General features: G+C 34.9%; 4 protein-coding genes across 4 annotated transcripts; 1 reads left to right on the top strand and 3 right to left on the bottom strand.

Moving 5' to 3' along the window:
• Positions 1-30,017: 30,017 nt before the first annotated feature.
• On the bottom strand, positions 30,018-32,140 carry LOC126679965 (cystinosin homolog). The gene is made up of 8 exons (XM_050374991.2): positions 31,843-32,140; positions 31,624-31,756; positions 31,234-31,323; positions 31,026-31,150; positions 30,893-30,935; positions 30,595-30,712; positions 30,446-30,495; positions 30,018-30,356 (listed from the first exon to the last, which is right to left on the bottom strand). Exons 1-8 carry the CDS (start codon positions 31,962-31,964, stop codon positions 30,225-30,227), a joined length of 813 nt encoding a protein of 270 aa, XP_050230948.1. The 5' UTR covers positions 31,965-32,140; the 3' UTR covers positions 30,018-30,224.
• A 4,473-nt stretch (positions 32,141-36,613) lies between these two features.
• LOC126681910 (uncharacterized) lies at positions 36,614-37,386 on the bottom strand. Its single transcript, XM_050377467.1, has 2 exons — positions 37,351-37,386; positions 36,614-37,306 (listed from the first exon to the last, which is right to left on the bottom strand). The coding sequence occupies exons 1-2, from the start codon at positions 37,384-37,386 to the stop codon at positions 36,614-36,616; spliced, it is 729 nt and encodes a 242-aa protein (XP_050233424.1).
• Positions 37,387-40,784: 3,398 nt separating this feature from the next.
• On the top strand, positions 40,785-45,181 carry LOC126679963 (uncharacterized). Its single transcript, XM_050374989.2, has 4 exons — positions 40,785-41,341; positions 42,233-42,407; positions 43,824-44,101; positions 44,715-45,181. The coding sequence occupies exons 1-4, from the start codon at positions 40,925-40,927 to the stop codon at positions 44,817-44,819; spliced, it is 975 nt and encodes a 324-aa protein (XP_050230946.1). The 5' UTR covers positions 40,785-40,924; the 3' UTR covers positions 44,820-45,181.
• Positions 45,182-46,649: 1,468 nt separating this feature from the next.
• Positions 46,650-49,391, bottom strand: LOC126682845 (succinate dehydrogenase [ubiquinone] iron-sulfur subunit 2, mitochondrial). Its single transcript, XM_050378609.2, has 2 exons — positions 48,644-49,391; positions 46,650-47,028 (listed from the first exon to the last, which is right to left on the bottom strand). The coding sequence occupies exons 1-2, from the start codon at positions 49,315-49,317 to the stop codon at positions 46,851-46,853; spliced, it is 852 nt and encodes a 283-aa protein (XP_050234566.1). The 5' UTR covers positions 49,318-49,391; the 3' UTR covers positions 46,650-46,850.
• Positions 49,392-72,089: the final 22,698 nt, after the last annotated feature.

Raw genomic sequence — 72,089 nt, 5'->3', positions numbered from 1 at the left:
AGCTTTTTATGTGGTTGATGTTTTGTCTGATTGTAAATGGAAGGGTGTCGGCTTGTATGGATGGCCCGAGTCTAATAACAAACAGCGTACTTGCGATTTAATGCGGAGTATGGCTGTGAATGATGGAAGTCCTATGATTATGTTTGGAGATTTTAATCTCTATCTTTACCATTCTGAGAAGTTGGGAGGTAGAATTCGTGACCAACGGGAGCTGGACTCTTTCCGGCAAGCAGTTGATGATTGTGGGTTAGAAGACTTGGGGTATGAAGGTGCAGATTTTACTTGGTCGAATAAGAGGCTCGCTGAACAGAATGTGCAGGTGAGACTTGATAGATTTCTCGCCAATGATGCATGGCAGGAGAAACACTTGGGGTGGAAGGTTAGGCATCTTGTCAAGTACAAATCCGATCATTGCCCAATTATTATTAACACGATGGCTAAAGTCCAATTTAACAAATCGAAGCCTTTTCGGTTTGAGAAGTTTTGGATGACTCATGATAGATTTAAGGAAGCAGTTATATCTGCTTGGGCTGGTTGTAGGGACGGTGAATATGAGTTTATGAGCAAACTGAAGAACTGTGGAGAGAACCTCCAAATCTGGCATCTCACAACATAGGAAGTCTCCGCAAACAAATAAAAGAGAAGGTATCTGAGCTTCAAACCATCCAGGACTCGGGAGCGGTGGATGGTTCCAATTCTGAAACTTCAGTCTTGCAAGCTGAAATTGATGATCTTCTTTTTAAAGAAGAAATTATGTGGAAACAGCGGTCAAGAGCGGATTGGCTTAAAGAAGGGGATCGAAATACAAAATTTTTTCACCAAAAGGCGTCTATGCGGAAAAAGAATAACAGTATTCAACGGATTAGAGATAAATTCGGGGAATGGAAGACGGGTGCAGATGTTGCTACTGTTGCGGTGGATTATTTTGCTGATCTTTTTTCTTCATCGTTTCCTTCGGGTCAAGAGGAAGTGATTAGCTGCATTGATACGGCTGTGTCCCATGAGCAGTCAGAGAGGTTAAGCAGACCGTTTGAGGAAGGTGAGATCCGAGAAGCGCTTAAGCATATGGGACCTCTTAAAGCCCCGGGTCCCGATGGAATGCCAGTCATTTTCTATAACTCGTTTTGGAATATCGTTGGTGAAGATGTTGTTAAGTGCGTTCAGCAATTCTTGCAAACTGGTGTCATGCCAGAAAAGTTGAACCACACCTTTATTTCGTTAATTCCAAAAATAGCTTCTCCGGAGACGATGAAAGATCTACGGCCCATTAGCTTGTGTAACGTGGTGTACAAAATCATTTCCAAAGTTCTTGCTAATAGACTGAAAGCGGTGTTGAACTCAGTTATCAATGAATCGCAAAGCGCGTTTGTGCCGGGTAGGATGATTACGGATAATGCGCTTGTGGCTTTCGAAATGTTCCATTCTATGGCAAAGAGGTCTCAGGGGAAAGTGGGTAATTTTGCTTTAAAGTTGGATATGAGTAAGGCATACGATAGAATTGAGTGGAGCTTTCTCGAGATGGTTTTAAAAAAAATGGCTTTTCCGGACCATTTTACCAATCTGATTTTGAGGTGTGTCTCGTCGGTCTCTTTTTCGGTGTTGGTTAATGGATCTCCTTGTGGTCTCATTTATCCGCAGAGAGGACTTCGCCAGGGTGACCCTATCTCGCCATATCTATTTATCTTATGTATGGAGGGGCTGTCAGCTTTACTTAGAAGAGGTAATCAGACGGGTTCGTTATCCGGAGGGCAGGTGTGTCGTGGGGCTCCAAGAATTAGCCACTTATTTTTCGCGGACGATAGTATTTTGTTTGGTCGAGCTAATCAGCGAGAAAGCCAAGCAGTTAAGCAGTGCATCACCACGTTTGAGAGAGCTTCGGGTCAGCTTGTCAATTTTGATAAGTCCGAAATTTTCTTCAGTTCGGGTGTTACAGTTAATAACAAAATTGCTGTTCAGAATGTTTTGGGGGTTAGAGTGGTTGATTACTTTCGAAAGTATTTGGGTATGCCCACAATGGTGGGGCGGTCAAAAAAGCCTATTTTCGCTTTTCTTCGAGATAGATTAAACAAGCGCATATCAGGTTGGAAGGAGAAACAGATTTCGAAAGCAGGTAAGGAAGTGCTGATTAAGTCCATTGCGCAGTCAATTCCCACATATATGATGAGTTGTTTTGAGTTACCGAGTACGTTTTGCGATGAAATGCAGCATATTATCTCTCGATACTGGTGGGATAGCACGAAGGAAAAACGGAAGATCTCTTGGATTAGTTGGGAGGCTGTTTGTAAGTCGAAGCAGGATGGCGGTTTGGGGTTTAAAAATCTGAGAGCTTTTAACTTGGCGATGCTCGCTAAACAAACGTGGCGTCTTTTGAATAATCCTGATTCGCTATGTGCTAGAATATTCAAAGCAAAGTACCATCGAACTACCAACATTTTGCAGACAACTAGACAGCGTAACTCCAGTTTTGCTTGGAAGAGCATTATGGAAGGCCAAAAGATGTTGAGGTCAGGTCTTGTTTGGAGAATCGGGAATGGTAAGTCCGTCGATGTTCAGAAAGATAAATGGGTTGTTTCTAACAATAGTCCTTTTTTTCTGAGGCCCTTAAATGTTCAAGAAGGTTGCATGGTGAGTGAATTCATTGATGAAGATAATGCTCAGTGGGATCTTGTGAGGTTGAATAATACTTTCCTTCCTAATGAAATTGCTGAGATCACCCAGATCCCTTTGAGTTATCGTCTCCCTCCTGACAGATTGATTTGGTTTCCTAATAAGAATGGTGTGTACTCCGTCAAGTCAGGGTATTACCAAGCTCGTAAATGGCTACTCAGGGATAGGCCGAGTGCGTCAGGTAGCAACAACGATGAGAGTGGTCTGTGGAGGAAAATGTGGAGTTGTAGAATCCCTCCCAAGGTGAAGCATTTCGCTTGGAGAGTATGTCAAGATATTCTCCCATGCAAAACAAATTTAATTAGGAGGAAAATTCAAGTAGACGCTGCTTGCCCTAGATGTGGATTGAACGAGGAATCAGCCATGCATGCGTTTAAAGAGTGTGACATGGTTAGAGGGCTTTGGTTGATTTCTCCGTTAAACCTTCGAGTGGAGATGTTCAAGTGCAACAGTATGAAGGAGTGGATTATTATGATGAGTAATGCGTTGAAGAAAGAGGACTTCCACTATTTTCTTATGTCGCTATGGGTAATTTGGAACGATAGGAATAATATTGTGTTTAATAATAAACGCCTGAGCCACAATCTCTTGTTCCAGTGTATTGCTCCTATGATCCATCAGTTTGAATTCAGCCAAGATGGTGAATTGGGGCCTGTTGATCGCCATAAGCAGAAATGGGAGCCTCCTCCCCATAATGCGTTCAAAATTAACTGTGATGCTGCAGTCTCTGTTGGAAAAAATGGCTCAGCAGTTAGCGCGGTGTGTAGGGACTCGTATGGTAAGGTTGTTCGAAGCGGCGTTTTGCTGTTGAAAGGTATCCTAAACGTTGAGGCAGCTGAAGCTGCTACAATTCGGTATGGGATCAAGCTGGCTGAACCGTTGAACCAGTCCAGAATCATCTTCGAGTCTGATGCTGCTGAAGTTATTCGAAGATTCACAAATAATAATGCTGCCATGGATAATGTGCAGCTGATAGTGGATGATTGCATGGAGTTGACGAAGGATTGGAATGTGAGCTTCAAGCATGTGTATAGAGATGGTAATCAAGTGGCCCATTGCTTAGCAAAGTGGGGTTTTTTCATTGAGAAAGATTGTGTTTATGAGGGATTAGTTCCTTATCCCGTTAGTAATCTTGTAACCTGTGACTTGATTTAATAAAGCTCATTAGTTACCTCAAAAAAAAAAAGATTTGGGAACTCAACTTATGACTAGGTTGGTTAACTGATGTTTTTCCAATTCTTAGAAAACAAAATTTAAGAGGACAAAACTTGCAATTTCGGCCATCGATCAAGCCAGATTAATAAATGCACACTTCTCCATCGACAAATTAAACTCATACTTATTAATCTTTTTAGTTGTTTCCAGTTCCCAACAAAAACGCAAAGGAGGCAAAGTTTTTAGTTAAATTTCATGTTTAGTCCCTAATGTTATATTTTGCTCACTATAGCTTTTAAATCTCAATTTCTATTACTCCAAATTTTACATTTTAATTTAAAAGCCCAATACTTTCAAAAAAAAAAAATTAAAGCCCAATTTTTGTTTTCTGTGTCTCTAACAAAAGCGTTAATTAATAATATGAAATAAGGATTTCCAGTAGTTCGGTAGACTAGTACCATTATAAACGTTGATTATAATTTTCTCATAATTGTGCTAAATAAAAAAATTATTATTGCAAAATTCTATGAAATTCCATTTTACAAATTAAAATACAAAGATTTTAGTAAAAATTTACACTTAAAATCAATAATATTTAGATAGATAGATAGATATTGTAGCTTTTATTTATAGAAATACATATTAACAAGTGAAGAAGAAAGATAAAAATACTCACTAAATGCAAAGATAACAAAAATGGTGCTGAATCTATATAATAGTATAAAAGTGAACCCAAAACACTGTTCATGAACAGTGTTTTGGGTTCACTTTTATACTAAAAGCCCCTCATAATGTAGTAATAATTTCACATTCTAATACTATATTCAAAGCTATTTTTTTTTGATCTGATCATGAGGTGTCCTGAACGGGTTCCAACTATGAAACGGCACCTTTAAGCCTTCCACATTCAGCCTAATCCCCACTCGAGCCGGGTAGGTCCCTTGCGGGAGGCAAAGCTCTGGCCCCAAGTTTTAAACGGCTGCATACATGAGTACGGTTCGAACCCGCGACCTCACTTAAGCTAGAAGAGCGCCTTACCAACTCATCTACGCCTTGGGGTTATATTCTTGAACTTAATATTCAAAGTTATGATATTCAAAGCTATTTGTATGCCTATTTGTGTAACTTCAGCTACAATCTCATATAAATGTCCATGTTTTTCTATTATATTACAATAAGCCCAATTGCAAGTGGATTTTCTCTTTATGATAAGACCATAATTATAGAGATAATTACATAATTAACACTCAATAAAATGATGCCGTTTTATTTGTTGGATGGAAAGGTCTATGTATTGTTGAGTGAAATGTGTTGTTTTATAAAAATTCAATTTTGATTATTTTATTTACAAAGAACTACTCTTTGATATTATTTCTCTTTTTTACAATAATTTCAAAATTATTTATACTATGGATGTCTATTGTTAATTCTTATATTTTCTAATTTAAAGAGTCAATTTTATTTTTATTTTAAAATTTCTTTTGCTAAAATTAGTTTTGCACGGAGTATGAATTATAAAAGTTTAATTTTTTTAATTAAAAAATCATTAAACAATATCATAACTTTGACGTTTATGTTTATCCTTAATTTTAAAATTGGTGTCTAAGTTTATTCTTGAACTTAATATTCAAGTTTATAAAGTTTTTAGTATATAAGACAAAAAAATCATATATATATAACATTAAAAGAAAAATTATACCTAATTTTTATTACCTATCAATTTTATTATTAGTTTTCCATATTCGCATTTCACCTCTCGTTCTCTTTTATTTTTAGTGTTTATAACAAAAGAAATCAAATTCATATATAATAAAATAGATCATGTGATGATGAATACCTTAAAAGTGGTATTTATTCATGATTTTGCTATTATTTTGAATTTTTGGTTGGTAAATTTTTGAATTTAGCTTAATCGACGACGTGTTCCATTAAATAGGTTTCAAACTCAATGTTGATGTGCTGAAACTGAAATATAAATTAAGGAGTTAATTTTATTTGAATTGTTTGATTCTTTATTATATGGTTTATTAATAATTTTATTTTTCTTAAATTGAATCAGATTATTTTTGATACGATTAAAAGACGCATAAGATTTTGAATCATATTTTTTTCCCAAAAATTATCTACAATTTTCATGTCAATATTTTATTTTCCATATATTTTTATCATTTATTTCCATTTTAATATAATTTTAGTTTGCTTCGGTTGAATTGCACCGAATTGGCGCACTTCTAGCAACATACATATTTGAGTTTTTAGTTTTTCTATTTAAATTTCATTTTTTCGAATCTTTTTATTTTTGATTTTAGTTGTCTTTTTTTAATTTTTTTTAATTTTTTGGTTTTTTGATATAGCACGAGTTTCGTTAATGAAGATCGATCAACAAGATAGAGTCTTGAAGAAAAAATAAATTTTATTGAAAAACTAAATTTTTGAAGTTAAAGATAAATTTGGATTCTATTGATCTATATAGCTGTATTTCTAAAAAAAATAGAATTGAGCTGGAAATTTTATTATGTACGAAAATAATATTATGGTGTTATTGAAACTGATATTACAATAATTTGATGTGGAATACATATTGACTAATTAGTTGTATTGATGAAATAAAGAAGCTATTTTCAACTAAAATATATTAATAAAAAAAAATTAATTATCTCCTTTTAGTATTTATATATAGCTAACTTGCTATTATACAATACTTAATTAATGTTGCATATTATTTATTCATTTTATTCAAATTTTAATGTGTTTGTTTTTTCGAATAGAAATATAAATTCCGATGCGAAGCGAAGCGAGGGTTTCGTACTAGTATAATATAAAAAGGTTTAACTATAAAAAAATAACCTAATTTTTTTGTTTATAACCCAAACTTTAAAAATCTTCAATTTTGGACAATTTCGTATATTTTAGTTTTAATAATAGCCATTTGTTCAAATTTAAGTGGAAAAAAGTTCAATATAAGCTTCAGATTACTTCATATTTGTAATTTTTGATGGTAAAAAGATAAAATAGAATAATATAAAGTAATATAAAGAGCCTATTTAAACTTTTGTCCTCTTTAATTTAAACAAATGGCTATAATTAAAATTGAAAAATGAAAAAATATCTAAAATTGAGCATTATTGAAAGTTTGGCCATAAATGAAAATAGAAAAGTTGGGACATTTTTGAATGATTAAGCCATTTAAAAATAATCCGATGGGAAAATTTGTGACATTTAAATTTAAGAGTATATCATTTTTTTAAGAATACCAAATAAAATTTACATTCCAAATATAACATTAAAAAAAATCATTTGTTCAAAACAGATTCTAAACCAGCTGATAATTATTTTATTATAGGCAAAAAGTAGAGAAACCTATGTAGGCTCCACTAATAACATTGTCTTGCATTTTTATTTGTGAAATGCAGGTCTGGCATTCACCTAGATAATCAGAAATATTTTAAGAAAAAAAATGGAAAGAAAACTATTGTTGAAGTGAGCTCAACGAAAAAATATACTCCTAGAGATTTCCAACTAGGACTAAGAGTCAAAATAGTCAATCGACTCATTCTTATTCAGAACATATGACTTCAAAGGAAAAAAAAACTAAAGAAAAAAACGGTGAAATGAAATCCATGGGAGCAGCTCATGCAATTGAAGAGGATTTAATCAATGATGCTACGAAAGGGAACAGAAAAAAGAACTAGAATATCTCGAAAAGGATGCGGAGTAGCAGGAAGAAACCGAACATCTTGAGGAGAATATTGAAGTATAACCAAACGAAGAGACAAGTTCAAATATCAAAGATTCTTATTATTATCAATAACTGATAATGAGCAGAAAAATTATATTTGAGTTGAAGATAGGCTATATACTTACCTCTTTGTAGACATCAACCGGAAGTGGTAGCCTAAGAAATGAAATCCATGCCTTAGTGAGCTTTAATTTCATCTTTTTGTTGATCTTGACAGCAAATAAACACAACGTATTTATTGACAGAGATATGGTAGCCCAACGAGAAAAGACACAAACAGAAAGGAAATCTAGTAATTAAAAATGGCTTAAAGTATATGCATGTATAATAATTGGTAACTTGCATTCTTATGATGCTTATCTTTCTCTTTTGTTTTTTTCTTTTCTAATCTGCATATTCTGCCTGTTCCATTTAGGAAAAGAGCCCAAAGAGAAAAGAACTAGAGGACATAAAAAGAATGAGGCGGTGGAGAAGTGGCGCTAAGTTGGAAAAATGTCCACTTTGATCCCTGAACTTTTAACTTTAATTAGTTTCAGTTATAAATTAATTAAATGTTATTAGTTGGTCTAAATTAAATATAAAATCATATATAAGTCCCGAGCGAATAATTTTGGTGTCATTATTCGCGAAATAATTCGAAGAAGCTACGGTTCAATTTTCATTAAATTTGGACGTAGTAATTTTATTTAAGTGGGACTGATTTAGACCTAATAAATCTTTGGACATTTATTTAAAATAAAATATAAGTTGGATGCGAATAAAAAATTATATTTTTATTCGTTTTATATTTTATTGGATTTTTGGGTAAAGTTTGACGGAATTTAGAATTAGTCTCCGTTTGGACTACGGACGACTAATTAAAATCAGAGTTAAAGTGCATGATTGAGCTAGTACCTAATGGTACATTAGCCAAATCATTTCTCTATAAATAGAGAAGAGGGGGCAGCCTCACTTCCTTGCGCAGGGAAGGAGGGACCTGCTTGCTAGGCTTAGCAAGCAGAGGTGAGACGGTGCCGGCGCGGCGCGATCCGATTTCGCGATTCCGACTTCGATTTCTTCGGTAATCCGGTAGTACGAGGTAATAATCGATAATTAGTAATCGATTAAATAGAAAATAAATTAAAATATTATAAACGTAGGAAGCACGTCGGGAATCGGCCCGGGAACGAAGTTCCGAGGGTGGCCTGACGGTGTACACAAGGTGCACGAACGTGCACAAGGTGCACGAACGTGCATTGGCCAAGGGTTGTGCACGAACGTGCACAGGCAGTGCACGAACGTGCACAGGCCCTACACGGACGCGTAGTCCAACTCTGAAGGGGTCTTTTCAGGCGGCGAATCTGAGGGGACTTCGCCTAGTAGGACGGCGTGTTTACCGTCAGTCAATAAATGTTTAAAGGTGAACATTTTAAAATGATATAAGTCTATACGTTAAAACGATAGGACGTTTTAACTAGGTTTTACATTAATCAAAGTGATTAATATTAAAAGGACTATAAGTCCATACCAAGAGTGGTATTATATATTGAACGAGAAGTTCAATATTGAGATTAGTTTATATGCGATATTTATAGTGTCAGAGTTTGTTTATTGAGTCTATCGTTTATACGATAGGACTAGAGTTAAAATTCAATGTCTAATGTGTTTTGACATTTGAATTTTAATTAGATCCGACGAGTGGTCGATCTAGTGTGCCAAACACCAACGTGTCTGACTGACAAGTTTGCTTGGAGCTTACGTTTTTTTTAAAAAAATGGGGACGACAGTACTGTGAGTTTTACTTTGTGGTTTTTACTTTTGAATATTTATATTTAAACTGTTTTTAAATCACAAATCGCACTAGTATAACTTAACCATGAAAGATCCATTGGAACAAGCTTCCTATTGGTTGTCAATAGGACTGTGTGATCACCAGTAGTGTTTCTCGATACGAGCCTGTGTCTGACATAGAGGTCAGTTAATGTCATTGGGCGTTGGAAGTGCTAGCGACCCTGACTTAACAGTCTGAGACGGAAGTAACGGTTACGGTCACAGGCAGTACTGTGATGGCAGTTTCACGGTTACGGTCCAGACACCCGGCTTAGACGGCAGTGATTCAGTTCACGGTCTAAGGCCCATATTGTGTAGGTTGCGACCCATACAATAGTCTGTCTTGTAGGGTTTCATCTGGATCGACTAATTGGTAATATTTTACATATACAAATGTTTATGTATTTGCGATTTGAATATTCAATTGTAAAATTGTAGACTCACTCAGAAATATTTATATTTCTGACCCTCCCCAACGTTTACCTTTCAGGTAATCAAGTACGAGGTCTGACTTCCACAATAATTTCGGAAGTCAATGTCAGCCATACCTCTAGAGCTGCAAGTAGTCGGGTACTGGGAAGTCTGTCTTTTTATTTACAGCAGTTCAAACTTATCTTGATATACTCTGATTTGAACTACTGTATATGTATATGATTGAAAAGCTGCGTGTTTTCTAAAATGCTAGGACCAGTTGTTTGAGTGATACACTGGTTTCATGTGTTTAGCATTTTAGGATTGTATTGGAAACAGAGCAGGTGCGTCAACTGAGATTGATGTTTGCGCTATAGTTTCTTTAAATACAATCAGGGTCTTAAGACCCAGTTTTCAGAAATGTGTTTATGTTAAACGAGAGAAAGGTTTTAACGATATTTTCTGAAACAGATCATATGTGATATATGATCTTGAATTGCGAACGCGTTTTTAATAAAGGTGTTAAAGTGTTTCCGCAACGAGGTTGCAAACCTTTTTATATTTTAAAACGCGAAAAATTTATAAAGGTTTTTACTCTTGCTACGGGTTTCGGAGCAACCACTCCCATTCCCTTGCGTCGGTCGCGATCCATGAATTTGGGTCGTGACAAACTTGGTATCAGAGCAATAGTTCTCGGATGTCACGACCCGATTTCCATCCTCGAAACTCGAGCCGCGACCGGCGCTAGGGAATGGGAGTGGTAGCTCCGAAACCCGTAGCAAGCCTAAAACCACTACAAATTTTTTTGCGATATAAACAAGCAAGCGTTTTCAGAAAAGCTTTTTAACGATAAGATATTAAACATCTATGTACATTTTCTGAAAACCATCAATAGAAACTAGGGTCTTACAATGCGATGCCACATCAAGCATTGCCCTGTTTCGCACATCAAAATCAAACGGTTTAAAGCGCAGTAACACCATTCAAGTTTACAAACATCAGAGTATAAATATACATTAGACCGTTTGACAAAACTATATACATATCTAGGACTGGTCTACTGCAGTACTACTGATACATATTTCTTCTATACATACTTCTAAGCAGACTTCTGAAGCAAGAATAGAAGCCTGTCACGTCAAAAGACTATATACCTGAAAAATGGTTATAACAACGGGGTCAGTCGAAACTGAGTGAGTTCATAAGTTTACAATCGAGTATTCTATAAAACAAAACAATGCAATAAATCATTCATTCATATGCATCCAAATATAACTTCCGATTGAAACCCTAATCCTTGATTCATCGAATTATCAAAACCAAATTCTTTCTTTCGAACAAAACGATATATCTTAATCCTGTTGGTAGGTTGCGGGATAGTTCAACCAGATCAACCAATACCATTTGGTACAGTCCCGGGATAGTTCAACCAAGGTGACTGCCCATCTTAAAGTCCAACGATCGATCGATATGAATTTCATATTCAAACAAACAAAACATTTTCAAACAAAACCAAAGGAGTATACAGCTTGAACTTAACTAGTGATCACGTAGTTCCTATTGCCGCCCAATAGGAAAGCATGTTTCATCGGATCTATACTGGTTTCAAGATAATGATGCATGTATTTCATACAAAGCATTTTTTGATAACAAATCGTGTTATGCAATTCATATAAATCATTTTACGTTTAAAAGCAATGCATTTTCAATACATCAAAAGTAAACACATATAAACTCACTGCTTGCTTTTTCCCCAAAAACTTTATTACGCGACCTCCGTCAAGCTCCTTGTCCGATAGCTGGTTGCCTTGCCGGACCTAAGAAACAGACAAACATAACTCGAGTGAGAGTCTAACTCGATAGACATTCTAGACTCGAGATATAAACACACACGTACTCGCTCACGGATCGAACATTACTTTTCATTCAATTCTCGTCATGCGCGTGCGGCGACGAGTGTTAAACTAACTCAATAGGAGTACGAAAAATCGGGGATGCGAGGGTCGGGGGGTTTGCACGATCGTGCAGGGAGGTACACGTTCGTGTACCTTGATGGTACACGTTCGTGTACCTTGGTACACGGTCGTGTACCATATATTGGTACACGTTCGTGTACCTTGGTACACGTTCGTGTACCATGGATGGTACACGTTCGTGTACCACAAGTACACGATCGTGTACTATCGTACACGATCCTCCGGAATCGATTTCCGGGGTTTCCGACATGCTATATACGTAAAAACGCTCCAAACTCAACCAAAACGCGTATTCTAACATCTAAACATCCAAAAACGATCCTATAATCGATAAAACGATAAAATCGTTTCGTGGCCTAAAACTTTGAATCGATATAACTCAAAATATATCCGTCCAAACGATAAAACGTCAAGCTTACCGTGATACACCACTGGAATACGATCAATTCGAGTTAAGAAACGTCAGAAACGGACGAGAAACGGCGATCGGACGACGGAACGTAATTGAAACGGCGAGCGAGAGAAAGAAATGAAATGATAATGATGATCTGATACCTTCATAGAGAAGGAGTTGGAAGATATATACAATCCGGCTAAAGTACACTTTGATCCTTGAAACTTTTTAAATGTTTCAATTTAATCCAAAACTTATTCAATTAATCTTTCTATAAAATCATATACGTATTATTCATATCCAATAAATAATACTATCTCAAAATATATTATTTCCGTTAAAATCCTCAAATTCCTATTTTCGAGGCTTAATTGGCTAATTTGCACTTTAGCCCCTAAACTTTTCACAATTTACGATTTAGCCCCAAAATGCCTCCACATCCAAATTTTCAATATTAAATTCCTTAAATCCCACTAATCCGCTTTCTAAACATTATTCTAAACTCCCGATAAAATTAAATTAAATTCTTCTTAACTTAACTTATCGGAAATTACGACACGTGGCATGACTTATTTATCTTCAAATAATTGGGGTATTACATTCACCCCACCTTATAATAAATTCGTCCTCGAATTTAAATCTTAACCACATACTTATCGAAAGAAACTAACACATCCATAAGAGTTATAAAAGATACCTTGAGCACTATCGTCAAACTCTTGTGCCTCTTGCGGATTCAAAGCAAAAACTCTGGCTTGACCCCCACTAGCCTGTGAAGTCTGACCAGCACCACGACCTCCACCATTCCTTCCTCCACGATTTCCATATCCACGGCCTCTCTGGCCGGTAAAAGTACTTCCTGTCTGACCATATCCAGATGCTGCCTGATATGCAGTCCTCTGTTGGTTGTAGGAAGGTTGCATCACAGTGGTCGTTGAGCCTTGAGGTATCTGTCTCGGACAATGTCTAGCAAAGTGACCATATTGACCACAATTAAAGCACGCTCCTGAGACAAGATGGCACACTCCGTAATGCCTCTTGTTACAGGTCTGACAAATAGGAGGTTCCACTCCTGCATCACTTGTTGTCCTTGCACTATATCCTTCTCCAAACGTATTAGCTTGTGAATCATATCTAGCTCTTTTACGTTCTCGATTACGCTGAGGTCTAGGGAAGTTTCCATCATGAGACTGTACTGGTGCACTCTGCACCACATGCACATTCTCATTTCTAGTCGGCACTCGATCAGAGGGATCTGGAAGTCTCCCGTATCTAATCAGGGTAGACTCGATTTGTTGAGCATTATCAATCAGCTGAACCAAATCCCTAGTCACACTCGACATCAAGCTCACGAACTCAGGTCCTAATCCCTTTACGAACCTCGTATTCACTCTAACTGGATCCACATTTAGGTCTGGTGCAAAACGACTCAATCTTGTAAAATCCGTAACATACTCCTGCACCGACCTATCTCCCTTTTCCAAATTCAGTAATCGATCCCGATGCAGCTCAGTTACTGAGTACGGTAGATAGGACTCTCTAAAGCGATTAACAAACTCAGCCCATGTCATCTGATCCATAGTCGGTTGAATAACACGTTGAAACCAATCCTTTGCTGGTCCTTTCAACGACATTTCTATCATCATAATAGAATGCCTTTCATTAGCTTGGAGACGTCTAGCGTTACGTTCCACTTCGTCCAGAAAATCCAACGCATCTCCAGTACCGTTGAATGCAGTTGGCTTAAGACGCATGTAAGCCAAAGTAATATCTCTATCCACATTCCCGATTAGATGTTGCTGTTGTTGCAGCAATTGCTCCCGTTGCATAGTCTGGTTTTCCACGTGAGTTGTTGCCATAGTCGCAATTCCAGCTAAAAACTGTTCCATATTAAATCCTCCAAAATTCACTGGTTGAGGCATTCCTGGTGCCTGCACTGGTTCTTGCACATTGGCAGCTTGTCCTCTGCCTCCTCCAGCTGCTCCAGCCGGTTCCTGCTGTCCACCCTGGACAGAAGACTCATCTTGAGCCTCTCCAGCTATTGCTCGTGCCATAGCGCTACGCGATCTAGTTTGTCTCTGGCCAGCCATCCTGACCAAAGCAAACAACGCCCCGATCAGCAATCATACGATGAACATATTCTTACTTCTAAGCGCAAAACTAATCATATATGCAAACAAAGGCATCCGTATACTATCGATCACACGTACAACAAACTCACATCCTATAGATAAGAGTTGAAAGCGCGAAAACAAACGAAGACAATTCAATGACATAATTCGAATCCTATAGCTGCAGTAGTTCCTATCTTAACCTAAAGGCGTTGTCAATCCTAGGATCACATAATAAACAAAACATAAGGCAATGGCCTAGGAAACTAAACCATTGCTCTGATACCAACGTTGTCACGACCCGATTTCCATCCTCGAAACTCGAGCCGCGACCGGCGCTAGGGAATGGGAGTGGTAGCTCCGAAACCCGTAGCAAGCCTAAAACCACTACAAATTTTTTTGCGATATAAACAAGCAAGCGTTTTCAGAAAAGCTTTTTAACGATAAGATATTAAACATCTATGTACATTTTTTGAAAACCATCAATAGAAACTAGGGTCTTACAATGCGATGCCACATCAAGCATTGCCCTGTTTCGCACATCAAAATCAAACGGTTTAAAGCGCAGTAACACCATTCAAGTTTACAAACATCAGAGTATAAATATACATTAGACCGTTTGACAAAACTATATACATATCTAGGACTGGTCTACTGCAGTACTACTGATACATATTTCTTCTATACATACTTCTAAGCAGACTTCTGAAGCAAGAATAGAAGCCTGTCACGTCAAAAGACTATATACCTGAAAAATGGTTATAACAACGGGGTCAGTCGAAACTGAGTGAGTTCATAAGTTTACAATCGAGTATTCTATAAAACAAAACAATGCAATAAATCATTCATTCATATGCATCCAAATATAACTTCCGATTGAAACCCTAATCCTTGATTCATCGAATTATCAAAACCAAATTCTTTCTTTCGAACAAAACGATATATCTTAATCCTGTTGGTAGGTTGCGGGATAGTTCAACCAGATCAACCAATACCATTTGGTACAGTCCCGGGATAGTTCAACCAAGGTGACTGCCCATCTTAAAGTCCAACGATCGATCGATATGAATTTCATATTCAAACAAACAAAACATTTTCAAACAAAACCAAAGGAGTATACAGCTTGAACTTAACTAGTGATCACGTAGTTCCTATTGCCGCCCAATAGGAAAGCATGTTTCATCGGATCTATACTGGTTTCAAGATAATGATGCATGTATTTCATACAAAGCATTTTTTGATAACAAATCGTGTTATGCAATTCATATAAATCATTTTACGTTTAAAAGCAATGCATTTTCAATACATCAAAAGTAAACACATATAAACTCACTGCTTGCTTTTTCCCCAAAAACTTTATTACGCGACCTCCGTCAAGCTCCTTGTCCGGTAGCTGGTTGCCTTGCCGGACCTAAGAAACAGACAAACATAACTCGAGTGAGAGTCTAACTCGATAGACATTCTAGACTCGAGATATAAACACACACGTACTCGCTCACGGATCGAACATTACTTTTCATTCAATTCTCGTCATGCGCGTGCGGCGACGAGTGTTAAACTAACTCAATAGGAGTACGAAAAATCGGGGATGCGAGGGTCGGGGGGTTTGCACGATCGTGCAGGGAGGTACACGTTCGTGTACCTTGATGGTACACGTTCGTGTACCTTGGTACACGGTCGTGTACCATATATTGTTACACGTTCGTGTACCTTGGTACACGTTCGTGTACCATGGATGGTACACGTTCGTGTACCACAAGTACATCGTACACGATCCTCCGGAATCGATTTCCGGGGTTTCCGACATGCTATATACGTAAAAACGCTCCAAACTCAACCAAAACGCGTATTCTAACATCTAAACATCCAAAAACGATCCTATAATCGATAAAACGATAAAATCGTTTCGTGGCCTAAAACTTTGAATCGATATAACTCAAAATATATCCGTCTAAACGATAAAACGTCAAGCTTACCGTGATACACCACTGGAATACGATCAATTCGAGTTAAGAAACGTCAGAAACGGACGAGAAACGGCGATCGGACGACGGAACGTAATTGAAACGGCGAGCGAGAGAAAGAAATGAAATGATAATGATGATCTGATACCTTCATAGAGAAGGAGTTGGAAGATATATACAATCCGGCTAAAGTACACTTTGATCCTTGAAACTTTTTAAATGTTTCAATTTAATCCAAAACTTATTCAATTAATCTTTCTATTAAATCATATACGTATTATTCATATCCAATAAATAATACTATCTCAAAATATATTATTTCCGTTAAAATCCTCAAATTCCTATTTTCGAGGCTTAATTGGCTAATTTGCACTTTAGCCCCTAAACTTTTCACAATTTACGATTTAGCCCCAAAATGCCTCCACATCCAAATTTTCAATATTAAATTCCTTAAATCCCACTAATCCGCTTTCTAAACATTATTCTAAACTCCCGATAAAATTAAATTAAATTCTTCTTAACTTAACTTATCGGAAATTACGACACGTGGCATGACTTATTTATCTTCAAATAATTGGGGTATTACATCGGACTCAAGAATTTAAAAACATTGCTGATACATGGAAATAAAGTATGGGGTAGATGTCATAGGTACTCATAGGAACTACTGCAGCACATAGGATTCGAGTCATGTCTCCTACATATATTCTTATGTTTCATAGGTTCTCAGCCTTCCCTTTTGGGATATAAGACTGCGATATACGCATGCGAGTCGTCTAGACGACGCGATAACGATGCTTGAATATCAAGCATGGAAATAACGTGAAGACACTGTCGAAGTCATTCGATAGTAGTACAAGGAGACGACTGACAGAAGAAATACGAATTTAGAGAAGTGGAGTAGTTGTGGAGAAATCTTACTGGTTACAGAGTTTAGGGTCAGAAGGAAACTTACAAAAACCAAATGATATAACCTGTTATGGTTATTCATTTAAATGATTTTAAAAGCATAATTGTGCCTAGACATGAGACGTCAGCACCCTATGCACAACTATGCAAATGTTTAAAAAGTAAGTTTTTGAACAAATTGTTTTGAAAATGCGCGCAAATTATTGAAATATTTCAAATAGATTTGTTTTTCTTGTAAGTATACCTAGACCAAAACTCTGTAACAAAAGTAAATACTCGAGATCAAGTAGTAAGCGATTCTCGAGGGGGGGCAACATAAGCATATAAGAGTGAGAGTTGGAGAATATAGTTATGGACAAGAACGCATGAAGCGAGTTGTAGTTCAATAAACTACAATATGAATTCGGATAGCAATGCATATCCGAGTTACGACAAGGTAAGGATAAGTATATCCTTAAACAAGATGTCTAGGGCATTGTACCCTGAGACACTAGGAGTAAGAAAGGTCAAATAAAACATACCAATTGAGCAATGGTCAAGATGTTAGAGATACGTGATTTTTCACTAGCGATTAGTATAACTTGAGTTTAGGAAGACTCAAGGTAAGTGAAAGACGCACGATTCAGAGTGTAGTTGATTGGGATAGTGTATTGATAAAGTAAGTTTCAGATGATGTCTGAAAATCGACAGGGTGTAGTAAAACCCTGATAACTTTTAATTGAACCGTTGGATCGGTTTAATTTTGGAATATGGTGTTCCTAAGATGGTTACCTAGAGATTAACCGTTGCGATCGTCGAACAGAGAGGTAGACGATAGTTGTTTCTGAAAGTAACGATAGGAAACTTGCGTGAATTCTGGCAGTGAGCCAAAAGTGCAAGTGACGAGATTATGAATTATAAAGTTTAATTAACTTAGGATTATCAATGTAAGCTCCATAGATATGTAAATAAATTTGAAAACTGTTGTGAAACAGTGGTTTCAAATTGTGAAAATTCCGATAACCGGGCCTAGTGACTGTGAAGTCTTGGCTGGCTGGTGCGGAATATACATGTAGAGTACATGTAATTTGAATGTCGGACCAGAAATGTGTAAAGTATGGCCGACCAAAAGTGGAAAATGTGATATAGATGTTTTATTTTTAATGTTTTAAAAACGGAGCGAGAAGTTGATAATCAGTTAATTAAATGTAGTAGGGGCTATAGAGCATTTAGAATGACTTTTAGCTGCGAGTATGGAGGCTATATGTGGATAGTCAAAATGGGATACGTAGTGTTAGTCAGATCAAAGATATAAGATCTGAGAATGTTATGCATCAGAATGAATAAAAGATTCTGAGTAAGTCATAGTTTGAGATAAACAATATGTTAAGAATAGATATATCTAGATAAGAGTTCCGCGATAATAAAAGGAAAAAGACTGTTGACCCGTGAAGGGACACAACATATAGTAAAGATATATGAGGAGATAAGAAAGTGATATAGAAAGTAACGTCGTATTGAAACGAGTTACGATGAAATAGGCGTACGAGTGAAAGGTAAATCGCTTATTACATTAAGAGAGAAAGTATATGGGAAATAAGTATAAAGTCTAAGAGCTTATATTAAAGAATTATATAAGCTATAGACGCAGAATAAGAAGAGAAAACATAGGTTGCGATTAGTGTGTATCGATATTAAGAATAACATGGAAATGTTTTATCGATACGTGCAACAGTACATTTGACTTTACCTAGCTATGATATAAGTAAAGTCACTAATTTAAACTCAATTGAGATTGAGATAAGATACACTGACAGTGAAGGTGTCAGTAGTAGACATAATTATAGGAGTGCAAAAGAGTATTGCACGAAGAGAGATAGAGAAGTATAATAGAAATACGCCTCACACGTTTGTTAAACGTGGAAACAAAAGAAGTTAAACTAAGGCCTACCATGAAGATAGTATAAGTTAAATTCGATAAGTGGATTTGCAGAACGTAGTATGAGTACTACTAGTTCTGATGTGGACATGGAGCGAGCGAACACTTTAACTGTTCTTATGAGATATATAAGAACAAGGAGTCAAGCTACTTCTGGATTATTTCTGGAAGTGGTGTTAATGGACAATGAGTCTGTGTGACTAATAGAGGAAGGATACGCACAATGTGTGCGACCAGTGTTATAAATTCTGAGAGAACGTCAGAATTAAGTTAAGATTTCCAAAAGTGAGTGACATTTTGGAAACACTAAAAGTCTTAGATGACATCTAGTTAATCTCAAAAAGATCAATGTGATTAATAAGTGTAAGTAACCAGGATGGTTAAAGAAATTAGTAATTTCTTGAGTTTCGCAGAGGAATGCGAGCACTGCTTGCAAGATTTTTTTCAAAAAAAAAAAAAATCATTGCATCAGTTATGGAATTCAAACAAGAAAGTGTGAAAGTTGATTAGGCAAATCAACGTGAGATAGGATGTGGGGATTTATAAAGGATGATTAACAGTAGTGCAAGTGTTAGCACTACTCATAGGATGTTTATAAAAGTTAAAAAGAGATATGTTATGATATAACATGATCAAGATATAGATTATGTTCCTCGATGGCTGAGAAAGCACGAGGTAAATTGTCAATACATGGTTTGGAATTGACAATAGTTATAGTTGCACCGAAAGTCAAAAGACATTAGTGATGTAATACGACGTGCGAACTATTTACAAGAAGAAAAGATATTGTAATAGGAGTTAAGAGGCACTACCTGTAGTATACAAGGAGTAAGTTGCCTACAGATCAAAAGTTAATGAAAATTAGATTTTTGATATAAGAAGAATATCATATAAGGATCGTATAATTTAACTGTAAAGATAGCAGTTAGTGGATTGTGAATCAAAGTAGCGCAGTGAAAGTGTGGAGGTTTGCAAAAATATATGCATACTACACTACTGTGCTAGTGATTATTAAACAAGACATTCATACCTTGAATTGTGAAGTATGATCAGGTATTAGACGTAAGGTCTTAAACTTTGGAATTCTATTGGCTCAACCAAGTATGAGACCAATATGAAGTGATTACTTTAGAGAGAGTATAAATTAGAAATACACAATTTGAGTATGTGATAAGTATTGATACGCAAAGAAAAGTTTGCGAATCCAGTATTGTTGATGAAATACTGAAACAGGACAATAGATTGTGTGAACCAGGCATGTATAGTCTGAGTGTCACTATAAAGTGTTTTGTTTTAGTATCATGAAGAGGTACTAAGAGATTATAGAAGTCTATCGGTAGAACGATATGACATGAATGGTAGTAAAGTGTCTAAAGGACTAGAAAGTCAAACTGGGATACCAGTGACTATATTGATTTGGCAACTATTGCCAAAACTGTAATGGAAATAAGAAAAGATGTTAAAGGATATGTAGTCAAAATATCTTGGTGTCGAGAAAATTTTGGCACGATATAAGTGATTGTGAACAGTATGATGAAGATCATATGTTCCATACTCTCAAGACTTTGCAAATAATAGCAAGTTGATGAGAGTTAAAACAATAAAGGTGAAGTCTACGGGCGACTAAAACTTGTGAAAAGTTTTAGATCAGTCAACAGACAGTAGTATCGTTTGTTGCCCATAAGTAACAAACGACTTAAAGGGATAAACCCAGTAGTAAGATTATACACAACCCTAAGTGTATGCTAATTGTGGAATTGAAATAGTATATACAATTAAGAGAATCGTTTAAATGCTAACTAATGCTATAAGAAGCATTAGACAATCAAAGAAATATATCTTCTTTGTGTTAAGAAAAGTGAGGCAAAGGAAAGTGGAAAGAGATAGAGATCGTGTAAGTATATACGATTGAACAGTGTAAGGATTTACGCTTCGTTGACAGATGAAGAACATTCAGTGAAAGACACTGATCCAAAGAGTAAGAGTAATTAAGAGGTTAAGAGGAATACGATAAAAAATATAACCTAGGTTATAACAAAATGTGAAGTGTTAACTCCAAGTCATGATGAATCATGACATATAAGAAGATTGCATGAAGATGCAACCGATGAGCTGTCGTCGTGAAAAGTATTTCGTGTATCATACACGAATACTATAAGGATGGAGCTTAGAATCTACCTCTAGTAGAAGTAAGCTTATGCTATATAAGGCATAAGGATCGAGGTATAAAAGATGTTAAAGATTAATAGAGTTGTTTAATAAGTGGCATTAGATTTTAAATTCGAGGACGAATTTTTATAAGGAGGGGAGAATGTAATGCCCGTAATTTTAAGTAATTAATTATGCCACGAGATCAAATTGGAGTAATAAAAATATTAAAAATAATATTTTGAGGTTTCGAATATTAAGAAAAATATTCGAAAAGACTAAGTTTAATAGTCAAATGGCAATAGTAAGATTTGACTATTTAAGGTTTTAAAATTAAATCACGGGAAGTGATTTAATAAATTTAAAATACGTAAATTAAATTTAAACGTAAATTTAATTTGTACGTATCCGTAAAAGAGATATTCGTGATAATACGAGTTTAAAATTTAATTTGGGAATTTGAATTTTAAACAAGGAATATGAACGGAGTTAATAAACGGAAAATACGATTTCGCGTCGTATATAAAAATATATTGATAATTAATATATCAATGTACATCTCTAAATGGAGAGTTTAAGATTTCGGACAAAACCCCGAAATTAAAATGTCGAAACTCGGAAGGCTCGACGTTTTAAGGACGAGTAAAAGTTATGATATATATATATATATATATATATTTAAAAAAAAAGAATGAGGCGGTGGAGAAGTGGCGCTAAGTTGGAAAAATGTCCACTTTGATCCCTGAACTTTTAACTTTAATTAGTTTCAGTTATAAACTAATTAAATGTTATTAGTTGGTCTAAATTAAATATAAAATCATATATAAGTCCCGAGCGAATAATTTTGGTGTCATTATTCGCGAAATAATTCGAAGAAGCTACGGTTCAATTTTCATTAAATTTGGACGTAGTAATTTTATTTAAGTGGGACTGATTTAGACCTAATAAATTTTTGGAGATTTATTTAAAATAAAATATAAGTTGGATGCGAATAAAAAATTATATTTTTATTCGTTTTACATTTTATTGGATTTTTGGGTAAAGTTTGACGGAATTTAGAATTAGTCTCCGTTTGGACTACGAACGACTAATTAAAATCAGAGTTAAAGTGCATGATTGAGCTAGTATCTAATGGTACATTAGCCAAATCATTTCTCTATAAATAGAGAAGAGGGGGCAGCCTCACTTCCTTGCGCAGGGAAGGAGGGACCTGCTTGCTAGGCTTAGCAAGCAGAGGTGAGACGGTGTCGGCGCGGCGCGATCCGATTTCGCGATTCCGACTTCGATTTCTTCGGTAGTCCGGTAGTACGAGGTAATAATCGATAATTAGTAATCGATTAAATAGAAAATAAATTAAAATATTATAAACGTAGGAAGCACGTTGGGAATCGGCCCGGGAACGAAGTTCCGAGGGTGGCCTGACGGTGTACACGAACGTACACAAAAGTACACGAACGTGTACCAAGTGCACGAACGTGCACAAGGTGCACGAACGTGTACCATGTGCACGAACGTGCATTGGACAAGGGTTGTGCACGAACGTGCACAGGCAGTGCACGAACGTGCACAGGCCCTAAACGGACGCGTAGTCCAACTCTGAAGGGGTCTTTTCAGGCGGCGAATCTGAGGGGACTTCGCCTAGTAGGACGGTGTGTTTACCGTCAGTCAATAAATGTTTAAAGGTGAACATTTTAAAATGATATAAGTCTATACGTTAAAACGATAGGACGTTTTAACTAGGCTTTACATTAATCAAAGTGATTAATATTAAAAGGACTATAAGTCCATACCAAGAGTGGTATTATATATTGAACGAGAAGTTCAATATTGAGATTAGTTTATATGCGATATTTATAGTGTCGGAGTTTGTTTATTGAGTCTATCGTTTATACGATAGGACTAGAGTTAAAATTCAATGTCTAATGTGTTTCGACATTTGAATTTTAATTAGATCCGACGAGTGGTCGATCTAGTGTGCCAAACACCAACGTGTTTGACTGACAAGCTTGCTTGGAGCTTACGTTTTTTTAAAAAAATGGGGACGACAGTACTGTGAGTTTTACTTTGTGGTTTTTACTAGGGGTGGGCAAAAAAACCGGTCAAACCGCAAAACCGAACCAAAACCGGAAAACCGAACCGAAAAATATGGTTAACCGGTCCAAAAGTTTAGGTTTAGGTTTTAATTTTTGATTTTTATGGTTAATGGTTTAGGTTTAGGTTTTGGAATTTTAAAAACCGCGGTTAATCGGTTAACCGGTTTATAAATAATATATATTTTCATAGATTATATATATATATACATACATATGTTATTAATTATTCAAATAAAATATATTTTACATCTACACATAAAAATTCTAAACAAAAAAAATATTTAAAAAATATTTTATTTATCAATATATTTTTATTTTAGGAGTATATATATATAAAGAACTTTATTTTTCTTAATAAAATATTTATATACCTAACTGAAATAGGAATAAATAAAACTTATATTTTAATAATTAAATAGAATGAAAATGAAAGTTTAATTATTAGACTATATTTAAAATGTTATCTATAAATTTTATCTTTTTTATATCTAATTTTTTTAATGGTTTCATGGTTAAAAACCGTAAAACCGAAAAACCGAACCGTTTTAAATGGTTAACCGATTTAATGGTTAACCGTTTAAAATTTTAGGTTTAGGTTTTTAATTTTAAAAACCGAACTACTATGGACCGGTTTACATATTACCCTCGTGGACCGGTTAACCGGTCCATGCCCACCCCTAGTTTTTACTTTTGAATATTTATATTTAAACTGTTTTTAAATCACAAATCGCACTAGTATAACTTAACCATGAAAGATCTATTGGAACAAGCTTCCTATTGGTTGTCAATAGGACTGTGTCACCAGTAGTGTTTCTCGATACGAGCCTGTGTCTGACATAGAGGTCAGTTAATGTCATTGGGCGTTGGAAGTGCTAGCGACCCTGACTTAACAGTCTGAGACGGCAGTAACGGTTACGGTCACAGGCAGTACTATGATGGCAGTTTCACGGTTACGGTCCAGACACCCGGCTTAGACGGCAGTGATTCAGTTCACGGTCTAAGGCCTATATTGTGTAGGTTGCGACCCATACAATAGTCTGTCTTGTAGGGTTTCATCTGGATCGACTAATTGGTAATATTTTACATATACAAATGTTTATGTATTTGCGATTTGAATATTCAATTGTAAAATTGTAGACTCACTCAGAAATATTTATATTTCTGACCCTCCCCAACGTTTACCTTTCAGGTAATCAAATACGAGGTCTGACTTGCACAATAATTTCGGAAGTCAATGTCAGCCATACCTCTAGAGCTGCAAGTAGTCGGGTACTGGGAAGTCTGTCTTTTTATTTACAGCAGTTCAAACTTATCTTGATATACTCTGATTTGAAATACTTTATATGTATATGATTGAAAAGCTGCGTGTTTTCTAAAATGCTAGGACCAGTTGTTTGAGTGATACACTGGTTTCATGTGTTTAGCATTTTAGCATTGTATTGGAAACAGAGCAGGTGCGTCAACTGAGATTGATGTTTGCGCTCTAGTTTCTTTAAATACAATCAGGGTCTTAAGACCCAGTTTTCAGAAATGTGTTTATGTTAAACGAGAGAAAGGTTTTAACGATATTTTCTGAAACAGATCATATGTGATATATGATCTTGAATTGCGAACGCGTTTTTAATAAAGGTGTTAAAGTGTTTCCGCAACGAGGTTGCAAACCTTTTTATATTTTAAAACGCAAAAAATTTATAAAGGTTTTTAGGCTTGCTACGGGTTTCGGAGCAACCACTCCCATTCCCTAGCGCCGGTCGCGATCCATGAATTTGGGTCGTGACAGGAACACACTTTCCTTTTGCTTTGGTGGAAGCAAACAGATAAGGAATCTAAGAGGCTCCTACAAATCATGGCATGCAAGGTTTAACATTTGCATCCTTCATTTGAAAATGACAAAGAATACTCTTTGATTGGAACTATAGGTGCATGTGGAAATGAAATATATCAGACTTAGAAAGTTTCTTGAGAGTTGTATGGGAATGGAGGAACAAAAAAGTGAAATGTTTTGCTCTCATAAATTAAGTAAAATGTTTAGTAAAATATTTCATCTCCATCTTGTCTTTTTTACAGCGCATTAGTGAGATAAATGATGAAAACGGAACGAACAAAAGGATATGCATACTGCGGGGCCAAAACGTTTTCCTAGAATAAGAAAATAATTGGTAAGAATTTAGTTTAATTGATTTAATTCAATCTATGACATGATATTCACCAACGGTTTTATAATTTCATGTTGCAGCAAGATGAAAATGAGGATAAGGCTGATCCGACTTTGGCGGAAATACTCATTGCCACGTGCAAGAGAAAAGCGGGTCGTTCTTACAAAGAAACAATGGAAGATACAGCTAGTAAAATTGTAAGATTCTTATCTATCGCTTTTTTTCTTTCAATCAAAAATTGTATACTCACATTTTTAATGGCTCTACTTCAGCTGCAACTTATTTGGATGGTATGCTCATATTTTATTTATTTAAATATGACTAATGTATACTTAGCACATTCATATGTTTCTTTGACTTGTGTTTTATGTTCTCTTTTATGTAAATACTAGTTCTTTTGCACATTTATTTTATTATGTATTATGTTTCGGTATTCAGAGTATGATTGTTTATGTGGTTTTGCAAGATTTCATGAAGATATTTGTGGAAATGATTCAATAGCAGAAAAGACGTTCAATATTTTGCAGTATAATCGTTATGTTTGGTGAATATTTTGGTGAAAATTTTCTTTTTGTTATGTAATGGATGGATAAAATATATTTAAACTTTGAATTTTATGAATATTTTCCGTCTTCTAATTTTAGTGAATGTTTTTCGTTTTTAAATTTAGCGAATAATAGTTTCCGCTTTTAATTCTTGTTCTTTAAATAGAAATTGATGTGTTTTCTATATAAACCGTTATTTAAAGTTTTATCCAAACCATTGCATCAGTATAGTGTTGCCTAAAGTACTATCCAAATTGTTGCTTTATAAAAATAAATGTTGCCTAAAGTACTATACAAATCGTTGCCTTATAAATGTTGCCTAAATTACTATACAAATCGTTGCCTTATAAAAATCAATGTTGCCCAAAGTATTCTACAAATCGTTGCCTTTAATAAAATAAATGTTGCCTAAAATGCATTGTAAAACTGTTACAGTAGATGTTTAAAACCGCTGCTTTTGTTATTAATTGCAGCGATTTTTTTCTATTACAATAGTATAAAATAAAATGTTGCAATAGCTATTAAAACCTACTACAGCGGCCGCAAATGTAGCTGATTGAAAAGCGTTGCAATAGGTCTAAGACAATGGTTTTTATACATACAACAACGCTTATCTAGTGTTGCTAAAAGTGACTTATGTGGTACTGTTTAATACTGTAGTTCAGTAACAATTTTGTAGCTTTTTATAATGTTGTAACCGTTTTGAAAAACGCTATAATTCGATGATCTAAAAAATATTTAACCCAAATAACTATTTCATAAGGAATGTAATAGCTATTCTTTACTTTTTGAGAGTGGTATTTTCACAAAATCATAAAATAGCAAGTCAAAGAAATATTTATTACATGAATCAAAGTAAAGAATAGTTATTATATGCAAAATAGTTATTTCATTCCGCATCTATACCATGAACCAAACATAACCATAGAAGAATTACATAGCTTGAACAAGTAACGTCTATGAAAAAATGGTTCTCTACCTTATAATTAATTTGGTGTTCCTTTATTTGTTGGTTTACCAAGAAAAAAGAGGAAATTGCACAAAAAAAAAACTCTCTTTTCTAACTTATTTGCTATGGATGCATCAATTTTAAAAATTTATTTTCTCACCTCATTTTTCTATTGTTTTTAGTTGTACTCCCAACAAAATTTCATTTATTTGCATTTTTACTCTCTCTCTTTTAAAAAGCATGTGCACCTTCTCTGTAATTTCTTTTTTTTTTCTTTTTTTTATTTCAATGATTTTATTTAGCAAATTTTATTTAAAATTTTCTAAAATTTATGTAATATATTCAATTTATAACACAAACAATCAAAGATCTGAAACAAATAAAAATTCAACGATGAAAAAATCAATCATATTTGTTTTAGAAAATTTGAAGCAACGGAAGATTCTATCGCCACCATCATATCCTCTTATTCTGGAATTTCTTCTTCTTCTTCTTCTTCTTCTTCTTTTTAATTTTTATGTATTAATTTTTAATTTTTATTAATAATTTCGTTCATACGTCTGGAACTATATTAAATCGTTTAAAACTGTTTTTAGAAATTGTTTTAAATTGTTTTTTGTAATTTTTATAAAATGTTGAAATATTTGTAAACAGTTTTTATAACTAATTTAACTTTTTATGAAATGTTTGAAACTGTTTTTAAAATCCGTTTGAAACTGGTTTAAACCTTTGTAAACTGTTTGAAACTTTTATAAACTGTTTTTGAAATTTTTGTAAGTTGTTTGAATTTTTTTTAAACTGTTCGAAAGCTTTGTAAACTATTTGAAATATTTTTAAACTGTTTGAAACCGTTTATAGATAAAGTTTGTAAATTGTGTTTTATGAAACTGTTTGAAACGCTTGTAAACTGTTCGAATGTGTTTTTGTTTGAAACTGTTTGAAACGCTTATAAATTGTTTGAAACTATTGTAAACTGTTTGAAGCTGTTTTTTTAAACTGTTTGAAACGCTTGTAAACTGTTTGAAGCTGCTTTTTTAAACTGTTTGAAACGCTTGTTTGGAACCAATGTATAAAGTTTTTTTAAATGATAATAAAACTGTGTTTTAGAAACTTTTTAAAACCGTTTGAAAATACATTTGAAACCGCATTTGAAACTGTTTGCAACCGTTTTTAATAGATTATTAATGAGAACAAATAAATTAATAATTTACAGTTTTTTTTATTTTTTTTGGAGAAAGTTATGATCGTGTATTTGAATTCGAAGTGATTTTATTACGAATTAAAAATTTGAGCGGATCGAAACTAAATTTGAAACTCAAAATAAATTTTAAAAAAGTGGTGATAGAATTAGAAAAGTCAATCTATTTAATTGTTATGGGCTGAAAAATTTGATTTATTTGTCGAATTGTTAGCTGTTTTATTTGGATGAACTGAAAGAAGAAGAAGATGATGAAGAAGAAGAAGAAGAAGAAGAAAAAGAAAAAAGGGAAAAAGAAGATGATGAAGAAGGAGTATAAATCCAAAGCGGCAGAGTATGAAAATAAAATAGGAGAGTAAAAAAATAAATAGTAAACACGCTGGAGTACAAAAATCAAGTTGAAAAATTATGGTTAACATATGCTAATATTTTTTTTTTAAGTATTCTTCTAATTATTCCAAGAAAAAATGGTTGAACCCGATTGCTAAAAACAGCTGTAAGTTCACTAAACGGAATGGTCATCATCTCTTTTAATGGCCATTGAGTGTTATATGCGTAACTTTTTATGCACATGTTCAGTTCAGGTAAAAGACTTATCACGGTTCCATGGAAGATTTATTATCAGCCATACAAGGAAGGGGGAATCAGTATTAAAAATGTACAAATGTTTAATTTTAGTGTGCCTGCAAATTAGCTTGAAAGCTCATTACTTCTTCATTCGATTTCCCTATGTTGGCGTTTGCTAACTTATCTTCAATCTACAGTTTGGGCTTCCATTAGATCCATTGACTCTTTGCTTCGATAAGAAATTATCTGGCTCATTGGGCAGAATAGCAATCTGAATTTTTGGACCGAGGAATGGATTAGTCCTACCATAATCTACTTTATTAACGAGCGGCTGGTTCTTTCGGTGTCTGTTTCGAATTTCAATTAAGAACAATGAGTGGTAAATTTCTAATATTTTAATAATGAAGTTGAAGCTAATGTTGTGGCTCTCTCTTCAACAATGATTTGCAAGGATATTTGCATCTGGACCTCAGTAAAGGATGGTATTCTATTAAGAGCATGTACAATTACTTATGCTCTTTGTAGACTTTACTTTGGCTAAGTTTATTTGGAAAGACTATTTACCACCTCCAAATCATTTGCTTGTTGGATTATTTTGAATTACCTCCCAACTGGGGACAAGCTATGACAAAGAGGTTTTCAGTTTGCCTCTGGACGCTCACTTTGTTTGGACCATGATGAGAATCATGCTCATTTGCCAAGGCAATTTGGCAAGCTATTTCTATTCTTTTTGGCGCAACGATGAATGGAATGGATTTGCTTCTAAATCTGATTCAGCATGCTAGTCCGTGTTCTTTCAGTTCGCAAGTGGCTGTGCTGTGGTGTTCGTCTATTGTGCAAGCAGTTTGGGTGATCTGGAAAACAAGGAATGCTACAATCGTCGGAGATTCTCCTATAAACATTCATCATGCTCTTATAATGACTTGGAATTGTATCAAAGAATTAGATTTTTTTCAGGCTTGGTTGTATGCATAATTCTATAACAGATCTGCCAATCCTGAAGTTGTTTCAGATTAAAGGTAATCCAGCTCCTGCTCCTCGTATTGTTCATGTCCTTTGGCATCCTCCTCTTAGCAGCTGGACCAAGGTTAATGCCGACGGCTCAGCATTGGGCTCTCACAGAATAGAGAGTGGCAGAGGCATTGTCTGAAACGCTGCTGGTTTCGCTAGAGAGGCATTTGCTTTCCCATTAGGCAATGACTTTGCGTTTGTGGCAGAGCTGGCAGTTGATGTTGCATTGAATAGAGGGTGGCATTCTTTATGGCTTGAGTGTGATTCTACATATGTGGTTCAGCTTTTTACTTCGAATTTGAAACTTCTATGTGAAATATATGCATAAATGGCTAAGTTATCTCCAACAAGTTTCTAATATGAATTTTCATTCTCTCGTATTTACAGAGAAGGGAACTTTTACGCTCTACGCTAGTACCTATATGTATAACCCTTTTCTGATACAATTAATACATTGTAGAGCCAAATTTAAAAGCCTACACATTTTCGGCTAAATCTAAACAACTATACAGTCAGATCATTTTCCTCTGCTGCACCCTCATTTCTGATTTCAGATGAGTCATTCTTGTCGCTCTTGTTGGCAGGATACAGTATATAATGTTGAATCATGAAAAGTATATCAAAGAATATTGACACCTGAAATTTGCATTCGTTATGTCAATAAAACCTTCATTCCCATTATAAACTACTCGAAATCATTATGTCTGTAATTGTATCCCACTTACCAAAGACAACAATGTCTTCCCTATGTTTCCATAGAAGTTCACCCATGAATCTGCAAAAAAATAGCATTTAACCATCAACAATATGCATGAAAATAAATCGAAACAATGGTTTGTTTAAGGAGGAAATAACATAACATATCGTAACATACGCTGGTCTATGGACTGTGTGGCCATCTGGGCATAATTTGTCAATCCTCCAACAAAATCAAGTAAAATGTTGCCAATACTAAACCCATCGGTGCTCTTTCTCATAAAGTTCATTATCGCCTGTTAATGTCGTACCAATTGCATTTTAAATCAGTTAGCGTAACCTTTGTTTGATTCAATTCTAGTGCAAAAAAATTCTATTCGTTTTGATTTTTCTATTCGTTAGGCCTTATTCTAATGGGAGAATTCTGGTGGCATTGGCAATGCAAAAGAAATTAACAACCTTCAAACAATTCTGACCTGAGGAATGTACTTGATCACTGTCATACAAACTTGAATTGTGCTGCAATTATTATAAACACAGTCAAGCAATCAACATTTATAAATCTTAAATCGATAAATTAATATTATTAATTATGTTCTAAAAACTTACTTAAAGACGGAGATGAGCCATAGCCAGGAGTGGCGATGCAGAGCAACAAAGAAACAAGCTGCAGCAGATAGCCATACAATACCAACAATTGCAATCGATATTTTAGACACTTTTTGATGTCCCCTCTGTTCATACAAAATTAATTCATTATTAATCACTGAATTAAACTAATTAATCTTCAATGAAATAATAAAATTAAAGCACTTACTTCATAAATTGCAATTTGAAACAATGTTATTGCTGTTAATACAACAGCATGCACTGAAAATGCTACATCATTCACTGCTACAGGTATCATCTACAAAACAGATTCAGATTCAGATTTCCTCCCATACCTAGTTTCTCAATTCACTCACAAACCAGGCAGCACAGACACGTCATTCAATCAACGTGTCATGTTTCTGAAATGTGTCGAGCACTTGATGTTTCAAACACGAAACCTCATTTTTACATAAAAATAACATTAAAATAACATAGTTTTGCTGTGTGTCTGTGTCCAAATGTTCCGTTTCGCTCTGTGTCCATGCTACCTAGCTAAATTAATTGGTTTAAACCCAAAATCACACATATAAGTACAAACTTGGGGATGTGCAAGTACCTGTTTTTGGCCATACTTATCCAAATACTGATTCTTAATAGCAGAGCTAAAGAAAAGAGAAGCATTATATATCAAGTAAGACGAATGCTTCGTCAAATTCAACACCACGAAATCGAAGTTTAATCCCACCACACTGTATTTAAATCAACATAAACCAAATTAACAAAAACTAAGAACTTTCCAATCATATACAATGCAAAGAAAAATAAATCAAACCACCTTTTTCGTCGAAAATTCAAGATAACTTGCGGGTAGAAACTTATAGACCAAGAAACAAAAGCTACCCAACCGAATATTTGGTATAAAATCTTCAGAGGAATTGAATTCCATGAAGCACCCATTACTTGATTATATCTGTCTTTAATAATGAATAATCTACTCAATGTTGGATCATATATAGTAGTAAATTAAGAGATAATTGACGTGAAGCAAATTAATTAAGTTTTAGCTTTTTTGGTGCAGTAGGAGAATTTGGCGGGCAAATTGGTTTCTTAAAAAGGACAGTGATGATGAAGATAACTTTTAAATGCTGATTATCTTTTAGGTTGTAATAAATGCTACAGCAGGTTTTCTTGGGTTTGATAAGTCTTTATTTATCTTTTTTTAACTTGGCCTTTATTTGGGTTGGATTCAACATTTCACTGAAATATCGTTTAACCTAATGAATATTTCAAAATATTAACTCGGTTTTATAAATATTATAATTAATTTTTTGTTAATCGGGATTAGAATGTTGGAAAGAATTGTAGCTAGGTTCAGAATTAATCTGGACTTTATTATAATTTAAAAATTATTTATTTTCCATCATTTCTAACCAACAATCAACTGTTTGATTAGTAGAACACCTGAACTCCCATATGGAACAATTATGCTTTTAGGGAATTTAGAAAAAATTATAAGAAATATTTTACATTTTAACCAATTAAAATTAGATATATACCGGTTGTTATATTAAAAAGAAAATATCATCATTTAAATATAAATGGCCTAATGACCCCCAAAAGTTTAGCGAAAGTCTCATTATATCTCACTATTTAAATCGTCTTGATAATGTACAAAATGTTTTATAATGTCTCAAAAATGTCCAAATCCAAAAGTGTTGCGGCTTAAGTGGCGTGTCGGTGCGTGCTACATCATAATATATTTGGACATTATCGAAACAATTTAAAACGTTTTGACATTATGGAGACTTTTGCTAAAAAAATTGGACATTATGGAGACTTTTTTAAGAGTTTGGCATTTTAAGGTTTATATTTTATCAACGTGGCCCTCACTGACAATGCCACTTAAACGACACATCAGCAAAAGCATGCTCCATTTGGGGTTGGACATTTTAAAAACGGTATATTATGTTTTTGGATATCATCGAAACGATTTAAACGTTTGGACATAACAGAAAATTTTGCTAAACGTTTGGTCTTTTTCGATTATAAGGGGAATAAGTATTCTTTTGCCTAAAAATCAACGTTTTAAGAAGAAAGTCGGTCTAGAACAAGAGTTTTGCGGCAAAATATTTTGCCGCAGAATGCTAATATTTTCCCATTGAAGTTATTAGTGGCTAAAATATATTTTGCCTTGATTTGTCGCTGAAAATCGATCACTAAAGATCTTAATAATAAAATTATATTTTTCCACTAATAGAATGTGTTAGTGGCAAAACAATGTCTTGCCACTAACTTCAGAATATATAATGTCAATTTTTTTTTTTTGCCACTAATGTCAGAAACTATATAGTGGCACTAGAATTTTTTCGATAAAACAAAATATTTTAGTGGCATAATTGTTTCTCATTAAGTGAAATAACAATATTGGCAACAAAAAAGAGCCACTAATTTCATGAATTTTGTTACATAATTTTGTTGCCACTAAATCAATTTATCATCATTATTATACTGTCAGTATTAAAGTACTATTTATACCACTGAATACATCCATTAAACGGTTTTTTTTTGTTATTTCTCATCTAAAGTTTTGAGAAGAACTCAAAAATACAATTAATTTAACTTTACAAAAATGTACATAAGATAGTATTAATTTTACGCTACTTGTTATATTTCAGTGACAATTAAAATTCATCACACATTAATCCTTCTCGATGTACTATAGACAACAAGCTGTAATTTGTTTTTCAAACAATACAATTGATTCATATCAAATAAAAGGAGACTACTTCTACTCTTTTTGAAAGAATATTTAAAACTTGATGGAAAATCTACCAAATCCTTCGAAAGGTGCTTAAATTTTAAAATAACATAATTATCGCCAGGATAAGAAAGGAGTGCATGTAGGAATTGAAAAGGCATAACTTGTAAAATAAGTTCTCAAACCATAATCCATTAGCAATAATAGATTAAAGACCCTAATTTACATAGCAATGCATGTAGCACATAGAGAGCCAAATAATTAGAGAACCATACAATTTGACTCATGCTTTCAAAGTAAAAAAGACTGAAAAAAATTACCTAATGCAATTTTATCTCTTTCAGTCAACTATATGTTTTAATAAACTGAAATTCAACTGAAACTCAATTCCATGTAAAAGAAACTATGAAATGAGCTAACTAAGCATAAAAACCGCAAATATACAAATGTTGCTCGTAATAAATAAAAACTTTTAGGAAGCCGATACCTAAACCAATGGTAGAACTGAAATTCCGGTTAGAATCAGCCTTTCACAACTTTAGTGCAAGTTTCACTTTTCTATCACTTGAATTAATCCAATTTAACCAAATCTTTGGAGCCAAAATGATGTAGCGGAAGTCACAAAATAAACACAAGATAACTTAAAAGTTGTTGATAATCAAACTATGCCAGCAATTAACTTCTAAAACATATTGATTCAATAAAGAGAATACTAGGTAATAGGCATCAAAAATCGTTGATTCAATTGAATACCGATATTTGGAAAATAATCAAATTGTCTCAAAATATCAAAAACTGCTCTTCAACAACTCATAAGGTTGTTCAAAATACTAAGACAAAATAAAAACTTTAAACTGGGTGTAAAACGAAATAAACTAAAATGCCTTAAAAACTGCCGAAATTACAAAAACGCCATTTTCAGGGCCCGGAAGATGGAAATCAGCCCAAAAGCGACGTAGGCCATGACTGAAGCTGATGGGTATCGATCGTTGGCCCGTTTCCAATAAAGTTAGCCTTCGGAACCGCCCAAATCGCACACTTTCAACTTCGGCAGAATTACGAAACTGCCATTACACCACTAACGCTCCCTTTTCTCTATGAACTCAAAATCTCTCTCTGCAACCGCATCACAAAATTATTAGTAAATCTTTATCTATATGGTTTCCAATTCTAATTTATAGATCACTATTCTAGCACCACGAGCATCTACATTTTGAGAAAATAAATTATTCGAACCAATCTCCGAGGAGCAGATGTCGGGCTTCTCCATGCCCAGTAGGAGAGTGCCGATGAACGGGTGGCCACGCTTGTCCGGGCTGAGCTGGCGAAGATGATGCCAACCCTTCCTCTAGAATATCGCCCACAGTTTCCCCCAAGTCCTTCACACGATGACGACGCCACGACATTGTATTGTTTTATTTGTTTATTTTATTTCCGATCAATTTTTATGTAGTGTAACGCTTCATATTGATGTTTTTGTAAACTTTGACATTTTGATATATTAAAGCGTTCTCTTTTCGTTAAATGTGTTTGTAAAAATACTAGATTTAACAGGGTTCAATCGACAGGAAAAACAGAAAAAACAACAGAAAATGGAAAAATTCCATCGGGAATTGAGCCTGATTCCCGACAGATTTTTTGTAACTAGCGACTAGCTGTCAGTCGCTAATTATAATTGTATAGCGGCGGCATTTATTTGTCGCCAAAACTAAAACTTCGTCGCCAAAACGTCTCCATTTTCGTCTCGTGCATGGCTATACATTTTGGCGACAGAGTTTTTATTTTTGGCGACCGGGATGTCTGTCGCCAATGTTGCAACGGAGCCGTCGCTAATCATTTTGTGACAAACTAGTGTATGTCGCTTATCTGTCGCCAAATGTGATTGCCGGTGGATTAAAGGTGATTAGCGACGGAAAATTATGTTGCTAATAACCGTGTTTCTAGTAGTGCTAGTGGTTGAATTCTATTCAGGTTAGGTTTCTAGATATGGATGAACAAGAAAGGTGAAATATTGTGAAGTTATAGCCTCTTAGTATTAGGGTTGAGCTAAACTTCTATTTAATTTAATGAAATTCGTATTAATGCTTGTTGGCTAAAAAAAGTCATTTCTTGTACCAAACGTATTAAAAAAGGGTTACGGGAGCTTATGGATCTGGGTATGGTCAATTTTAGTCCGTCAGATTTGAAAAATTGCCCATAAACTTCTAAGATATTGCAATTAATCCAATTTGTTAAACTTAGACTTTAATCTTTTTGGATTTTTATAGGCTATTTACGGGTAATTACGTTTCAATCCCTCAAATTCGCAGTTTTGCACTGATCACGCCTACTTGAATTCAAACAAACAAATCGATAGATCGTATCCTGGACGAATTTCTCTATAAATCGTCATTAGACGCTTCAGTACTTTATCACTTTTGACCTGTCCGGAAAATAGATGTCTACACTTTTTTTTATGGAGATAAGTAATTTTTAGATTAACTAAAAATGTATCACAAAATAATATATATTATTTATTAAATATAAATATTATATAATATTTTGAATATTTATTAAAACTAAATAAGAAACATTATTAAAATAGATTATATGTTCTAACTTTTTTTAATTGATAAGATTTATTTGATTAAACATAAATTAGAAGAGCGTAATAAATAAAAAAATAAGAAATAGAGGAGCTAAAATAAATATTTTTTCACTTTCCATTTGACAACGTCAACAACCTTTTCAACGGAAGGATTTATGTTCAACAAAAGTAAAAGTGCAAAGACTCTCCATGTTTTTTGGTCAATGAAACCGAAATATATTGATAAAGATAGAACACCATACAACCAACTCAAGAGATCAGCTACAACCAGCCACCAAAATTAGAAGCAGCTACCCTTCCCTGAAATTTACACAGCAGTACAAGACTAATTTTACTAAAAACATCCTCTTGGCTAGGAGTAATATCTTTAAAAATAATTCTATTTCTTTCCTGCCAAATACAATAAACTGAAGAACAAAAAGCTATGCGACTCAATCTATGTCTAATATTTCTGCCACAACGATTCCTGGTGAACCAGCTAACTTCTCTGCACAACCTCAGAGGACCTCTATTAATTCTGCAAGCCAAGAGAACTCTCTTCCAAACATCACAAGAGAAAGGACAATCAAAGAATAAATGCTTTACTGTCTCAACAGCACCATTGCATAACACACAGTTAGGATTAGGAACAGAGCCCCATCTAAACAGTTTGTCTCTTGTTTTCAATCCATTATGAATAGCCAACCAGGTGATGAAACTATGTCTAGGAACAACAGGAGGTTTCCAGAGAAGTGCATACCAAGAGACGTGGTGAACTTCTGGGGACAAGAAATTCCAAGCAGCTTTAATGGAGAACATATCATTTTTAACTAGCTTAAAAATAATCTTGTCTTTATCTAAATCAATGATAACAAAATTTCTTTGAATGAACTCCCAAGCATGAAGAGTAACATCATCCATTGCATCCGGGAAAGACCAACAACCATTTCTAATAACATCCGAGATTTTGGCATCCTTTGAATATCAACATCCTGTATATCAATATCAGTGGAGCTTACAGTATTCCTTTTTATCATAACTACAGGCGCAGGCATTTCGGAGTTTGTTTGGTAGCAACAGGTAGTTGCTATGCTTGTGGCCAACCGGGCCATTTTGCTAGAGAGTTTCCGGTATCTGGGCAGCAGGTGTCATCGGCTAGTGTTGCTCTGCCGTCTTATCAACAGCAGAGGTCTGATTTTGCTCCTTCGGCAGGGTATTCTCAACTTGCCGCTTCGTTTGGTGGCCAGCGGGGCCGTGGTTCATGAGGACGTGGTTTTGGTGGCCGTGGAAACTGTGGTAAAGGCTCGGGTAGTTACAGTTCTGTTCAGACACCGCAGTAAGGACATGGTCAGGCTAGAGTGTTTGCTTTGACTCCTCAGGATGCTCGTGCATCAAATGCCGTGGTGCAAGGTACTATTCCAATTTCATTTGTAAATGCATTGGTCTTTTTTGATTCAGGTGCAACCCATTCTTTTGTTTCTTTGAGTTTTGCTGCTAAGTTGGGTGTGACACCATCTAGGTTGTTAGAGTCTTTATCTGTATCTACGCCTTTGTCTGATTGTGTTATGGTGGATGTGGTTTATCCGTCTTGTTCTATGGTTATACATGGTAGGGATCTTAGTGCTGTTTTGATTATGCTTGACGTGTTGTCTTTTGATGTCATCTTAGGGATGGATTCTCTTTCACGCCATTGTGCTTTGATCCATTGTCGACGGAAGTCGGTTGTGTTTGAGATTCCTGGTGATATGCCTTTTTCTTTCCAATGGGAGAAGGCGGAGACACCTAAAAATCTTATTTCGGCGATCAAGGCTAAGCGTATGATGGGCAAGGGTTGCTAGGGTTTCTTAGCGGTGGTTCGTGATTTGGAGGCTGACAGTGGCGATGTGCATAGTGTTTCAATAGTGAATGAGTTCACTGATGTGTTTTCAGAGGAGTTTCCTGGATTACCACCTGATCGTGACATCGAATTCTATATCGATGTTGTTCTTGGAACATCTCCTATTTTGATACCTCCATACAGGATGGCTCCTGCAGAGCTGAAAGAGTTGAAGAAACAGTTGCAAGAGTTGCTGGATAGTGGTTTCATCAGACCTAGTACTTTTTTGTGGGGTGCTCCTGTTCTGTTCGTCAAGATGAAGGATGGTTCCTTTCGGCTTTGTATTGACTACAGACAGCTGAACAAGATTACTGTCAAGAATAGATACCCTCTTCCTCGCATTGATGATTTGTTCGACCAGTTGCAAGGTGCGAAGTGCTTTTCTAATATTGATTTGAGATCCGGATATCATCAACTTCGGATTCGAGATGTCAGTGTGCCTAAGACTGCTTTCAGAACGCGTTATGAACATTTCGAGTTTTTGGTCAAGTCGTTTGGGTTGGCTAACGCACCAGCAGTGTTTATACGATGAATCGGGTATTCAAGCCTTTTCTGGATCAGTTCGTTATCGTGTTCATTGATGACATACTGATTTACTCTCGGAGTGAGGAGGAGCATGCTTTCCACTTGAGGACGATACTGTAGACTTTGCATGAGCATCGGCTGTATGCTAAGTTCTCGAAGTGTGAATTCTAGTTGGATCATGTTACTTTCTTAGGACACGTGGTGTCGAAGGATGAGATCAAGGTTGATCCGAAGAAGATTGAGGCGGTTATGGATTGGTAGAGACCGAGGTCAGTTAACGAGATCAAACGTTTTCTTGGGTTACCTGGCTACTATCGTCGGTTCGTGCAGGATTTCTCCAGAATATCTGCACCGCTGACTAAACTGACACAGAAGGGTGTTAAGTTTAAGTGGACTGACAAGTGGCGAGCTTTGAGAAACTCAAAGAGTTTTTGACTACAGCTCCTGTGTGGACTTTGCCATCTGGCATTGAGGGGTTCACTGTGTATTGTGATGCTTCTCATATCGGTTGGGGTTGCGTGTTGATGCAACATGGTAAGGTGATTGCCTATGCTTCTCGCCAGTTGAAGAAGCATGAGGTGAATTATCCTACGCATGATCTGGAGTTAGCAACTGTGGTTTTTGCTCTTAAGATTTGGAGGCACTATTTGTACGGTGCGACTTGCGAGATCTTTACTGACCATACGAGTCTGAATTACATCTTTGATCAGCACGAGTTGAATATGAGGCAGCGGAGATGGTTCAAGTTGCTGAAAGACTATGATTGTTCTATTCGGTACCATCCGGGTAAGGCTAATGTGGTAGCCTATGCGTTAAGTCGCAAATTTTCGGGCAGTTTGCCCATATTTCAGAGGTTGGGCGAAGACCCATGGTTCGCGAGTGGCATAGTCTGTTAGTTTCGGGATTCGGATTTCAGGTTTCACAGAAGGGCTGTTTGTTGGCACATTTGCAAGTGCAACCGGTTTTGATTGATAGGATCAAAGCTTTACAAGCTGAGGATCCACAATTGAAACGGGTTATAGACGGGATTCATTTGGATGTGAATTCTGAGTTTGTGTTTGTGGATGGAGTTCTCAGGTACGGTTTTCGACTGTGTGTTCCAGATTCGAATGGTTTGAGAGACCAGATTCTGGAGGAAGCACACAAGTCAGCTTACAGTGTTCATCCGGGTTCTACCAAGATGTATCATGATCTCAAGGGTACGTACTGGTGGAGCGGAATGAAAAAGGATGTTGCAGAGTTTGTGTCCAAGTGTTCGACTTGCCAGCATGTAAAGTTGGAATATTAGAGACCGTTTGGATATCTGCAACCGCTACCTATCCCTGAGTGGAAATGGGAGCGTATCGCGATGGACTTTGTGGTTGGTTTACCACGTACCCAGAAGGGGTATATTTCGTGAAGACGAAGAGGACGACGGTTGTAACGTTCTCCGATTGCGATTAGGATGGCGGATCTGAAAGAACAATTCACTGGATTTGAACCTAAAGAAAGACATTTTGATGCCGACAAAGAACGAAAAAAGAGGTTGCGGGTCTGCCGAATCTGAAGAAGGAGATGCTGCTATGAACAGGCTATGGCGATGGTGGGCGATGGCGAAGGGTTTGCGACAGCGGCGAGCTTACGATGGCAACAACTTGCAAAAATGGTAGCAGCGAGCTTGGGACAATAATTGCTGGCGGCTGCAGTGAAATAAAATAAGAAAAGGTTTTGAGTTGAAATTGAAGAAATTAGGTTATGAAAGAATTAAAGGAGTAATTGGTAGTTGTGTAAAAGTAAAAATATAAAAATTTAAAAAGAAAGAAGGAATTGTATTTTCCTTTTCAAAAAGCAAAGATGTAGGCATATTTATGAAATAATTATACAACGCAACGGTTGCGTCACGTCATTCATGCAACAAACCAATGAGGCGTTAGCCATGTGTAAATATTTAATGATAAAAAATTAAATAATAAATAAAGATTTATCGTAAATTCTTATTGGTTTGTTGTAAACATGACGTGGCACATCCGTTGTGTGGTAGTTTGTGTAAATAAGTCAAAATTGAATGGCAAATTAGCCATGAAACAAATTCCCTCGAAAGCCCATCTCCCCCCATTCTCAGCTTCTCCTTCTTCGTTTACTGTCTCTAAACCCTAACTCTAAATCAATCAAAACTTCCAAAATCCCCATTCTCATTTCCATTAATTTTAAAAATGGCAACTTCACTTATCACCAAAACCCTAAATTCAATCAAAAACCCTAAACTTCTCTATCCACTCTCCTCATCTGTCACCCGCTGCTTGGCCTCAGTCGCAACCGCCCAATCCGACGACGCATCTTCTTCTTTCACCTTCACTGACACCACTAACGACACCATAAGCTTAAAATCCCCAAATTCTAATGCGAAACGTGAAACGTCGTCATCCTCAGTGACAATGCCAATGTCGTTCATGACAGGGTCAATTGTGGGCAAAAGATTTTATAAACAAGTGAGTACTAGAGATTCAGATGATGGGGTTGGATGGAGTGTGATGCTTGATTATAGGACGCTTAAAACTCCTTCCAAAAGGCCTCTCAAGCTGCCTACTTTATCTCTTGCTAAAGCCATTGCTGCCGAATGGGACTATCAGGTCTGTTTTACTAACATCAGTTCATTTTTGGTTTTTCTGTTCGGTTTTTGCTATTCCGTATTTCAATTCTATTTGCTGAATTAGGTAGTTTCTTTAATGAAATTCTTAGTTGGGTTTTTGCGGGTTTGATTTTTTTTTTTTTTTTTTTTAAGTTTGCAGCTTTACTTATTTTGTGTCATTGAATTAGTTTTTTTTTTTTTTGAAAGCAAGGGAACTTCATATTAGCTTAGAACAATAGTTACAAGTGTAAGCTTCAGAAAAATCTCGATGACCTGTCTTAGAACAGGACGCCTATATTAGAACATAAACTTCTTGATCACAGACTGCCGTACAATCTAAAAAAGATTAATTACGTTACCACGTTGGAGCTTTAATTCTTCAAGAAACTCGTAATAGACAAGCATGAAGCATTGCCTAAAGTCTTGAATCAAAAAGAATCGATAACATACAAGCCCAAACCATCACAAAGAACTTAAATGAACCAACAATCACACTAAAAGTAGGATTAACCAAGAATCAAAATAGGCGATCGTTCAAAATAATAGGATCTTGATTGAATTCGGAAAAACAAACTACACCATCAAAATAAACACGACAACCAAAACACATCTCTCATATAGAGAAAAATTATTCAAAAAGAAAAAGAAAAATATAAAACATATGGGTGAAGAAACAGTGAAAGTCCGATCAAAGACCGGAAATCACCGTTTGCCACCCAAACAAACCTTATGGTGAAGAAACAGAGAAAAAACAGTGATAATAAGTGATTTTCTCTCTCTAGACTAGAGAGAAGGAAGAGCACACAAAAATTACTTCTTGTATGTGTTTATTGTCCGTTGTTCCATCGTTATGATTGATAGGAAGAATATAACTATATGTTTTTTGTTGTAGGAAACAGATGGGATCAGGCCTTTTACAATGCCTATTATGAGACTTGCTTGTACTGCATTGGAGAGAGTTCCACTTACACGGGCAAAGATTGTTGACAATTTGATGAAGAAATTTCATCAAGATTTAGTTTTTTGTCGTGCTCCTGGGGATAATGATCTTACAAGAGGAGTTTATGGTATGTTGTCTATTGATGTGTATGAATTTGCCTTTACTTTGTATACTTGTGCTTTTGTTGTTTTCTTGAGCATTGACTTGAATATTTGTTATTGATATAATGGAGTACAAATTTGGATTACGACTGGGAACTACTTGGCTTCATGTGATGGAAGATATTCAATGTAGGGTAGTGTTGTTGTCGCTTATCCTTGAATACCTTTTCCCAAACTCCATTCTTTTTAGTTAGTAATTACTCATGGCTTGTTACCAACAATTCTAAATCCCTTTTTTTTCTTTATTTTAATACTTGCTTTGCCTTTCAGTTGGTGCATTTGGTTGATTTACATATATGACTTGGTTTAAAATTTTGTGTTTTCATACCCGATGATTCCATTAATATGTGGCTTGAGCTCCCTTTATATCTTTTAGATAACCTAGTTATTTGGCTTTTCTGGATCTGAAAGATATGCCTTGTTACTGTAGGCAACTCCATATAGAGGTTTTTGAAAATAATACCAGATGTTTTCCATTTTGAATACTAAACTTTCAATTTTGAAGCTTCTGCTAATTATTTAATCATTATATCATTGTAACTTTGTGCTGGCTCATTCGGTATTCTATTTATGAAGTTATTTTGGAATGCTTCTATTTTGTCAATGATGAAAAATACTCCTGAACTGTAAATTGGCACAACACTAACTCATCTTATCCCACTCTTATAAATTATAATAACTAATGCATGCCTAAGAAGCACGGAAACTTCGATAAAGTTACGTTTCCTGTTTCGGAAACTTCGATAAAGTTGCGTTTTCTGTTTCGGAAACTTCGATAAAGTTGCGTTTCCTGTTTCGGAAACTTCGATAAAGTTGTGTTTCCTGTTTCGGAAATGTTTTGGAAACCGGAAACTTTAGGACACCCGTACGAAACGTTTCGGGCCGTTTCTGTAAATAATAAAAATTAAAATTTTGTAAAAAAATTTAAAAGTATTACCCACAAATAAAAAAATCTAACTAGTTACCCATAAATTTTACATTCGCATTGCCTATACATCAAATATACTTATTTATGTTGAATTATATTATATTTTTTTATATATTTATAAAATTTTAAATATTTAGTATATTAAAATGAATTATTTTGTTAATTATTATAAATATTTAAATAATATTTTTATAAATATATCCCTACATTTTTGTTATTTACACGTTTCCCCCACGTTTGGTGTCCTTCATTTTGAAAAACTTTTGTTTCCCCGTGTCCGTTTCGTATCATTTCCGTTTCCCGTTTCCGTTTCCGTGCTGCCTATGCTTGATATTAATACATTAAAGCATAGCAGTTTAATTTTCTAATACATGATGATTTATTTTAAATTGTTGTCTGTTTGATCATAATGATAATAATAATTCTCTGGGTTGCCTTGTATTATTTTCTTTAGAAAAGCAGGTGGAGAAAATAGATCCCTTGCTTGATTGGGTGAAATCTGAGTTCGGGTTTAAACCCGTTGTGTACTCGAGCTTTTATGGTGGCAAGCAAGAGGAAGGGTTGGTGAAAGAAATAGAAGACCTGCTAAAGAAAACTGACAACTGTGAATTGGCAACAATTGATGCGATTGCATCAGCAGCTCATTCTTTAGTAATTGCTGTTGGAATTGTCAGAGGAAAATTAGATATAGAGGAAGCCATTGAGCTGATCAGACTTGAAGAAGATTTGCAGGTTCTTATTTCTTCTCTCCTTGTTCTCTTGTTCAGACATTGAAGTGCATGTTGCACTGGGGTGTAACTAAGTCGAGTCAACCCGTGAACTAATAGGGATTGGTTCGAAAAACATTCGAAATTGACTTGATATTGTTTGAGTTTGAGCTACTTGAGTCAATTGTCAAATCGAGCATCAATGACTTTGGCTCGATAAACTCACGAGTCTAATAAGGTTTGGTTAATTTACCTTTTTATCCTTATAATAATACATATGTACAATAACATCCTTTTTTTTATTACTAAAATTTTATTTTTAAATATATTTATACAGATAATCAAATCAAACCGATTCGAGTTTGATTCTCAATTATTCTACCGAGTTCGAGCTCCTAAAACAAATTTCAATCGAGCTCGAATCGAGTTTTAAATTTTAGAACCGAGTCAAGCTCGAGCTCGGGCTTTACAGTGTTTTGACTCCACTCTACTCTATTATACCCCTATGCATACATGTGCACACACCTGCATTGAATCAGATTATCTCGATTCCGCAACAAGATCTGAACACCTCTGATATCTCCTGTTTTATTTAGTACTCCGATTTATAATAACAGGTATATTGAATTTGTATGCAGGTTGATAGGTGGGGCTTAGTAGAAGGTGGTCATGATTTAGATATTGCTGATCTGAGGGTACAAATATCATCTGCTGCTGTGTTCCTTGGTCTTTCAAGGACATGAAGTTTGTGTACACCATAACCTGTGTCTTTTTTATTCATAGATCACAGAATATACGTAATGCATGAGGTATGATAATCGAGAACGAAGTCGAACACATTTTTGCTTGTATAACCAAGGGAGTGGATGACGAAAGAGTTTCTAAATACATATTTGATTAAAGAGTGTGGATAGTGATTCCAAGGCAAATTCTGTGCCGGAAGTCGAATAATTATAAAAATGAGGCTCATTAGTCATGCCTTGTTAGTCATACCAACCTACCTGTTTTTTGTTTTTTTTTATTTGTTGAAAAACAAAGTTTTGTTAGTTCTGCACATGAGTCAATAAAATAAATGATCAGCAGTTGGGTGCTGCTTTTTCTTTTTCTTTCTTTCTTATGGATTTTTGTTTCTTTTGCCAAATTGTTCTTAATTTCCATTTTGGCAGCAACTTGAACTACTGGTGAGGGTGATTATTAGAAGTGTATACAACTAGAACCAAATTATCTAATTGAACTAATAATTTGGTTCAATTTGGTTTAATATTATATTTTTTTGGTTCAGATAGTTTTTGAGAGAAAATGTCAGTTAGTTTGGTGCCAATTAATTGAACTAAATCCAAAGAATCGACTTGTTTGGTTAGGTTTGAAAAATTTACATCATTTTTAATTCAATTCAAATCGAATGCACACCTCAGCCTCCAATGACTATGGTGAAGTTGCATGCTTATTCTTTTTGCCAAAATGAATGAATCACAAGTTTCTACCAAAAATTAAATAAACAAATAAACAAAAAATAATATCCTCGGTATATTGAATGTAGGTGATGCTTCTTCCTCCGAACGTTGAAGGAGTCAGAGCTAATCCTCTTTGCAGCATTGCACGCATACGGGTGGCTGTTGCTTAACGTCACAGTTACAGCAAGCTGCATCACAGTCACTGTTGCATCCTACACACACAAAAGAAAGTTCATCATTGGCATATCAAATGTCTCTATATAAGTTGACAGCTCTAATCCTTACATTACATGAAATTTAAACCGAATTACCTGTTACAGTTATGAACTTGGGTGGTTGTTCAAGCTCGTAAGTTTCTATAAGAAACGAACCACGAATGCTTGCATGGATAGTATTTGTGCCGAGAAAGATCACAACAACTATAATCCAAGCAATTCCTGACATTTTCATTACTGCAGTACTATGATTAGCTTAAGAGCAGCTGCTTTGATGAATGGATGAAGTTTGGTCATTATCAAAGGATTATATATAAACAGGTCTGAATATACGTTTGAAAAACCTATGAATATGTCTATAATTGTGTTTAAGAAGATGTCATCCTAAATCTGTGTTGAGCTCAAAGATTTTATTCTATGCTCTTGTTATAAAATTTCCAGGGTCATGCCAATCATATGAAGCAATGATGCTGTGTCAGTGTGTGTGACATTAAATTTTTAATATTATCATTACAAATATAACTATAGGATATGAGGAGCTCAAAATGTATTCATCTTTTTTTATTCAATCTTTGTCACCTAATTATGGACCTAACTATGTCCCAGATCATATTGTAAACACAATGAAACAATTTGTTGGAATCATTGGTTCAGTGACAAGTATTTTAAAACAAAGCAGAACTGATTTTATAAGAATTTTCAAATTTTCAAATCTAACCAGAATTCAGTTTGATAAATTTTATTAATTCGGATCTTTTTTTTATGTATTTGTTTATTTGGCATAAACATACTGCGTTTCGACCATGCACAACATTAAAATCTCCAGCAATTTTTTCATACCACAAAATCATACATTTCTCTGTATCATGTCAATGGAGCTAATCGCAAATAATGTTCAAAATCATAATTTCAATAAGTTCTATAAACATTTATTGGGGAAAGAAGGGCATTACACTTCAATCCTCAACTTAAATACAATGGGGATGTACGATACAGTGCAAATATTATTATAAATGTGAAATATAAAATTGTTGGATCCTCCAAAACAAAATCCTAGAATAACAGTCAGTTGCACATCCTCATCCTTCTCCAACCTAAAAACTTATTATGCGCCTCCTGCCATCTGGAGCTGCTTGATATGCATGATCTGCTTTCCAGGGTTCAAACCTTTAGGACAAGCACGGGCACAATTCAATATGGTATGGCAACGGTAGAGTTTGAATTCATCGTTAATTGCATTCAGACGCTCATTAGTATATTCATCACGACTATCGCTGATCCACCTGCAAAACGTAATCGCACAAGCAACAGAGATAACCATTTAGATCATATTTCCAGGAAGCTTCAAAGCTATTTCAGATAATTTCCAGATTAAAAACCACAAGACAACAAAAGGAAGGAACAGTAACTCGCAAAAACATTCAAGGGGTTGGTTTATGCCATCATCTAATCTGTAAGTTAGTCCGACAAATTTCCATGTTCAGCGGGGCATCATATTACATCAGGGTATACATAAAGCAATCACTCAAGCATTACAAAATGAGTGTACTGTTAGAATATACCTAGGCATCAAGTTTTAACCTAGACCTTACAAGTTACTTCAGGATAGCTTACAATATTTTTGGTCTATACCTTAACTAAATTGATGATCACAAATTCAAACTTTGATATGAGTTTCCAGTGGAGTTTCTCCATCATCAGTTCTCCAAATCAAATTCATAATCACAGGCAGACCAAATCCTCGAAATGGTTTGTGATGATTATCTTATCAAGAGAGTCATTAATTTATAATATGAAAGGCTCACATAGTAAAGAAAAAAATCCCTGTAAGGTTAAAAATCGACAAAAATGTTCAAGAAAAACATTGGATCACAACCAGCAAGGGAAAAATATAACGAATCATGATTTAGAGCTTCAGGTTTTCATATATATAACAGGATAACCTATCATAGAAATCATTTCTTATGTTCGTTGCAAATTCAATACCATGTAGTCAATTGTTAGAAAGTACTATAGGATTATAAGAATATACATATAAGTCAAGTCCTTAATAATCTAGTCTCAAGCAAATGGAACTATGAAAGCAACAAAACAAAAAACAGCGCAAACTTTAAATTAGGTTCTTAAACAAGAACATTTAAATTTTCCAAGGAACTTCTCCTAAGCCCTAATTAAATAAATCTTTTCAAATTATATGTAAGCAATGACCATTCATCTCTTGAGACATTGATTCTGTAATTAGCACACCTAATCATCACTCGACTACAACTAAATTAATAATGTCTCATAAAACCCAATCTTCAAGAAATTTTCATTCCTCAGTCACTCCTAAATATATCCAAATTAGTTCCATCTATTTCTTTTTTCTATTAATTTCCTACTAAAATTAATCATAACACAGACCCTTAATCTTCAAACATCCCAAATCCCAATGATAACACCAACACTGCCAAAAAAAAAAATGGAACCGAAAACAGCTAATAAACTAGTATTGGCATATTAAATCCCAACGTATTGTAGCAATCTAATCTCATGGATAAAAACGTTACATATAAAATCATAACCTTCCACGTTATTACATTTTGTAGCCCAAACTTTCCAGCAATTTTAATCATACATACCATCCGTGCATCAATGCCACATTGTACATGACATGGCACTCCGATATGCCACATATGATCAAAATTGCCGGAATATAGATATGGACTACAAAATGCAAAAACGCGAAAGTTTTAGAATTTTATATGAAACGTTTTAAACCATGAAATTAGATTGCTACAAACATTATATACGTTGGAATTTAATACGCCAATAACCCTAAAATAACCAAACAAGAAAAACACATACCAAAACCAATTGAAAACCAAAAATAAAAGGAAAAGGCAAGATAAATTATACCTATTAGCATGGAGCAAAGCAGCAGGGCCCAAATAAGATTCAGGGTTCCACCAATAACTAGGGCAAGAAGTACTACAACAAGCACACAAAATACACTCATACATCCCATCCAGCTTAGCCCTATCCTTTTTACTCTGCGGAATCTCCTTCCCGTCAGCCGACGGGCTCTTCCTCTTCAGCCACGGCTCAATACTCTTATACTGATTATAAAAATTCGTCATATCCACCACCAAATCTTTAATCACAAACATATGGGGCAAAGGCGTGACGGTCGAGCTCGACCCAGATTCAATCTTTGTCAAACAAGCCAACCCATTGCACCCATCAATGTTCATCGCGCAGGAGCCGCAAATTCCCTCGCGGCACGATCTGCGAAAAGTTAGGGTTGGGTCGATCTCGTTCTTGATCTTGATTAGGGCGTCGAGAACCATTGGGCCGCATTCTTTGAGGTCAATTTCGTAATCTTTGAGCTCGGGCTTTGATAGGTTGTCTGGGTTCCATCGGTATATTTGAAAAGTTTTGAGATTTGTTGATGAGCTTGCTTTTGATTCGATTTTTTGTGCTTCAGCTTCTGATGCGTGAAATCTTGTTGGGATCAATCTTGAACCGATAAACGGTGCCGTTTTGGCGAGCCTGGCGATCGAGAGGCCTTTCTTGAGCAACCCGGTTGCCATTTTTTAGAGAGAGAAACGAGAATTGGAGATTGTTTTGTTTTTTAGAGAGAGAAAGGAAAGGGAAGGGGACGAATGAAATTTGATTTTTTGGAGATGAAATGATAATTTAATTTAATAGAAGGGTATTTTAGGGATTTGGAGATGGGGGATTAGGGGCTGTTAATGTGTCTACGTTAATGGGGTTTAAACAGGTGACGTGGATTAGTTGAATTTGACGACTTTTGTGACGTGGCTAAATATGAGACGTTTGTTGAGAAAGTGAAGATTTAGGAGGGTCTTATTATGGAGCAAATGGTCAATTTCGCTGTTTGATTATGATTATTTTATGGCGTGTGGCCACCATGGTCTTTGCCCATTTAGGGACTACCACGTGGCAATGTAGCTCCTGGAAAGCCCTATGGAATCAAGCCCATCTAGAGGATAAATGAGCCCAAATATATAAGGGATTTTTAGACAAATACCTATAAAACACCTAAATATTCTCAAAAATACCTTTTGACCAAAATTAGTTAAAATTTACGGTTTGACCAAATATTTTTATAAAAATACTTTTTTTATTTGCAAAAATACGATTTCAGTTTACTAACGGTTTACCAACGGTTTACCAAAAATCTATTCACTATTAGTTCACTAACAGTTTACTAACAGTCTGCTATAAGTTCACTAACAGTTTACTAATGGTCTACTATCAGTTTATTTAAAAATCAAATTACTATTTTTTATTTTTAAATTATAGAATGCTAAAATGAATTATTACTTAATTTACTAAAATTATTGGTGTGCTATTAGTAAATTATTGGTTAACCAAACAACAAAAATATTACAGATACACAAGTGAAAAAAAATTATATAAAAAAATTGAAAGCATCATAAAAACAATAACTATAAAATTTACCAACGGTTAACTTAAGGTTTACTAATAGTATTACTAAAATTAAATTTATTGGTATACTATTGGTAAACCAACAACGAAATCATTACATAATTTACTAAATTTTTTGGTGTATGATTAGTAAACCATTGGTTAACTAACAAAAAAAACCATTGCACATACACAAGTGAATAAAAATATTATATAAAAAAATCAAGATCATCATAAAACAATAATTATAAAATTAACAACGGTTAACTTAAGATTTACTAATGGTATTACTAAAATTTAACTTTAGGTATACTATTAGTAAAACATTGGTAAACCAACAATGATATAATTACAATCATTATTTACAAAATAAAATCACAAAACATAATGTTTTTATTTTTCTAATTCGGGCATAGACTCCATCTTTCTTCCAATACGGAGGTCCAATACTATATCATTTTTTTCCGAAAATCCTTGTACTATTTTTTAATTATTCTAGTCCCTCTAGTTATTCAATTTTTGATTTTTAACGTCTTTTTATTTAGTTTTTTCCATCCCTCTACTTATTTTTTTTCCCCAGTCAGGCATAAAATCAAAAATGAAATTAGTAAAAGGAACTAGAAAAAAGCAATCTTTCACCATAAATAACACTTGCACTAACACTCATACTAACACACATATGATTAGCATCACAACTTAAGATGTATCCATTTTATAAATTTACCAATGGTTGGCTATCAGTTTACCAACGATTGACTATCAGTTTACTTAAAAAACAATTTACTATTGTTTTTTTTAATTATTAAATATTAAACTTATGATTTATATCGGTTGACTAAATATAAGTTTACCAACAATTGACTATCAGATCACCAAAGGCAAAGACAAAAGGGTTATAATGTTTACGTTAAAATGTAAAAATTAGGCAAAAGTGTGCAAAGAATAGGCAAATAATAAAAATATGGTTAGAGCTCAATAAATATGAAAACTAATTGAACCTTTGACTAACTCTACCCATAATTATTTCACATAAATATGTTTCTTGCAGTGTATTAACCACAACTTCAAAGTTATATAATAAACACTTTAATATATTTTGAAAGTGAATATTAACCATAACTTGAAACACAGTAATACATTTTGAAATTTCCTTGTTACACTTGCTACGTGTATAATTTCATATTAAATTAAGTAGCATCCAATATTAATGACTCTGCTATTATTACCTTTTTCTCCATTTCATTAAGTGAATCAAGGACTTTCCCATTTCATTGAGTACATAAACAGTATAAAAATCTCTCTCAGACTTTTCATCAAACACTTTATGTGCAACTTTTTTAACTCTTCCATTGAATTCATTCTTTTTATACAGTATCCATTTTATAAAAACAAGTTTCAACAATCAAATCGAAATTATAAATTACATGAAATTATAAATAAAGCACAACAGTAGCAACTCGTTATCGGGAATTAGGGAAGATTACATAGTTTTTTTTAGGAGTAGATATGTTGATTTCAATTTAACTACAACTGAATCAACCCAACATCGTAATCCTTAGCCAATTCAACGAAAATTTTGCATCATGGCCGGAAAAGTCTCAGCGAATTTCTATTCCGACGACGGATTTATCATCATTGGCGGAGAAAACGGTGGTTGTCGGGGCCATTTGTTAGATTTGGATATGAAGATAGCATCGATGTAAAATCAGTAGTTGAAGTGATAAAGATTAGAATCGAACCCAAGCGGAGATAGTCGGGCGGTTTACGGTAAAAACAAAAAACAAAAAATCAAAAATGAAAGGAAATCAGTTTAGGACGTAGTCTTAGAAGGATGACAGCTGCATCGTATTTGTGAGAATAAAATGGGTTTTGATGGTGGTGAGCCTAATTTCCTCAATATATAAAGTGAGGAGTTGTATTTGGGCTTCACATTAATCAGAATCAAAACCCTCCAATCTGCTCAATCTCAATCTGCATGGATTGGATTTGTATATCTATTGAAACAGGGGTTTTTTAGATAAATACCAAAAAAAGATAAAATATTCTCAAGAATACTACCTCAAAATTTTTTTTTGAAAAATATAATTTGTACTTTTTTTTTTGAAAAATAACTTTTGTTATTCTCAAAAATATCTTTTTTAATATCAGGAATACGATTTTAGTTATCCAACGGTATACTAACACTGTTGGTTAACCAACAAACAAAACTATTACAAATTCAAACCTCCATCTTTATTAAACTAGTTGAAAATTCTATTACAAATCCCTCCGCCTTCATCACCGCAAGAATAATTGTCAAATAAAACCTAGATCGTCTTTTTAAAATCTAAAATTATTGACTAACCATTTGTTAACCAACAAGGTACTAAAAATAAGGTCATTGGTATATTATTAGTACACCATTGGTTAACTAGCAACAAACATAAAATTCAGCAACTGTTTACTAACGATTTTATTAACAATATATTCAAAATAAAAATTACAGGTTAGCTAACAGTTTACCCAATATTAACCATTGGTTATCCAACATCCAAAAATATTATAATTCTCACAAGCATTTCTTCAAACACCTAGAGTGCAACATATTATGCAACACAAAAAAATCGAACCACAAACATAAAATTCAACAACTGTTTACTAACGATTTTATTAATGATATATACAAAACAAAAATTACAGGTTAGCTAACGGTTTACCCAATGTTAACCATTGGTTACCCAACACCCAAAAAATATTACAATTCTCACAAACATTTCTTCAATGTCACGATCCAAATTATTGAGCCGAGACCGGCGCTAGGGAATGGGAGTGGTAGCTCCGAAACCCGTAGCAAGCCTAAAACCACTAATAATTTTTCACAATTAAAAGTATAATATATGATATATATATTAAAACATTTTCGGAAGAACTCTTTTTAAATAATACACTTATAGATATTAAAGTATTATATCAGAGTCTACAATATAAAATATCATTTGAAGTTAAAGCGTCTATCTAATACTAACAACTACTGACTACTGCAGCTCTAAGAACTCATACTTGTGCAAGTCCAATGACTTCTGGCACAGTGGAGCTGGTTTGTCTGATCCGACTATGTCTACCTGCAAACATCAGAGTGAGGGGTCAGTATTTGAGAAAATACTGAGTGAGTTTGCAAGTTACTTATAGTATTATCAAAATATAGCGTCACACGCTTAATACATATATAATTTTATGATATAAACAAACATTATTAATTTCAAAAGTGTGAGTCCAACTCACTAGATACGGGGACTTCCAGACTACACCGTAGCCGAGTTCTCACTCGTATCGAAATCATAAAGTGTGAGTCCAACTCACTGGTGGCCCAGCCACTGGTGGGCCCAGCCCACTAGATACGGGGACTTCCAGACTACACCGTAGCCGAGTTCACTCTCGTATCAAATTCATAATATATTATGCATCGACATATATTAATTCTTAATCATAAAGTCAAGTACTCTAGACTGACTCACCAATGATCATGTAGCCTATTGACACCCAATAGGTAGTTAGTCTCTTCGGACCGCACATTAGACACTTATCTCCAAAACAACGAATACAACAACATTCATATAATCAAATCTATCAAACAAAACAGCTTATACGAGCAAATCGTATAGATACGAGATATTTAATATCAATACTCATAATATAAGAAAATAACTTTTATAATAATACGCAAAAGTAAATTGCCACTCACAGTGACCGCTTTCCGGATAATAATAATATAAAGATCCCATGAACTTCATGCGTCGTTTGATCACACAGCTATTCCAGCTCATCGGCCTGGTAGCTCGTTGATACTTCAGTTACTTAGTCAAGTTACCTGTACGTTTAATCCATAAACGTAGGCTTAGTATCAAAACCCTAAATTATAATCTTAGGTTAATATAATCGTATTTCAAATACGATTCTTAACTTTGATAGTATTCTAATACTTACTCGAGACATTCGTCATATCTCTTATTCCTTAATTCTTAAACTTAGGTTCCTTATATCTCGGAACCTTAATCGAACTCATTATGTTCGATATCCAAATTTCTTGTTTTCGGGGTCCGTGATACACTTTTAATATCCGACTTACTTAAAGTCGGAAAACGGAGTCATAGCGGGGCGAAAATATTGTATAGGTGCTTCACGTAAACTATGCGCCCGCATAGTCTACTTGCACGCCCCCGCAAAGTACTTGCGCGCCCGCGCAAGTTTGTTACGCGCCCGCGTAACATTGTTACGCGCCCGCGTAACATTGTTACGCGCCCGCGTAACTTTGTTACGCGCCCGCGTAACACTCGCCTCGGCCATTCCGACGTGCTTCCGGCGTGAAAACGTTCCAAACACATCCGAAACGCTTAATCTAAGCTCAAAACACTATAATCCAATTCTAATATCGATTAAAACGATATAATCGTTTCGTGGCCTAAAACTTTGAATCGATATAACTTAAAATATATCCGTTTAAACGGTAAAACGACAAGCTTACCGCGATTCGCCTCTGGAATACGATCAATTCGAGCTATTAAACGTCGGAAACGGACGAGAAACGGAGATCGAGCGACGGAACGAGATCGTTCGCCATTTCCTCGCTTTCTCTCTTTTCTCTCTGGAACTATCTGTTCCTTTCTTTTCATTTCCTTATGCCTAAGGAAATGTTTATATGTTTTGGCAAATTTGCCCTTTTGATCCCTCACTTCTTTAACTTAAACCATTTCTCTTTTAAACTTTCTATTTTAACCAAATAGCTAAATTATCCTTTTAACTCACTTTCATACGTATTATTTATATTCCAATAAATAATACTAACCCAATATTATTATTTCCAACAATAATCTTCTAATTGCTATTCCCGAGGCTTAATTGGCTAATTTACACTTTAGCCCTTGAAACTTTTCAAAAGTTACAATTTAGCCCAAACGCATCCGCGTCCAAATTTTAAAAGGTCTCCGATTGACCCGAAACTTTTACCACATATACTATAAAACATTTCGCGGACCTTGGCGAAATAATTTCCATTTTAAGTCGTAGTGGCTAAATTACCACTTTAGTCCATGTACCTTATTTCGAGCTTTTCTTAACATTTTTCCTTCTTATTCCAATTCTAATTTTAGAATTGAAATATAATATTAAATTCCGCATAATTACTTTCCCAAAACCGCCCTACTAAAAGCTTATTCACTTTAATTTCTTGAAAATTATTTCCAATATCGCCACCCTAGCGAATCAGGACTGGACACATTGTCCAATTAAATACTTAAATATTTTGGGGTATTACATTCTTCCCCCCTTATAAAAATTCGTCCTCGAATTTTCATATACTTTTCTTACTTACTTTAATCCCTCTTTTTACATCTAGAATTGTATTCATAGTAGGAATACCATGTTCGTCTTTTAATGCTGGTCAGCGCAAGGAATCGTCATTCCAATTTCTGTACTTCTTGCACCTTGATGTCAGTTATCACTGACAACCTCACTTTTGATTTTATCTTTTTGAACTTTTAGTTTCTTACTGCAATCCAATGGCAGTTCGTCTTAATGACGTCTTATTACTAAAGACGATAATCTTTGTCATTCAACATCTCCCTTATATGACGACATTAGTCGTATTCATATGTATCTATGATTCGCCGTTCTTAATTCTTTACTTTTGTAGTCTTCCATATGGCCGTCATCACGGTCTGATTCTTATTTGTCATTATGTTGGGATTTTTATCCCATTATCCACTATTCTCTTTTTGTCTCGTCACTTTACTTCTCGTATGAAGATTCTTTCGTTATCGTCGTTAATCATGGTTATCCATGAGGTGAATCCTCAGGACATATCCTTATGAGGTCTTCAATTTTCTTGTAAAGCATGCTTAACCTTCTTCTTGCATCTTAATATCTCGTATACCTCTTTATTCGTTTGCATATCCATTGATCTATTTGCTTTTTCTTAAGCATGACGTACTATTCTTTGAAATTCCTCGTCTCTTCCTATATCACGTCGATCTGTTTCATCAATCAGGTCTTTAACCAGATAGGATTGTCATATAAGTCGCTCAATTCTTATTTTAATAAGACAGCGTGTGACCAATGCCCATGCAAGCTTCCTTTGCTTCTAATCCTTAAGTGAAGATCTTAATCCCTTTTTAATCATATACTTACATCTGAAAGTCCTCTGATGACGTTGTTACTTACTCCGTCTTTGATCTTTTTATTCATCATTCTTTCTTGTTTTCCTTCTCAGCGCATCTTGTACATCGTGTACTACTTGCTTTTAATATCCACAACATCAATCATTAATTGAGAGTTGTGGCCTTCTTCATCTGAATTTCTCGACGTAGTGCGTTCTTAATTGTATATATATCATCTTATCGTATTTGTATTATCATCATGGCCGTCTGTAAAGCCGATCATATGCGGGTAATACCTCTATCGCATCTCGTATTCCTGATATTTCTTGTTTCGGCACTCTGAACGTCGATTACCAATTTAATAATGGGTCGCAATTCTTTTGCCTGAATTATCGACGTAGTGCATTCTCCATTACTTACATATCGTCCTATTGTACAATTACTGACATCTTAACTGTCAGTGGACCCATTCATATGACTCTATCATCTCTATCCCCTTTTTATTTCTATGCGTTGACGACTACATAGAATTTAATTCATATAATCCTCTCGTCATCTTTCCACGTGACTTTCTCTTTTTCATTTTTCAATAACTCTTATCAAGTTCTTTGCGATATACGCAGGTTATCCGTACTTTCCTTATCTCTGTTTACTTTAACAAATTTCTTATTATCCACAATCTACTTTTGCGTCTTTATACTTTATCATATACGTCATGTACCTTTGGCAATCTCTTGACCGTACGCAGGAAGTCGGTAGAATACTGTCCCACTGGTAGTATTCCTTGTGGAAATGAGCGCATTCGCCTTCTAATCCGATCCAGAGCCACTTATGTCCAACCGTTGGCTATCTCTGCATCCTTCCTCAGATTGCGACATTTCCGTACATTGGACCAGAAATACTCGCTCTGGTACTTCTCGACATCGAGCTCGTCTGATAACTTTTATTTTAATGACCAATAGCCTTCATTAGACATTCTTTATCTAATGATACTTTACTGTATCCTGATTTTTATTCTTTGCGTTGTTATACTTCTATATCGTTAGCCATCTTGTGGTTCTTGAATTCTCTTGATTCGATCCTTCATACAGTTTATTAATCCCGAAGTGTATCAAGTTTAACTAATTAAACTTTATTATCCTCTTAACTATCATTTTTAATGGATACTATACTTCTTTCTGTATACATCCTTAACAACTCGTTTTACGTTGGTCTATGAACCCGTAGATAACTTATACTTGGAGTTATCGAAGTAATGTCTTTAGATTTCTATAATAACTCTTCTTCCTCGAAGTCCTCTTTCTGAGGATCTTCTTCTAGGAATATATCAAACAAGTCTGATCGTGTCTAACACATCTTAATTTTTCAAGGATCATAATCAATCTTCTATATCTATCACATTATGCACTTTACTTTTCATTTGATCTAGTTTGAAGTTCAAGGTTTAACATTTCACAAACATCCATTACGTTTGTACCTTTCACAACTTACTATTCCACTTCATAATCTAAATTTTAAAGTGGAAGTTCCAACTCTCAATCCACCAATTGCAGTTCTTATTGTTTATCTCTCGATCTTTCTTATCATATACTTCCATTATTCATTTTCATTGTATCTCTTGATTTAAGTACCTTAATCTTTCCCGATTATCCTTAACCGGAACTAATAGTTGAGAGAATTTCCCCAAGTCGGGTCACAAACTTAGTTCATGTTATTTGGTCTTTCACCGCTCTAATTGCATGTCGGAACTAATCATAGGTTGAACCTTTCATCGACATCTTTATCGACATTACCGTTTGTCCGTCATCCGCTCGATGTGTACAAGCATCTTACTTTACTTTCCTAGTGGATTTAGCATACCGCTTAATCCGTCAAACTCTATTAGTCTTAACTTAAGCATACAAATATCAAATCTCTATAGGTGTTCCTTTCTTCACGTTGATACTATCTTTATATCCATCGTCCTATCATTGGCACACAAGTCCTTATATCAGTTGCTTTTACGGCCAACTGATTTATAATGACGTGGGGTTACTGCGGCACTCCCGATGCCTGTACATTCCCACTTTATCTTGTTAGGTTCCTATTGACCTTCATCGTATTTCTGGCCTTTGCAGGCCAATTAGACTAGGTTGTATTCGCTTCTGTTACTTCGATCTTCTTCTCGCACCTCATATACTTGCTGTGCAACAGCACGCGTTCGCCCAGTTCTTTGTTCATAGTATGGCGATTATAAAGAATATTAATGAATTCCTTAAATATATCATTCTAACTGTGTACTAGCCTTTTTAGTCTAGGCTAAGTTTATTAACTAGAGACACAAATCCTATGTTCTCACAATTATACTTATTCATTTGCCTCGTGGCCTTGATTGTAGCTTGCTCGCGAGCACTTCACTTCCGTCACAGAGTTCTGGTCTAGGTATACTCACACTAAAAACAAAACTCTTGAAAACTCTTTCAAATAAAACGACTCATTTGAAAATTTTCATTTAAATCTTAGCAAAATTGTGCACTAGGGTGATGACGTCTCTCATCCCCAAAGAGTTGCCACATCTCACCTCTTCGTTTGAACATAATGCATATGATGCATGTCCTATTAATGCATGTACTGATGTATGTAGTGATGCATTTCTATCAATGTAGTGGCAATTATCAATGGCTATTACGGGTCTAGGCATAATTATGCTTTCAGAATCGTTAAACAAATAACTTTTAAAAGTTATAAACTTTACGTTTTGTAAGTTCTCTAGACCTTTAAACTCTGTACCTGGAAAGTTCTTCAACTTCTGAAACTTTCCATTCCTTCTTCTCACTCTTTCTAAAATTTCGATCGATCGAATTCTATAGCATCTATCACGTTATCTGATGCTAAGCACACATATATATGACATCAAATCACAATCATATCAATAGTATTCTATTTATAGGAGGCAATACCTCTCCTAAAAGCTTCATCTCAAAAAGCATATCATGTATGCCTGTCTCATCGAAACAACATATACGTATATACCTCGTATATACGTGTCATAAAAACAAATAAGCATTTCACAAATCAATCTGTCATACCGATCACAAAGTAAATCACACTAACAACTTGGATCAGACAAACCTCAACTCTAAAGCTGCAGTAGTTCCTAGGTTACTTAACTGACAAACACATCTTAGCAGAGGTAACTGGACCAACTGCTCTGATACCACAATTGTCACGATCCAAATTATTGAGCCGAGACCGGCGCTAGGGAATGGGAGTGGTAGCTCCGAAACCCGTAGCAAGCCTAAAACCACTAATAATTTTTCACAATTAAAAGTATAATATATGATATATATATTAAAACATTTTCGGAAGAACTCTTTTTAAATAATACACTTATAGATATTAAAGTATTATATCAGAGTCTACAATATAAAATATCATTTGAAGTTAAAGCGTCTATCTAATACTAACAACTACTGACTACTGCAGCTCTAAGAACTCATACTTGTGCAAGTCCAATGACTTCTGGCACAGTGGAGCTGGTTTGTCTGATCCGACTATGTCTACCTGCAAACATCAGAGTGAGGGGTCAGTATTTGGGAAAATACTGAGTGAGTTTGCAAGTTACTTATAGTATTATCAAAATATAGCGTCACACGCTTAATACATATATAATTTTATGATATAAACAAACATTATTAATTTCAAAAGTGTGAGTCCAACTCACTAGATACGGAGACTTCCAGACTACACCGTAGCCGAGTTCTCACTCGTATCGAAATCATAAAGTGTGAGTCCAACTCACTGGTGGCCCAGCCACTGGTGGGCCCAGCCCACTAGATACGGGGACTTCCAGACTACACCGTAGCCGAGTTCACTCTCGTATCAAATTCATAATATATTATGCATAGACATATATTAATTCTTAATCATAAAGTCAAGTACTCTAGACTGACTCACCAATGATCATGTAGCCTATTGACACCCAATAGGTAGTTAGTCTCTTCGGACCGCACATTAGACACTTATCTCCAAATCAACGAATACAACAACATTCATATAATCAAATCTATCAAACAAAACAGCTTATACGAGCAAATCGTATAGATACGAGATATTTAATATCAATACTCATAATATAAGAAAATAACTTTTATAATAATACGCAAAAGTAAATTGCCACTCACAGTGACCGCTTTCCGGATAATAATAATATAAAGATCCCATGAACTTCATGCGTCGTTTGATCACACAGCTATTCCAGCTCATCGGCCTGGTAGCTCGTTGATACTTCAGTTACTTAGTCAAGTTACCTGTACGTTTAATCCATAAACGTAGGCTTAGTATCAAAACCCTAAATTATAATCTTAGGTTAATATAATCGTATTTCAAATACGATTCTTAACTTTGATAGTATTCTAATACTTACTCGAGACATTCGTCATATCTCTTATTCCTTAATTCTTAAACTTAGGTTCCTTATATCTCGGAACCTTAATCGAACTCATTATGTTCGATATCCAAATTTCTTGTTTTCGGGGTCCGTGATACACTTTTAATATCCGACTTACTTAAAGTCGGAAAACGGAGTCATAGCGGGGCGAAAATATTGTATAGGTGCTTCACGTAAACTATGCGCCCGCATAGTCTACTTGCGCGCCCGCGCAAAGTACTTGCGCGCCCGCGCAAGTTTGTTACGCGCCCGCGTAACATTGTTATGCGCCCGCGTAACTTTGTTACGCGCCCGCGTAACTTTGTTACGCGCCCGCGTAACATTGTTACGCGCCCGCGTAACATTGTTACGCGCCCGCGTAACACTCGCCTCGGCCATTCCGACGTGCCTCCGGCGTGAAAACGTTCCAAACACATCTGAAACGCTTAATCTAAGCTCAAAACACTATAATCCAATTCTAATATCGATTAAAACGATATAATCGTTTCGTGGCCTAAAACTTTGAATCGATATAACTTAAAATATATCCGTTTAAACGGTAAAACGACAAGCTTACCGCGATTCGCCTCTGGAATACGATCAATTCGAGCTATTAAACGTCGGAAACGGACGAGAAACGGAGATCGAGCGACGGAACGAGATCGTTCGCCATTTCCTCGCTTTCTCTCTTTTCTCTCTGGAACTATCTGTTCCTTTCTTTTCATTTCCTTATGCCTAAGGAAATGTTTATATGTTTTGGCAAATTTGCCCTTTTGATCCCTCACTTCTTTAACTTAAACCATTTCTCTTTTAAACTTTCTATTTTAACCAAATAGCTAAATTATCCTTTTAACTCACTTTCATACGTATTATTTATATTCCAATAAATAATACTAACCCAATATTATTATTTCCAACAATAATCTTCTAATTGCTATTCCCGAGGCTTAATTGGCTAATTTACACTTTAGCCCTTGAAACTTTTCAAAAGTTACAATTTAGCCCAAACGCATCCGCGTCCAAATTTTAAAAGGTCTCCGATTGACCCGAAACTTTTACCACATATACTATAAAACATTTCGCGGACCTTGGCGAAATAATTTCCATTTTAAGTCGTAGTGGCTAAATTACCACTTTAGTCCATGTACCTTATTTCGAGCTTTTCTTAACATTTTTCCTTCTTATTCCAATTCTAACTTTAGAATTGAAATATAATATTAAATTCCGCATAATTACTTTCCCAAAACTGCCCTACTAAAAGCTTATTCACTTTAATTTCTTGAAAATTATTTCCAATATCGCCACCCTAGCGAATCAGGACTGGACACATTGTCCAATTAAATACTTAAATATTTTGGGGTATTACATTCAAACACTTAGAGTGCAACATGTTGTGCAATACAAAAAAATCGAACCACCATTCATCAACAGCGTTCACAAAAGAAAAATAAAAAATGGATTAAACAACACACAAAATGTGATTAACCCAAAATATTCACATTAACAAAGGATTAGACTGAAATCAAACTTCGGATCCGCCCATGAACCATAATTTCCTTCACCATTTTTAATGATTCTGCTGTGAAAAAAGCATTTGTAATTTTCTGGAAACGTAGGCAATCTCTTCACGAACGGCGATGGCGGGCGATGGCGGCAGACTTACGACGGCGCCAATGGTTTGTTGACGATTGAATAGAGGAGAGGAGATCTCTAGGGTTTGGAAATTGAAGATGAAGAATTGATATGAGATTAGAGATAGAAATAGATTGATTGTAGAATAAAACAATAATAAAAAACGTAAATGTCAAAAATAGAAAACCTAAAACTCAAAAACAAAAGATGGAAATTGTATTCCTCAAAAAGAGAAAGTTCAACCGTACTATTCTAATTACTTTGGGTAATGAAAGTATTTTGTCTAATTAACTCTTGAAACAGTTAGGGAAACACTCCATTGTAATTTTTGTCATAATAATAATAAAAAAATATATTTCATCTTTTTAGCTCTTTTATTTTTTTGCTCTAAAATTTATTTTTATTATGATAATACCTATCTTTTTATTATTTTTTAAGATTAATGTCACAAAAATTCATCAACTTTATACGTTTTCTTTTTTTTAATCACGCCGTTTAAAAATCGTCATTTTCATACACGAACTATCAATTTTTCTCAAATTCATACACCGACCAAAACTCCGGTTAAAATTACTGAGTTGGCAACTGGATAGTGACACGTCATAACAAAGCATATAGTGACACGTCAACAGTTTTTACCGAATTTTTGAACGGTGTATGGATTTGAGAATAATTAGTAGTTGGTGTATGAAAACGATGATTTTTAAACGGCGTGATTAAAATAAAAAAACGTGTAGAGTTAATGAATTTTTATGACATTATCCCTATTTTTTACTCTAGACATTTTTTTTAGAATTAACTCATTTTAAGGTCTCTTAACTTTACATTTTTACTCTGTTTGGTCCTTAAACTTTCATTTGATCACATTTGATCCTTGAACTTTACATTTTTGTTTTATCTAATTCTTAAGTTTTCATTTGGTCTTATATGTTCCCTGAACTTTGATTTTTTTTTTTGCTTCCTCAAATTTCTCAAACGGATAAAAGTTCAAGAACCAGATAAATTAAAAATGTAAAGTTCAGGGACCAAATAAGATCAAATGGAAGTTTAGGAACCAGATAAACAAAAAATGTAAAGTTTAGGGATCAAATAAGACTAAAAGAAATTTTAGGGATTAGATAAATTAAAAACATAAAAATAAAGAATTTTAAATGGGTTAATTCTTTTTTTTTACTCTACCACTTGTTTTTTGTTTTTTTTCTTCTTTATTTCTCGCTCTCCTTTTCCTTTTCCTTTTCCTTCTTCTTCTTCTTCTTCTTTTTCTTCTCTATTTTTTCTCTTCTTTTCCTTTTTTTTTTGTCTTTTTCATCACTCCGTCGGCGTTTCTTCGTCGGTCCGTCGTGACTTCGTTGTTCTTTCATATTTAATTGTAATACCCCGTATAATTTAAAGTGTTTCTTCGTAGTTTCTTAGGATTGGATGGTTATTACGGACGTTTTGTGCAAGACTTTTCTAAGTTGTCTGCACCATTAACCAAGCTAACTCAGAAGAACGCGAAGTTCATTTGGACTGATCAATGTCAAGCAAGTTTCCAGAAGCTGAAGGAGTGTTTGACAACAGCTCCAGTTCTGGCATTACCAGAAGGTAACGATGGACTAACAGTCTATTATGATGCTTCTAGAATCGGGTTAGGATGTGTACTAATGCAACATGGGCGAGTTATAGCTTATGCTTCTCGCCAGTTGAAATAGCATGAAGTTAATTATCCAACCCATGAACTAGAATTAGCAGTAGTGATTTTCGCATTAAAGATTAAGAGACATTATTTGTATGGAGCAAAGTGCGAAATATTCACTGATCACAAAAGTCTGAAATACATATCTGATCAGGGAGAGCTAAATCTCAGACAGAGAATGTGGATGGAGTTGCTAAAGGATTATGACTGTACGATACAGTATCATCCTGGCAAAGCTAATGTGTTAGCTTATGCGTTGAGCAGAAAGTCAGCATGAAGTTTAACTCATATTACTTTAGTTGAGAAGCGACCAACGATTAGAGAAGTGCATTCGTTGTTCGATCAAGGGGTTCAGTTGGAAGTTTTGTATTTGGGAAATTTATTAGCTCAAATGATGATTAAGCCAACCTTTAATAATCAGATTAGGGAACTTCAGACAACGAATCCTCAACTAAAGCATGTTGTTGGTAAAGTAGAAAAAGGAGAGAGTATAGAGTTCAGAATGGAGAATGGGTTCTGAAATTTGGATCGAGGGTATGCGTACCAAATATGGAGAAGTTAAAACAAATAATCATGATGGAAGCACATGGATCTAAGTATAGTGTTCATCCTGGTTCCACCAAGATGTATCACGATGTTAAGCGAATGTATTGGTGGAGCGGTATGAAACGAGATATAGCGGAATTTGTTGCAAAGTGTCCGATATGCCAACAAGTGAAGTTGGAACATCAGAGACCATCTAGATTTTTGCAACAATTACCAATACTAGAGTGGAAATGGGAAAGAATAACCATGGATTTATCGTTGGATTACCTAAGTCGCAACGAGGTATTGATTCGATATGGGTTATCGTAGATCGAATGACAAAGTTAGCTCATTTCATTTCGATCAAAGTTACCTATATAGCGGCGAAATTGGCACATATTTATATTGACAAGGTAGTCAGTTTACATGGAGTTCCTGTGTCAATTGTGTCTGATCGAGGATCAGTTTTTACGTCCAGATTTTGGCAAAGTCTGTAAGAGGCTTTAGAAACGCGTTTAGATTTCAGTACGGCGTTTCATCCTTAAACAGATGGACAGTCTGAAAGGACTATCCAGACTTTGGAGGATATGCTAAGAATGTGCGTTTTGGATTTTGGAGGCCATTGGGATGAGTATCTACCGTTAGTAGAGTTTTCATATAACAATAGTTATCATTCCGGTATCGAGATGGCATCGTATGAGGCGTTATATGGACTTACGTGTAGATCTCCAATTTGTTGGGAGGAAGTAGGAGAAAGAAAGTTGACAGGAGCGGAAATTGTACCTATTACATCAGAGAAAGTGCCGTTGATCAAGCAACGTTAGGAAACTGTATTCAGTCGGCAAAAGAGTTACGCTGATTTGAGAAGCAAAGATATAGAATTTCAAGTCGGAGATTTTGTGTTTCTTAAAATATCACCTATGAAAGGTGTAATCCGATTTGGAAAGAAAGGAAAGCTAGCGCCGAGTTATGCTCCATATGAGATTATTGAACGAGTATGAGCGGTAGCAAAGTTACCATTACCGTCGAAGATGTCGCAAGTACATCCAGTGTTCCTAAACGAGGAGCTATCTTATGAAGAGGAACCCGTAAAGATTGTTGATACCCAGATTAGGCAACTTCGTTGTAAGGAGATTCCTATGGTAAAAGTGCTCTAGAGGAGTCGAACAATCGAGGAATGTTCGTGGGAAACATATAGGCGGATATGCAAAAACGATATCCCAACTTGTTTGCCCAAGGTAATAGTTTGTTTTCAAATTCGAGGATGAATTTTTTTTAAGGAGGGGTGAATGTAATACACCGTATTATTTAAAGTGTTTATTTGCGAGCGCGTCCAATTTTAATTAATTAGGACCTCGAAAATCGTTATTAAATTCACGAGATGAATTTAAAAATGTGGAAATAAGATTTGGAATGTGTTTTGCCTTAAGTTTGACTTTTGGCAATTTTATGTGTTAAAAAAATAAATTTTGCGTTTTTACGCTAAAAACTGTCAAAATAATTATTTTAATTATTTTTAAAAGCCCAAAAATATTTAATTCAGCCTGTAAAAATTATGATATAAGGTTTTGGAGTATTTGAGAAATTTAAGTCAATTTTGCCCCTAAAGCTTGTAAAACTTTAAAATTTGCCCCAAGGGCCTAATTGCAAATAAATAAAAACTATATATAATTTCTCTTAAGTCTTCTTCTTCATTACGCATGAATCATATTCACCTCCGTTAGAGTCATTTTTCCGAAACTCTCAACCAAACCTTAACCTCCATTTTCTTTCATTTTTTCACCAAATTTCCTTAAGAAAAACGTTGCAATTCTTCCGTAGATTAATAATCTACCATTGCATGTAGGATCAAGGTATATCTTCAAGCTCAAATAATTATTTTTATTTACTGATGTTGTTTGAGTTTAAAAACATGCTAAGACTGTTAAAATTGTGGTTTGATGTTTAAATAATCGGTTTTAATTGTTGTTTTGTTTGGGTTTCGGTTTTAATTAAATTATATATGAGAAATTAAATTATTTTTTTCAATTTCTAGGCTAATTTAATTAAATAGACTAATGTATGTTTCAAAGTGTATTTTTCATAGATTAAAAGTGTTAAAAATTTAGGGTAACTATTTAATGAAATGGGTTTCGGTTTTTATGAGTTTTAAAACTCAAAAATTGTTAAAATAAGGATATTTAAGTCATTTTAAATTTCTAGGCAGAAATTGATTATAAAAATTTATGAAATTTATTTGTCGATTATTTATAGAATTAAAGTGATTAAAGTGATGAGTTTTGACGGATTAATAATCGGTTTTGATCATTAATTGTTTATTCGGTTTTAAAGTGTTAAAATCATGGAAAATAATTATTTTGGACCGCTGTAATTTTAAAGTAAAAATTAAAAATGTGTTCAAAATAAATTTTGCTGAATTTTGATGTTAAAATTGCTCAAAATGGATTTTTAAGCGTTTTAGAACGTTTAGTATTTTCTGGCCAAAAAACCACCGGAATCCGGTGACCGGAAATGGAGCAGAGGGGACAGAGCATGGTTGCTCAGTCCTATGCTCATTCGAAGTTGCTACTGCCGAAATTTCTCCGGCAGTAAACGAAGGGGGTCCGAGCCCGGGTGCCAAAATATTTGACAGAAAAATATTTTTGGATTTTAAAAGTGTAGTATATTTGTCTGAATTTTCTAAAAGTATATTTTTAGAAAATAATGTGGATTCTTAAAAGTGTTAGAATTATAAATGAGTTATACTTCTATGTTTATTTATTTAGTTAAATAAACTAACGTGGATAGAGTTTTATTGTATTGAAATACGATGACGCGAATAGAGATAGTCGGAATCAAATTTGGATATTTGATTATTTGGTTTCTTTGGTTGAGTCGGTCTAGAATATATCCTAAAATTTAGAGTTAATACATTTATTAATGTTTAATTTTTAAATTATATCCAGCGAATTTTGTCGCGAGTACCAGTGAACGGAGGTTTTGAATTTTCAACGTGCAGAGTTTTTAAATTTGGAATAAACGAGTACTGTGAGTGTGTTTACAACTTATACTGCTAAATATTAGTATTAAAAATATTTGCGAACTGCTTTACATGATTTATAAATGCCATATATATATTTTAATATTAAATTGCATTAAAGATGCACACGTGTTGAAACCGATTTAGATTCAGTGAAACATGCTTAATATTGGGCGACAATAGTGATGTGTGATCACCGGTATGGCATTTTGAATGGGTTGCATGTGCTGTGTGAATCTAGGCGACGGTCTGAAAGTCTGAGATGACGGCCCAGACATAACGTGGAATAGATCTTAAGAGGCAACGGAAAACTTACGACCAAAGGCTAGTCAAGAGTGCAGCCGAGATCTGAGTGTGTCACGACCCAAATTATTGAGCCGCGAACGGCGCTAGGGAACGGGAGTGGTAGCTCCGGAACCCGTAACAAGCCTAAACCACTGTAAATTTTTCGCGATTAAAACATAATATTATATATAATACATTATCAGAAATCTTCTTTAAATAATATAATTCAAATATTAAAATATTGTATTCCTTTTCTGAAAACATTCGCGAAACATTTCTTAGAAACCAGGGTCTTACCGAGCGATATCTCATATCCAGCACCGCCCTGTTTCTGATCACAAACATCACCAATTCCACTCACGGCAATTGTTATCAAATTCAAACGGATAAACGCCATCTTTCTAAACAACTCATTTATATAATTTATATCAGAGTTCACATTTTAAATACCGTTTCAAATCAAATCATAAATCTTATTTTGACACCTAATGACTACTGCAGCTCTATACAAACTCGTACTTTGTGTAAGCCAAAAGGCTACCGACACAAAGGAGATGGTCTGTCTGATCCGACTCCGGTCACCTGAAAGGAAACACTGTGAGGGGGTCAGTATTTTGGGAAATACTGAGTGAGCTTGCAAGTTACTAACGGTATTAATATAAAAATATAACATCGCATCTTAAGAAGACAATAATATAAAACGTATAAACAGGTATTTGATCCGTACGAAACTAATATCCTAGCATGCGACACATCTCTCGAATAATCATATATCATTCAACCCAATCGTAAATATCAATTGCGAGTCCAACTCGCTGGTGGCCCAGCCACTAGATACGGGGACTCCAGACTACACCGTAGCCGAGTACTCACTCGTATCAAATCATATACCCAATCGTAAATTTCATAATCATCATCAGCTCCCAGCTGTGTCATATCATTTCTCAAATGCAAACACACTAGACTGACTCAATACTGGTGATCACACAGCCTATTGACACCCAATAGGTAGCTAGTTTCTTCGGATCGCATACTAGTTCTCGTATATAGAAATTAAGTAAACATATAACATTGCAATCAATTATATATAATGCGATGCGTGTAGACAGTATATATATTTATATAAAATAACTTTAATATATAATACACGAAAGTAAAGTGCAACTCACAGTGACCGCTATCCCAAAATTGCATTATAATAATCCCGTAAACGTAAGCTCCATGCGTCGTTCTCATAGCTATTCTACCTCGTTGGCCTGGTAGCTCGTCGGTACGTCATTCACCTATTCACGTTACCGAATTCTTGATTTATAAACGTAAACTTAGTACTTAAATCCTAAGTTATCGACTTAGGTTAACGCTATCGTATTCCAAATACGATTCTTAGCTTTGATCATGTTCTGACACTTAGTCGAGATACTTGGTATATCTCTTTTTAATTAATCGGGGTCCTTAATCATTTTTAGGATCTAATATTGAAAATATCAAAATCCCATTTCTTTATGGCTAAAAGTCCATTTTAGCCCCTCGGGCAAAAAGTCCATTTTAGTCCCTCGTGGACCCGCTGCATGCTCGCACAGGGTGGTGTGCGTCCGCACACCATCACTGGTGTGCGTCCGCACAACATCACAGGTGTGCGTTCGCACACCACGGGTGTGCGATCGCACACCACGTGCGACCTGAACGCAGCCCCTGGAAACGTCGTTTCCGGGCTTCCCGTCGTGCTATCTTCCGCCATACACGTATAAAACCTCATTTCCTTCAAAACCCGTAACTTTGTTTTTCCAAAAACGTTAAAAACGATCCAAAATCATTAAATTCCTAATTATAACTAAAACGGCTATATATTCAAATTTTCTACCAAATACCACGATATTTACCTTGAAACGAAGCTTAGGATTGATAGAGGATTCGATTCTGAAGAAATCGTCGCTTGAATCACTTGAATCGGACGTCGAACGGCGAAACAGCGGCGAAACAATCGATCGACGATGGTTTCTATAATTTTCTCGATCCTTCTCTCTGCTTTCCTTCTTTCAATTTCTTCTTCTTATATTTCCTGGCTAAAATGCCATTTTGGTCCTTGTTCTTTTTGTTTATTATCATTGATCTTTTAAACTTTTCTTTCTTACGATTTAGTCCATAACTAAATCAATAAATTCTTAAATTATTACTTTTACGTATTATTTATATCCAATAAATAATACGAAACTCAATATCAACATTTTCCCGTCAAACCTACAAATTTCCATTTTCGACACAAAGTGGCTAAATTACCACTTTGGTCCCTGTACTATATTTTGGACTTTTCTTGACATTTTTCCTTTTAATTCCAATTCTAACTTTAGACTTGAACTATATTATTAAATTCCTCGCATATAATCCTTTCCAAAACCGACCTACTAAAACTTATTCATCGGAAAACTTTCCGATTTTGCCACTCTGGAAAATCTAGACTGGACACGTGGTCCAATTAGATAATTTAATATTTTGGGGTATTACATTCTTCCCCCCTTATAAAAATTCGTCCTCGAATTTTCATATAACTCCTTGGCTTAAATTTTAACCCTTAACCATTTGAACTTCATTCATCACTCCATTTCTGTACTCCTTGTAGATTAATGTTAATCGTTATTGACGACCTTTCATATCGTCTCCGTCTTTCATAGTGTTTTTAGCCATTTTCTTATGTACTATAACTTCTTACCTTTGATTGCTTCTCTTAATTTTACAACGCAATCGTTGTGTTTGTCCTTTGTTTGACTGATATTCAATACTAGTTTGTCCTAGTAATGTCCGATTATTACTAACGATAATCTCCACTCTTAAGCTTGTTCATTTATATTCAAATGATGTAGATAATCCATTAGTCTGTACCTCTTAATCTTCTTTTAGGATGATATTTATCGTGTTCATATGCACTTATGACTTTCCGTTCTTGATTTCTTCCCTCTATCTACTCCGTTTAATCATATCATCATTCCTAATTGAAAGATGTGGACATTCAACCAACTCGGGCTTCACTACTTACGTAGTTTCTTTCGTACTGCTGTTGTCACCATCTGATTGTTATTCGTCGTGGTGTTTGGAATCTAATCCCATTATCCACCATCCTCATTTATCTCGTTATTTCGCTTTTCATACAAAATTCTTCTGCTATCGTCGCTTTATCATGATCCTTCATGAGGTGAATTCTCATGGAGATCTTTGTCAATCCCTCTAGCAAGCGTAGCCATTCCTTACGACTTTTGAGGAATGCTGATCCTTATGATCATTACTGTATTCAAATCCTTGTTGCCATATTTGGCACTTTACAATCTCCTACATCAATCTCCTCTTGATATCAATTTCTCCTTTTAATGAATTTCTCACTATGCGTCTCGTCATAATCCATCCTTTGGAATTCCGATATCAATTTTAGTATTAACTTTTAGATTATACTCGTCCTTAATTACTCGTTTACCTTTTCGTTTCATCTTATCTATCTTCTTTCATTGTCTTATTAACGTTGATCGTCTTACAACCTTCAAGGATGCTTTTAGCATTTATCATTATAATCCAACTCTTTCTTATTTCTTTCTTCCTTCCAATTCTCAATCTTAGGTGGCTCCTAGCTTTCAAATCATTTCCATTGACTATCATGTAGCGTTAAGCTTACTTCTCATTACTATCTATGATCTTGCTAATCCTACTTTTGTTCAAATCATAAATGTATTTCTTCATAATTCTTCTTTGACTTCTTGTTCCTAATCAATCAATAGGATTAATAGTCGTAATGCTATAACCCTACGGTACCTTTCTTATGTTCCATATTCATGTTCTTATCACACGCCTCGTTTGTCTTTTATTGCATTCTTTGTTATTCTTCTTCATTATACCTTGTATCTATTATATTTCTTGTTTTAACATCTTTAACTTCGACTATCAATAGAAGGTTGCATTCTTTCCGTTTAAATTACTCGACGTGTTACGCTCTCGACCACTCGCATATCCACTTATTGTACTCTTACTGACAATTTAACTGTCAGTGGATCCAATCCTATGTCTTTGTCCTCTTTATCCTTCCTTGTTTCTATGTGTCCGCGACTACATAGAATTCCATTTCTCTAATCTCCTTGTCAACTCTCCACGTGACTTTTCTCTTTTCTTTTCCTCGATCACTCTTATCGAGTTCCTTGCGACATACGTAGGTTATTTGTACTTTCTTAATACTTATTACCTTAACTGGTCTCTTA

This window comes from Mercurialis annua, linkage group LG5 (assembly GCF_937616625.2).
Source record: "Mercurialis annua linkage group LG5, ddMerAnnu1.2, whole genome shotgun sequence".
In the NCBI taxonomy this organism is placed as follows: Eukaryota; Viridiplantae; Streptophyta; class Magnoliopsida; order Malpighiales; family Euphorbiaceae; genus Mercurialis; species Mercurialis annua.
This window is presented reverse-complemented; position numbering and strand designations above follow the sequence as displayed.

Bases quoted from the DNA above. Each gene is read 5' to 3' on its own strand.
- LOC126681910 (XM_050377467.1), bottom strand. From the start codon at position 37,386: ATGCCTGCGCCTGTAGTTATGATAAAAAGGAATACT. The intron at 37,307-37,350 runs GTAAGCTCCACT...TGATATTCAAAG, and splicing joins TTATGATAAAAAGGAATACT to GATGCCAAAATCTCGGATGT.
- LOC126682845 (XM_050378609.2), bottom strand. From the start codon at position 49,317: ATGGCAACCGGGTTGCTCAAGAAAGGCCTCTCGATCGCCAGGCTCGCC. The intron at 47,029-48,643 runs GTATAATTTATC...TACGTTTTGCAG, and splicing joins GCTTTGCTCCATGCTAATAG to GTGGATCAGCGATAGTCGTG.
- LOC126679963 (XM_050374989.2), top strand. From the start codon at position 40,925: ATGGCAACTTCACTTATCACCAAAACCCTAAATTCAATCAAAAACCCT. The intron at 41,342-42,232 runs GTCTGTTTTACT...TTTTTGTTGTAG, and splicing joins CTGCCGAATGGGACTATCAG to GAAACAGATGGGATCAGGCC. The intron at 44,102-44,714 runs GTTCTTATTTCT...ATTTGTATGCAG, and splicing joins GACTTGAAGAAGATTTGCAG to GTTGATAGGTGGGGCTTAGT.
- LOC126679965 (XM_050374991.2), bottom strand. From the start codon at position 31,964: ATGGGTGCTTCATGGAATTCAATTCCTCTGAAGATTTTATACCAAATA. The intron at 30,713-30,892 runs GTCAGAATTGTT...CGACATTAACAG, and splicing joins TGATCAAGTACATTCCTCAG to GCGATAATGAACTTTATGAG. The intron at 30,357-30,445 runs GTAAGTGGGATA...TGCAAATTTCAG, and splicing joins GGAAGACATTGTTGTCTTTG to GTGTCAATATTCTTTGATAT.